At 57.9% G+C, this 69,706-nt stretch overlaps 1 protein-coding gene across 3 annotated transcripts; it reads right to left on the reverse strand.

The window, feature by feature from the left end:
- Positions 1 to 4,106: 4,106 nt before the first annotated feature.
- PCDH1 (protocadherin 1) lies at positions 4,107 to 57,072 on the reverse strand. Of its 3 annotated transcripts, XM_033072818.1 has the most exons (6): positions 55,761 to 56,117; positions 49,138 to 49,952; positions 45,478 to 47,670; positions 29,601 to 29,820; positions 6,875 to 6,917; positions 4,936 to 5,020 (listed from the first exon to the last, which is right to left on the reverse strand). In XM_033072818.1, exons 1-5 carry the CDS (start codon positions 55,822 to 55,824, stop codon positions 6,892 to 6,894), a joined length of 3,318 nt encoding a protein of 1,105 aa, XP_032928709.1. In that variant the 5' UTR covers positions 55,825 to 56,117; the 3' UTR covers positions 4,936 to 5,020; positions 6,875 to 6,891. The 3 variants fall into 3 exon arrangements, with proteins under 3 accessions (XP_032928708.1, XP_032928707.1, XP_032928709.1); XM_033072817.2 differs by lacking the exons at positions 6,875 to 6,917; positions 55,761 to 56,117 and adding an exon at positions 56,951 to 57,072 and having other exon boundaries at positions 4,107 to 5,020; XM_033072816.2 differs by lacking the exon at positions 6,875 to 6,917 and having other exon boundaries at positions 4,107 to 5,020.
- Positions 57,073 to 69,706: the final 12,634 nt, after the last annotated feature.

The raw sequence follows: 69,706 nt of genomic DNA on the forward strand, positions 1-69,706 counted from the left end.
AGGAGGAAGGAGTGTGAGGAGCAACTGCAGGGCGTGGACAGGGAGGGCCTGGGACTGTCTGTGCTTATGAAAACACCCTTTGGTCACCCTCTGTGCCATCTGTGCCAGCCTGGCACCACCCTCAGCACCCAGATCCTCTCTCCTTGGATGGCAGCAAAGGGCTCTGGGCTGCCCAGGATGCCTGGACACACCTCCCTGCTCCCATCCCTGCCCAAGGGGCAGCTGAGAGCCCCCAGCCCTCACCACGAGGGATGATCCCCTCTGGTGACCCTGCAGAGCCCTGGGGAGAAGATGGCTCAAAAGGAGTCTCTGCAAAGGGGAGGGGAGGCTGAGCTTCGTCTTCATGTGGGAGCTTTTCCTTCCTGAAGTTCTCCAGGCTGGGATGGAATCTTTGCCCGGTGATCCAACCACAGCGAGCCCAGAGCTGAGCAGGGAGATGTGCAAGGCTGTATGTGAGCCCAGATGTGCCAGAGCTGTATGGAACCCACCAGAGAGGGGAACAACTCTACCCCAAGCCAGGAAAGCTCAGGATCGTTGGGATCCTGTGCAAAGCCAGGGAGGGAAACCCCACAGGCATGTTTGGAGGAGCTGGGGTGGGAAGAGCCACAAATGTGCCCTGGTTTGGAGCAACCCAGATGTTTCCAAAGGGTCTGAAATACCCCCAAACCCTCAGCCATGCCTGGGAAAGGAGATGGTGGGAAATTGAGCAAGTCTCCAAGGAGTGGTGGTGGAGATGGAAGGGGGTCTGAAGAGCTTTGATGGGATTTTCTCTGATTCCCACCTTGGCTGGCGACAGGCGTGGGTGGCCTCAGGGCTGGAGGTATTTTTTCATTGAAATATTTGGGTTTCAATGATAAAATCAATCCCAGAATCATGGAATGGCTTGGGCTGGCAGGAAGACCTTCCACAGGAGCAGGATGATCCAAACCCCATCCAACCCAGCCTTGAAGGAGTCTGGTCTGTGGGAAAGTGCTTTGGGGGCTTATCCTCCTTGTCCTTGTGCAGGAACATCCTCAAGCTGGACAACAGGGAGCCAAGAGCAGGGCAGGAAGGCAGGGAAACCCCAAAGGACGCTCAGGAAGCAGCCAGGCCCAGACAGCCGGGTTTTCACACTTTTATTGTAAAGCTTTAGGAAGGGCTAATTACAATGGAGTTGGTCATCTTGATAGCTCAGCAAACGAACGGAACATGGGGAGAACGGAAAGGGGGGATCACGACGGTGTCATGCTCACGGCTCCGAACAGAAAGAGTTACAAGGGAATCAATTGTGCTCACAGCGCCCGGGGAAAACCAAGCCCAAGGCCCGAAGGCTTCCCCGCACAGGGAAATGCATCACACATTGAGCAGTACAACCTTAGCAAGAGGCGTCGCCTTAGACATAGGGCACCATCTGAAAAATAGTGGGGGTACTTTACTCTGCCATAGGATTTCTCCTTTAGAAAAGCTACACCTGCATGTACATAAAACTGTACAAAAAACAAGGCATCACAAGCAAGGAAATGAAATCTCGTATAAATAGAACCAACACTGAAGAGCTACAAAGGGGTCGCTTAGATCCTTCCCACGCAGCCCGCCTGCTCCCTGGCTCCCACCTTTGGTTTTCCCCCCTGGCTTGTCCTAGTGCAGTGTGAGATACAGTGAACCCTCCTTCTCCTCCTCCTCCCTGTGCTTGTCTGGACTGGAGCCCGTGGGGAGCTGTCCTCCCCCCACGCGCACAGAGGCTTTATCCTTCTGGCTTATAATTGTGCAAATGAGCTTCTTCCCACAGCACCTCTTCCTCGCCCTCCCCCAGGACTGATCCCCAGCCACACTGGCAGCTTCCCCCCGGGATAAATCCCCTCAAACCCCTCTCCCAGGACCGATGTCCAGCGCCCTCTCCTCCCCAGGGACCCATCCCACTGCACCCCTGGCACCCCACTGGTCCCACTGCCCTTTCTGGCCTTCCTCCACCCACTGCCCCAAGAATCCCTCTGCACCCCCAGACACCCAACCCTGGCCCCACTGTGCTTCCCTTCAAACCCCCATCTGTGCACCCCACAGGACCCACCCACCCCCAAAGCACCCCCAAACCTATCCCCACCCCCATCCCTCAGGGACCCCTCTGCACTCCCCCCTCCCCCAACACCACGCTCGCACTGAGGACATCGCCAGGTGCTCCAGGAGACAACACAGCAATTCCAGCCACAGGAATTCCAGCCTCGGGATCCCTCTGGAGACCCCAGCACAAGGTAGGGAGCCCACCCGCCGGGATAAGGTGGTTTTGGACAAGCCCCCCTCGGATGTGGCTCTCCCAGGGGTCCCCAAGGGGGCACTGGACACTGCCACTGCCTGAGCCCAGGGGAGGCGTGAGCAGCCGAGTTGGCAGTGGAGTCAAAGATCGTGGCCAGCGCGGCCAAATTGCACATTCTGCCCAGTTTGGCCCTGAAACTACAGAGCTACAATAAAAACAAGTTCAGGAGCGGCACCTGCTCAGGCAGCCAGAGCGGGGGAACGTGGCCCCGTGGGGCAGAGCAGGAATCCCTGCCGGGCGGGCGGCTGGACATCCCCCAGGATCATCCTGCCCACCTGCAGGGACACCCGGCCGGGCAGGAGCAGCAGTGGGAGCCGGGAGGAGGGTCCTGCCTCCTCCAGGTGGCACCGCTGGGTGCCGGGGCCGCAGAGTGGCAGCAGTGCCACTCGGGGAAGGCAGGGCTGGGGCACAAGGGACACGAGGGGCACGAGGGGCATGAGGGGCACGAGGGACACGAGGCAGCGGGAGCGAGCAGGCGCCTTCTGCCGCCTTTCCTTTGTCCCCCGGGCTCGGCTGGCACCGTGTCCCCTCGGGTGGTCCTGCCACCACCCCAACTGAGGGAGAGGAGCTGCTCAGAGCGGGGTGCTGGAGGGGAAGAGGCTGGGCAGGGGGGTCCCGACAGGCACTACAGCTATGGCAGGGCAGGCCCTGCCCCGGCCCAGCCCAGCCCTGCAGGGTCCCTGTGCCCCCAGAGCCCAGCAGAGCCCTGTGCCAGCCCCGCGGGGCCAGAGGATGCTCCATCCTGCCCTCCTCGCTCCCCCAGGAAGATGCCAGAGCTGGAGACGGGAAGCACAAGGGTGCAGCACGGCCCCTCCCGCGGCCCAGCGGGTGAGGTCTGGCGAGGGCTACCCAGCAATGAGGCGCGAGTGGCCCGGACCCCTCCTGCCAGGGGTGCACCCCAAAACCAGCACTGTACCCCAGCTGCCAAGGGAGCAGTGACAGAAGCAGGGGTTCCCTTGTGGGGAGCCCTGTGAGGGGCAGGGGCTCCTCTGCCTCCACCCCGCCGGGGACCCTGCACGGGAGCTGAGGAGGCCGGGGCAGCGGGGACCTGCCGGGGAGGCCGGTGGGCCTTTGACAATGGAAGAGAAAGCTGGACCCCGTGAGAGTGGCCCTGTGGCCTAAGGGCAGCGGGAGTCCAGCGGGCAGGGGCTCGGTGGCCCCCGGTGTGACCCTGAGACAAAGCTCCTCCTCACAAAGGCAATGGTGGCTTTACAGGCGGGTGGGATGGAGGTCGAGGGCACGGCACAGCCTGGCCTCGTGGGCATCCCCTGCCCCGGAGGAGGCCTGAGGCGATGGGCTGAGAGCCAGAGCCGTTGGCGACCTCCCTGCCAGCAGAGGTGCACTGAGGGCTTCTCCGGACCCAGCCGGTCCCTTCCTGGGGACATCCCCTCCCCGGACCCAGCCGGTCCCTTGCTGGGGGCTTCCCCACCCCTCCTCCACCCGCCAGGCGCAGGGCCACCACCAGAGACCCCCACACACCCCCAAAGCAGCCCCCACCTATGGCACCGGGCAGTCCCTAGGGACCCTGCAGCTTGTGGGCACAGTGACAACGTTCAGAAAGAGATCCATGCTGAACAAACAGCAAAGTCCCTACAGTCCGGCCAGGATGCTGCCCCTCTCCTCCAGCTCCCCAGCTGCTGTTTCAGGGACTGATCACATCTCTATTTACAATATAGAACATGAGTGCGGGCCGGACGCTGCGCTCCCAGGGGCTCTTCCACGCAGGAACCATTCAAAGCTGGAACTTGCTCCCTGTGGTTTGTTATTTTTTTTATTTTTTTTTTTTTTTTTTTCTTTTTTTTGTTTTTTGTTTTTTTGTGTCTGTTTTTTTTTTTCATTGCTTTTTGTTTTGCTTTCTCTTTAAACGTCTTTTTTTTTTTTTTTCGTTTCAAGGACAATAAAAAGTTGCGATCAGGCAGGACTTGAATGTCATTCCTATAAGATTCGTATTTACAGGAGTCTACAGCAAAGAGACAGGCAGCTGGCTCCCCCCGTGCTCGGGGACACCCCTCGTCCTATGCCCCAGGAACTCCACCAGCTCTGCGTGGACCTTTGGTACGTAAGCCCTTCTCTCCCTTCTCCGTGCCCTCCGCACCAGGAGCCTGCCCAGCCCTCCCCAGCAGCAGTTCGGGATGCTCGGCAATCGGGGTCGGGATGCTTTCCATCCTCCCCGTCCACCCACCCCCAGCCCCAGGGCAACACGGGGTTCAAAAGGCGCTCCTCTCATCCCTGCCTCGCCCTGCCCTGCTCCTCGCAGAGCCCCCTGCCTGGAGAAGCGGGGCCATAAAGCATCCAAGTGGAAAATGTTCCTCTGGCCTCTGCTCCCTGCCCCTCACGCCCAGCCTCACAGGTAGATCTCCCTCTTGGTGGTCTGCGCCGAGGGGGTGGTGGCTGGCTGGAAGTCCGAGGTCTGGGTGAGAGGAATTTCCTCCATGGGAGAGTCCTTGCAGGGCTCATGGCTACTATTGGAGAAGGCACTGTACGTGGGGAGCAGGCGGAGGTTGGCCATTTTGGTGCTGCGTTCTTCCGACAGTCTGGGGCTGCCGTTCCCGACTTGCTCTTGACTCCCTCTGTCTTGGTAAGGCACAAAAGTGGAGAGTTTGAGGGCGTTCTTGGGCCTGCGGCTGGGGGAGGACTGGCCGGGCATCCAGCAGGTGTCGGAGTGGCCGAACTCTGTGCACTCCCGGGTGCAGGTCCCAGTCATGGCTACATCGGGCAGAGGCCGGAGATCTGCGGGGAACAAGGGACAGCGGCGTTACCCCTCAGGACATGGGGATGGGCAGCAGGGACCGGACATCTCCATCCTACCCATGCTGGCAGGGAGCTGCACTCCCCTCGTCCAAACGTTTTTCCCCTCACCGTGGCCTGCAAGGTCTCAGGAGCAGTCCCACCATTCCCAGCTCCCTACTTTTTCCTGGAATTGCCCCTCACCACAGGCTCTGGGCCCATTTATCCCCTCACCACAGGCTCTGGGCCCATTCTTTCCCTCACCACAAGTTCTGGGCCCATTTTCCCCCTCACCGTGGGTTCTGGGCCTGTCTTTCCCCTCAGTGCAGGGCAGCCATTTTGAGCTCCGGGCATTCCCAGATTCCCTTGTTCCACAGAATTTCTCTCCTCACCATGGCCTGCAGGGTCTTGGGAGTGTTCCCAGAACCTGGGAGCTGGACCCACAGACACCCAGGGATCAAGACCCATGGACAGCCAGAGACCAAGGCAGAGCTGGGAGGGAAACCCAAACCCACAAACAGGAGGCAGAGCACAGGGTAGAGCTGCCCAAGCCCCTTTGGAGACCAGGATTGCACAGAGAGGCTCCACAGTTTGGATTTTCTCAGCAGGACACATGCTGCCACACCAGGATTGTCATCCCAGAAGTTTAGGCACTGCCTAGAACCTGCTAAGCTCCAGGAATTCCCACTGGGAACCATCCATGGCTTCACTGTGCAGAGACAGAAGTGTCCTGGACTCAGCCCCGAGGCACAGCCATGTGTCCTGGGTAGCATCCTCGGGCATCCCTGCCCTATTCCCACCTGGCATTCCAGGCCATGTTCCAGCCTCCCTCAGCAGGAGCCACAAGTCCAGCCAGAAGTAAATCCTGGTCTGCTGTGGAGCCTGGAATCCCTGAGAACACGGAGGCAAAGCCATGCCCACCTTGAGAGAGGCTGGAGATGCCAGGGATGCCCTGTGTGCCAAGCCCCTGCCCTTGAGGCAGCCCAGCATCCGAGGGCACCACAGCTCCCCGCTCCTGGCACGGCCAGGACACTGAGCACCAGTTACACCAGTCCACGGACTGGTGTCCTCACACACCAGCCATCTCGGGTGTCCCTGGGCCTTGGCCAGTTGTCCTTGGCACATGCAGCACCTGTCACCAGGCTTCTGAGGCTGGAATTTGGCACTTCCATGCAGAGCTGAGTGTCTCTCCCAGAGCCATCCCAGCCACGAGCCATTCCTTGATCCCCGCCCCAATTTGGGACACCACAGAGTGCCCCTGGACACGTCACTGCCTGCTGCCACCAGCAGATCCAGCCTGGTGCTGATGCTGGGGCCGCTCATCACCTTGAGGCTGTTCAGATTTCCAGATGTCCCCATGGTTCCCAAAAATCCTCTCCACTGCTATGGAGCTCTCTGCACCGACAAACTGATGGAGGGAGGTGCTAAGGAGCTCTGGGCACCTGAGACATGTGGGGCACCCCCTGAACACAATTCCTACAGTTCCCTCATCCCAAAAGCAGGGCAGAGCCACGGGCGCTCCCTGAACCCTGGGAAGAGGCAAACCAGAGAACCATGGCGAGGTTCCTGCCCTCCTGCCACCAGTTTGGGACTGTCACACAGCCGAGTCACCCTGGCACAGCTTTCACACACAGGATGCAGGAGAAGGCTCCAGACAATGCTGGGAATGCTCAACACCAGCATGGATGAAGGGGCGAAACCAGCAGCCAACCATTGTGTGAGCACATCTTGCCCCAAAACCGTCCCCAAAGGCAGTCCAGTTTCCCCCTGGGGGCTGTGCCCACATTCCATCCCTGGTGCCCACGGGAAGCTCCCCCTGGAAGCTGGGATATCCTGGTGGGAGCCACACGGACATACCTGCTGGCAGCCCCCCTTCACAGCCTGCTCCGCTCAGGGGACTCTGATGAGGGGCAGAAAAAGGACGACAGCGTCACATCAGTGCACAGCCCCGGCCTCCACACCCCCTTCAGCCTCTGCCACCCCCTGTCCCCCTGCTCCCCGCTCCTCCTGGCCCTGCTCCAGCCTCCTGGAGGCCGCTGGGCCACCGCTGCTCCTCCTCCCTTTCTCCATGCTCCAGCTTTATCCTGCTCCTGCCTGCAGCCCAGCGGCCCTGGCGGGACTCACACGGGGACGAAGCCACCAGGGTGGTGACAGGAGGGCGGAGGGGCTGGGGCTGTGCACACACACACCTGGATACATCCCATGGATACACACATGGACAGGGATACACACATGGATACACATACACACATGGATACATCCCAGAGGATGCTCCGCCCTGCGCACCGCACGCGGGGGACAGCCATGCTGGCACCGCGGGGACAAAAAGCAGCAGTAGCACAAAAGCAGCACAGGGGACACGGCAGTGGCGGTGGCAGCACAAGAGCACGGCTTGGCAGGGCACGTCCTTGGGGCTGGCCGTGCACCAGCTGCCTCCTTTCCTGGGGAACTGCCTCCATTCTCTCTCCCATGTGAGATACAAAACCAGAGGCACAACAGCTCCCTTTTCATCCCTGAATCTGAATCCCAGAGGATCCATCGGGATTTCCTTTCAGGATCCACAGGATGGTGGCCATGCAATGGCTTGGTCACTTTGAGGTGTGTTCTGTCGTCTTTCACTCCTCTCCAAGAGGAATTATCACCATCCTTTCCTCACCAGCTTTCCTCCTGGACATCCTTTCCTCTTCCAGAAAGGCCCTGGTGCTCTGTGCTCCCAGGGGAGTGGATGGGAGCCATCCCCTCTTCCTGGGGCAGAAGGAGCTTTGCTGAGCCCACAGAAGGGACTGGCAGGACTGAAATAAAATCCACCTCTGCAGGGAACAAAGCTACGGAGATTTCCTTGTGCCAGCAGCAGCTTGGGAATGGCAGGATCAAGCAGGAACGTTGTGTTCAGGGTCTTTTATTCTGCTTTTTCCCATTGTCTGCTCCTGGCACTGAAGGCTTTTTCCAGCATTGTCCCCTTGCTTGTGGAGCTGCTGAGGAGCGGATTCGGTGCCATGAGCCCGGAACGGGGCAGAGTAGAATTCCTGAATAGCTGGGACTGAGGGAAAACACGACCCCATGGCCTAATTCCCACCACATGCTGGTGGCTCAGGAACTCCCATGTGCCACCAGACAAGCACAAATCCCTCTTGGACAGGAATTTTGCCCAATTTTCCCCCAATTCTGTGGGGTGGTGAGGAAGCAGGTCCACAAAGTGGGTGCACAAAGGATACTCAGGATTTCAGATCCCTCCTCCACCCAAAATGCACTTTTGTGCCTCTGAAGCCCTGGAACGTGACAGCATTCCCAGGGATGAAGAGGACAGCCACACCCTCTCTGGTATCTGGTATCCTGACCACGCCAAGTAAAGCCTTCTGCAGCTGCCCTGCTTTCCTGAGCTTTGGCCCATCCTGGTTATTCCAGGCCACCAAACTGTGCTTCCCAGGCAGGGAAGTGATTGCTTGGGCATTCACAACCCTCTCATCACCCCTTCCTGCAGATTTGCCCTTCTCTGGTGTCCCCTTGTCAGCTGTCTCGAGGTGCTCCCCTCCTTAGGAATGAATCCAGGGCAGGAAAAGTTAGGATCCCTTTGGTTTTTTGGGGGTTTTACACCAGGACGCTCTCATAGATGCCAGGTTGGCTCCTTTGGGAAGAGGCACGAGCTGGTGCTGCTGCTGATGATTATTCCTGTCTCCCTTTCTCCCCATCCAGGGCAGGAGCTCATCCCAACAAAGGGCTCCCTCAAAACCTTTCTGAGGGATTCTGGGGCTCTTTAGGAACAAGACAAAAGCAGCAGCCTCAGCCAGCAGCATTTCCAGGAGACAGGCAGAGGTTCCCTGGCCCTCTGCAAGCCTGGGAGCTCCAAGCAGAGGCTGAGCCAGCCCTGAGCGAGTTTTTTATGCCACCTTCTGCAACATCCCCAGCCTGGTTTGGTCTTCCTGTGTCTTCCACTTGCGTCAGTGCAGGGAGAGCAGGGCTGGATGATGCAGCACAGAAGTCTTGGAAGGGAGGGGATGTGCTGGAGCAGCTCAGGGAGGGGAGGCAGTGGGGCTGTGACAGAGCAGAGCACGGCAGAGGATGCAGAGAAGCTCAGGAAAAGGGAGGAGGGAAGCACAGAATGCCAGGAGGGATTGGAGAGGCTCGTCAGTGTGGGGAAAAGGGGAACAGGAGTGTGGGGAGAGCAGCTGGGAGGAAAACCAGATGCTTTCCCAAAGCTGGGATCAGAAAGAGCCTCCTCCCCTCCCTGGGGTGAACTCATTCCAGGCAGCTGCCCCAAAAGCAGAGCCCCAAAGCCCTGAGCTGTGCTGGCCCTGGGGACAGAGGGACAGAGCAGGGCCCACATTACACCAAAAATCCCAAAGATCTCTCCTCATCCAGGGCAGTGCTCCCAGGAGAGGCAGCTTGGCCACCTGGAAATGCCCCTTCTCCCACTGCAAGCCCTCAGGGCTCTGCAGAGCCCTCTGGGATGTCCCTGAGGGTGGTGGCCTCCCGTGACATCACCCCCCAGCAGCACTGTCCCCCTCCCTGTGCAACCAGTTCTCCCTTCGTGCTCCACAGCTCTTGGCAGTGGGCACTGTTCCCTATTCCACCATTCCTGGTGCTGTTCTCCTGCACCATGGAACCATTCCAGGCAATCCTGCTGCTGCCAGGCCCCATCCTGCCGTGCCACCATTCTCCACAGGAGCCACTGTCCCGCAGCGCCACTCTCCACAGTGTCCCCTACAGGAGTGTCCCCCACAGGCGTGTCCCCCACAGGAGTGTCCCCCACAGGTGTATCCCCCACAGGTGTATCCCCCACAGGAGTGTCCCCCACAGTGTGTCCCCCACAGGTGTATCCCCCACAGGTGTGTCCCCCACAGGTGTATCCCCCACAGGTGTGTCCCTCACAGTGTGTCCCCCACAGGAGTGTCCCCCACGGCGCACTGCTGAAGGCACAGCTCTCCCACGGCGCTGCTCCCTCCAGGTGCCATTTCCCACAGCGCCATTCCCAGGAAGCTCTGTCCCCCACGGCGCTGCTGCCTCCAGGTAGGGTCCCCCATGGTGGCACGTCCTGCAGGTGCCATGTTCTGTGCTGCTGCCACTCCAGGTGCTGCCTCCCCCCGCTGCTGCCTTCCCTGCAGGCAGTGCTGCTGCACTGGAGCCCTTTCCTTCAGGTGCCATGTTTTACAGCGCTGCTCCCTCCAGATAGCACTTCCCTGCCGAGCTGCTTCCTCCAGGCACCAGTGCTGCTGCTCCCCTCCCTGCTCACACAGCCTGAGGAACAGCTGGGATTGTGCAGCCCAGCATCCCGTGTTCTTACACTGGCTAGCCCCATTCCTATTCCATTCCTATTTCATCCTATCCTATCCTATCCTATCCTATCCTATCCTATCCTATCCTATCCTATCCTATCCTATCCTATCCTATCCTATCCTATCCTATCCTATCCTATCCTATCCTATCCTATCCTATTCCTATCCTGTCCTGTCCTGTCCTGTCCTGTCCTGTCCTGTCCTGTCCCGTCCCGTCCCGTCCCGTCCCGTCCCATCCCATCCCATCCCATCCCATCCCATCCCATCCCAGCAGGATCTTCCTGCAGGGAACAGGAGCTCTTTGGCTCATTCCCAACACGTTTTCCCCTTGCCAGGGCTGTTGGGAGAGGGGAGCTGTGCTGCAGGTGGCTCTGGAGCCAGGATCTCCCTCACAAGGCTCAGAGGCAAAATCCCCCTTCAGTCCTCAAATGAGGGGGGCACAGCCAGTGCATTATCCCAGCAGGGAATCATGGAATGTCCTGAGCTAGGAGGGACCCACAGGGATCATGGATGCAGCTCCTGGCCCTGCCCAGACCCCCCAGCAATCCCCCTGTCCATCCCTGGAGCAGCCTCGGGGCCGTGCCCATTCCCTGGGGAGCCTGGGCAGAGCCCAGCACCTCTAGGGGAGGGAAGAACCTTTCCCTGCTCTGCATCCCAACCCCTGGAGCCGTTCCCTCCTTCCCTGAGCTGTGCCCTCAGCTCCTGAGCTGCAGCTGAACCAGCCCAGGGCCCTCAGCCGCTCCTCGGGGGCCCTGCAGAGCCTTCCCCAGCCCCGGCCCCTCCTCTGGACACTCTGGAGCAGCTTTGGGTCTCTCTGGTGTTGTGGAAACCAAAAACTGTCCCAGAGCTCAAGGTGAGGCTGCCCCAGCCCCGAGCAGAGCAGGACAATCCTGACGGCTGATTCCCCAGGATCCCCTTTGAACGCAGGATCCGTCCCACAGCTCCTCACCCATTTCTGGCCCAAATTCGCAGGTGGACAAGCCCTGAACTCGTTAATATCCCTGCTGGAGCTGCTGGGGGCTGCCCGGCCCCACAGCGCTGCTCCAGGGAGCGGCGGGCACGGAAAGCTCGGGAGCTGCGAGCCCAGCACGGAGCTCCCCGCAGCCCCAGCTTTTCCCAGCCCCAGCTCTTCGCAGCCCCAGCTGTTCCCAGCCCCAGCTGTTCCCAGCCCCAGCTTTTCCCAGCCCCAGCTTTCCCTCCCTCACCCCCTCCCCGTGCAGACGGCTTGCAGGACCATTCCTAGCACTACAACACCCAGCCAGACGGCTGCGGGACCAATTCTAGCACTACAACACCCAGCCAGCTGGTTTCCCAAACTTCCCACCCTCGCTCCAGATGGCTCCCGGTATCGGAGCCCGACCCGGCACTGCCCACCGAGGAGGCGACTGCGTCTCCGAGCCACACCTCCAGCTCCCGGGGCAAGAAGGAGCAACATCCGCTCCTCCCGAGCATCCCCGGAGCTCCGCAGGATGCTGCCAGCGCACGGACGGGTTTTTGGGCTCCGGAGCCAGGAGATGGAACTCACACCCAGCATCTCCCCTCCAGCCCCTGAGCAGCAGCAGCTCCGAGCAGCACGGAGAGCTGGCCCTGAAGGGAAGCACGGAGCAGCCCCCAGCCCCTGGGGCAGATCCCAGAGCTGCAAACGAGGGGAACCCATCTCAGGAATGGATGTGGGCAAATGCACCCAGCAGGCTCAGAACTGGGGGCTGGGGAGCTTTGCTTGGCTCCCAGGGGATCTGTTCTTCCTTTCTGGCTCCCAGGGGATCTGTTTTCCCTTTTCCCCACTCCCAGGGGATCTATTCTTCCTTTTCCCCACTCCCAGGGGATCTGTTTACCTTTTCCCCACTCCCTGGGGATCTGTTTCCCCTTTTCCCCACTCTCAAGGGATCTGTTCTCCCTTTTCCCCATTCCCAGGGGATCTGTTTTCCCTTTTCCCGACTCCCAGGGGATCTGTTTTCCCTTTTCCCCACTCCCAGGGGATCTATTCTTCCTTTTCCCCACTCTCAGGGGATCTGTTTCCCCTTTTCCCCTCTCCCAGGGGATCTGTTTTTTCCCCGAGTGCCGGAGCCACCTCCCTGCTGCAGTCACACCGCGGGCACTGTGTGACAGCGGCCACATCGCCACAGCAACAGCAGGCAGAGCACCCAGATGGATGTTCCCTGACACCGAGCCTGTCCCTGCAGGGCTCAGCCACACTCTGAGGGCTCCCAAAATCCCCATCACTCCACAGCTTCCCTGTGATACCCAGCAAAACAAATTCAACCCCCTAGAACAGCTTTTGGTGCCATCCCCATGATCTCCTAACCTGGCACAGAAGGGTTTCAACCTTCACTGGACTATAAAAAGCAGAATTATTACATTAAACTGCTGAATAATTATGTTAAGAAGCACCTTAATAGGATTACAAGGTTCAAAGGTTAGGAAATGCCAAAATTAGGATTGTCCAGGCTGCCTTAATTCTCCTCCTGAAAGAGCTTTGTGATGCAGACTGGGGTCACACTCTGGTGGGAAATACTTCCCCTGGGGTCCCTTTGGGGCTTCCAGGGAGAGGACAGAACCACCTGGGAGATTGAACAGGGAAGAAGCTGCTTGGCCAGTGAGACTTTGCCCCAGCGGCTGCAGAAACTGGGGAAGGTACAAGGAAAGGGTCAAGAGATGACAGAAAATTCCTCCTCTAAAAAGAGGCTGGAGGGTGGGAGGTGTTGCTCTCCTAATGAGGAAAAGCAGCAATTTTCTCTCCTCCTTCTGGAAATAAAATATCTGGGCACATTTCACTGGCACTTCTCAAAATATTTGGTATCTGGCACGTGCCCTCTGTGAAAAATCGGCTCCTTGCAGCTAAAACTCGCAGCAGCCAAAAGCAAAGGCAAGGAATGAGCATTGCTGGGCAATCCTCCTCATTCACACTGCATAAAACAACCCCATCCAGCTCCAGAATGAAATCCTGAATCCATTAATATCCCAGCATTTTCCTCTGGCTGTCCTACAGACGAGAGACATTCCACAATCCACGAAGGTTGGGGAGTCCAAACAAACCCACGGAATAACCAAACCCTCGCCCCTGCAGCATCCAGGTGAGCAACAACACCCGAGATTCCTTTAGGAGCTCACAGAAATCCTAAAAACGTGGAATTTCGGGCAATGGAGCTGCCCTCCTTCCTTCCCTGCCTCAGGAGCTGGGACAGGTGGGAGCCCAGGGCTGTCCTGGCTGGGGCACGGGCTAATGATGGTTATGTAAATCTGTAAATCCCAGGGGAGCGGGCAGCACCTGCCATCCCCGGGGGCTGCCAGCTCATGCATGCCTTGGATGCGCATTCCTGCTGCCCAAATTCCTCCGCGATTGCTCCTGCCTGCATTCCCGCCTGCCTCGGCTGATGGATGCAGGGATCCTGCCCCTGGGGGTCTTTGGGGGTGGGCTGTCCCCTCCTCCAGGCTGAGCTCACCGGGGACACAGGAATGGCCACTTTGGGGACACAGGAATGACCACCCCAGACCCCTTGAGGACACAGGAATGGCCACACTGGGGACACAGGAATGGCCACCTTGGGGACACAGGAATGGCCACCCCAGAACTCCCTGGGGACACTCTGGGTACTCTGTGCTGCCAGCCAGTGTGGCCACAAGGGGCTGGGCCACCAGGAGCCGAGTCACCAGTGCCACTCTGACCACCCACTGACCTGGTGACACAGTGCCCCGAGCCCAGGGTGGTGGCCCTGGTGGCACCAGGCCCTGGGGAGCTGCCAGTCCATGTTGGCAGGGGTTGGTGACACACAGTGCTCCTCTTACCCCGTGTCCCCAGCTCTCAGAGCATCACTGGTCATGGCTCCAGAGGGAGCTGTGGCAGGATTGTGCCCTGTGGGGTTGGGGACAGTCCCCCAGCCCAGCAGGGAGATGTCACAACAGCAAATCTTTCTCCCAGGAGGAACCTGAGCACATAATCCTGGAGCTTCACCTTGTGAAAAGCCAGGTCTGATCGTCCCTGACCTGTCCCCTCTGCTCTGGCTGGGGGGAGCACAGAGGGTCCCCTGCAGCCCCATCCCACCCAAACCATGGCACCACACCCTGGGCCCTCCTCCTGCTGCATCCAGCACCTGCAGGGGTTAATCTGCCTGTCCAGAGCTTCTCAAAGCTAATTAGAAAGAGCCTGGGCAAGTGTGGTGGCAGACACCAGTGCACTTATCTCCCCACTTCCGGGGCTCTGCCCTTATCATTTAATTAAAGCTGCAGCCCTGCTTCCCTGGCTGCCAGCAGCTCATCACGGAGGGCACTGGAGCTTGAGGCAGCTCTGCCAGGAAGAGCAGCAGAAGGGAGGGAACAGACCCCTGGAAGGACAATCAAAGTGGGGAGGAGATAAAGGAAGAGTCCCTTTGTGCTGGCTGGGGGCTGGGAGGGCAGTGAGGGACCCCAGTGTGGCACCCCTGAGCCACGGCGGGGGATGTGGGGACAGCTCTGCTCCAGCTGGGCCATGGTACAGCCTGGGAATGAGCCCTGGTGGGAGGCACCTCAGGTTGGCTCCATCTCGCCAGAGCAGCTCTCCCACAGAATCCCAGCACCACTGAGGTTGGGGAAGACCTCCAGGATCCTTGAGCCCAAGCTGTGCCCCATCCCCACCTTGTCCCCACCCAGAGCACTCAGTGCCACCTCCAGGCATTCCTTGGACACTCCAGGATGGGGATCCAACCCTCCCTGGGCACTTCCAATCCCTGAGCACCCTTTCCATGGGGAAATTTTCCCTAAAATCCACCCTGAGCTCTCCTGAGGCCGTTCCCTCTCCTCCTGTCCCTGTTCCTGGAGCAGATCCCAAATCCCCGCGGTGTCCCCTCCTGGCAGGGAGTCACAAGGGCCCCCTGAGCCTCCTTTTCTCCAGGCTGAGCCCTCCCAGCTCCCTCAGGAATTCTCCAGCCCCTTCCCAGCTCCCTCGGGGATTCTCCAGCCCCTTCCCAGCTCCATTCCCCGCCCTGGACACACTCCAGCCCCTCCTGAGGGGCCAGAGCTGGACACAGCCCTCGAGGTCCCCCAGGGACAGGCCCTGCCCTGTTCCTGCTGTCACACTGGTTGAGATCCAGGCCAGGTGCCCATGGCCTCCTTGCCCACCTGGGCACCCCTGGGGTCCCAGCAAGGCACCCTCAGGTGCACCCTGACCCCAAGTCCCAGAGCAGAGTCAGCCATGCTCAACCCTCCCAGAGGAAAAGGACAATCCTGGCGCCCAGCATCCCAAAACCTGGGGATCACAGCTCTGGGAAATGTCCAGGAGGGAGCCACCAAGACGTGGATGGATGGGAATCAAGAAATTAAGGAACACAGGATGGATGTCCATGAAGCAATAGAGCAAACCCTTGCTGGTCTCCAAAGGTGAACACAGATCACAGGATCATGGAATCACAGAATAATGTGGGTTGGAAGGAACCTCAAAGCTCATCGGGACACCTTCCATGATCCCAGGCTGCTCCAAGCCCTCTCCTACCTGACCTTGGACACTTCCAGGGTTCCAGGAGCAGCCACAGCTTCTCTGGACAACCTCAGGGTCTCACCACCCTCACAGGGAAAGATTTTTTTCCTAATATCCAATCTCAACCTCCTCTGTGGCAGTTGGAATCCATATCCACACATTCCCCCATGGATAAACCCTGGGCATGCTGTTGTCTGGAGGCCACACAGGGCAGTGTGGGCACAGCTCCCCAGGGATGTGTTCTGCAGCACATTCAGGGCACATTTTGGGACAAACAGCCCCCAGCCTCTGCTGGCAGCTCCCATGCCAGATTCCACACCTCCCTCCCAAAGCGTGGTTAAGCTAATGGATCTTGAAAGGAAATTTTCATCATCATTTTGTTAGCAGGGCTGAGACAGCACGGCTTGTTCTCCAAAACCAGCTGGAACAGCTCTGCTCAAACTTAGGAAAAAACAGAAAAAGAAATCAACCTGAGGGAAACCCAGCATGGAAAATTGAAGCTGTGGTGCTGGGAAGCAGCTGAGGCGATAAGCGATCGGAACAGAGCCTGTACAACACAAAATGTCAGAGCCTGAGGCTGCGCAGAGCAGGGAAGGATCCTCACTGCAGCTCCCAGAGCTGCTCCAGCCCGGCTGGAGCTGAATGTGTGTGCTCATAATGGAGCCACGGGAGCAGCCCTGGCTGGGAATGGCAGCACCAGCCCGGGGAGGGGCTGGGGAAGGGGCTCAGGTGGAGAAAAGGAGGCTCAGGGGACACTTGGGGGCTCTGCACAACTCCCCAGGACAGGAGGGGGCAGCCAGGGGACATCAGGACAGGGTGAGTGGCCTGGGGTTGCTCCAGGAGGGGTTCAAGTTGGACATCAGGGACAAACTCTTCCCAGAAGGATGGTCAGAGCTGTCCAGTCACCCCGGAGGGACTTCAAAGCCATGTGGAGGTGGCACTTGGGGACAGGGGTTAGTGGTGGACTTGGCAGTGCTGGGGGAGTGGTTGGACTCGATGAGCTCAGAGGTTTTTTCCAACCTCAATTCCGTGATTCTCTGCCAAGGGTGGTCCTCTCCCACCCCCTGCTCACATCCTAATCACCCAAGTCAGTATTAATGGGCAATATATGGATTATTTCTAATAAATTTTCGGCAAGGCCAGTCCTCTCACCTCACCTCCAGCACTCCAAGGAGCAGCAGTTCATGTGCACTGGGATTTGGGAATACCAGCCTGGCTTTGTGAGCCCTCTCCAGTGTTTGCTCCTTGGTGGCTGCCTCTCATTGTTCCCGGGTATTAAAGCTCTTGTGTCAAGGAGAAAAGAAGTGGCGTTCGCATGTCTGCCTTTGAACAGAACCATTGTTCGGCTCCATCAACAATTTAATAATCCTTCCCCGGCAGGACAATGGATGGAGGGAAATCGTTGGAGCAGGGGGGCCGGGAGCCACAGAGCCAAGTGCTGTTCCCGGCCTTTGAAGTCCGGGAGGTGTTTAAGTGACAAAAGAAATCACAAGTTTATGAAAAGGGCTCGTCTCGAGGAGGGGATCTGCAAACAAAGGCAACCCAGACCACTCGGAGGGAAGCAGAGCAGGGAGAAGGAAGAGCCCTTGGAAGGGAGTCAAGCCAAACCCCAAGGAAAGCGGGAGAGGAAATGACAGGATGGATTTGCATGCGGATGCTTTGTTTCCTTGCCACGGGTCTTTCCTGGGCTGCTTCCGAGGAAAGTTCCAGCCTCGTGCCGTCCCAGCCTGTCCTGAGCCTGCCTGAGCTGTCCTGCAGACCCCGAGGGGCAAGAGGCAGATCCCTGCCGGAATTTTTGGTGGCTGTGAGAAGGATCAAGGGACGGGCACTAAATGCAGGGTGAGGGGGAAATGTCAGTCCATGATGGAGCTCTGGATCCCAAACCCAGCCCTGGGGAACCAAACCCACCTGAAATCCAGCACACACCAGTCCTGGCAGCGTTAGAGCAGGGATACACTCCAGGAACTTTGTGGGAATGATCCCACATCATACGGGACTGATTGCTCTGAGATCCAGAGCCTGAAACCCCTGGACTGCTCAGCCCCTTTCTCTGCAGTGCAGCCGTGCCACAGAGCAGCTGAAAACGCTCCTTATTGACGCCTCTGACGCCCACAGACTGCGAGGCTGAAAATCTGCAGTGGGAGCACCACGGGGACAGGTTTTGCAGCTGGCACGTGGCAGGAGCAGGCAAAATTCACCCCAAAGAATCAACCCCGGGGCTGGAATCGGAGCGTTTACACTCCTGCTGTGATTGCCCACCAAGCACTGAAAGGATCTGCCAGGACTGGGGAGAAATCCCCCTCTCACGGAAAACAGGGAGAGATCAGCACCAAAGCATCCAGCTGAAGGAGCAAACACGGCATATGGGGAAGTTTAGGAATGGGGCAGCCTGGTGATGGGAAAAAAACCCTATCCTGATGAATTTTGCTGTGCCCTGTGTTTGTTTTAAGGATGGCAGCAAGAAGCCCTTGTGGGGAAAAGATTGATAATCGCTTCCGGTCGGGAATATCAAACTCCAGCTACCCCTGGGTGCTGCAGTTTACAAGAGACACGCAATAAAGTTTGCACCACTCGAGGGAGGCCCGCCAGAGGCAGTCCTAAAGGCTGCCATGAATAAAACACGCTTTAAAGAGGCAGCGAGGATTACAAAATCCCAAAATCCAGGCGGGATGCATCATCCCCCCGCCGCGACAGAGGCAGGTTGGCAAAGGGGATTTGCCCAGAGCGCAGCACCAGGATGATCACGAGAAGATTTGGATTTCACGGTCCGACAGAGATGGATGAAAATTCCCCGAATCGGCCCAAGGGCATCGTTTTTCGCGGTTATTTTTCCAAAGGGAGGAGACGGCAAGAGCGGGTCTGCTCCTCGTGCGAGGGAAAATCCGTGTGCACCACGGAGCAAAGCAGCGCCCAGGTAGGGAGCGCCGGGGATCCGCGATTGGAGAGGTCCAGACCACCAATTGACCCTTTGAAGGAAGCCGTACATCATCATTAAAGAGCTCCACATCCCAAGGGACCCGGAGGCAAAACATCCCCGGCGCTGCTGTCCCGGTGTGGGAGAAAACAGGGCTGGGGGAATGACAAATGGAATTTGGGCAGGGTTTGCCTGCAGCCCGAGCACGGGAAGGGCTCGGGTTCTGCTCCTCAGGGAAGCTGATACGGGAACAATAGCCTGCAAGTGGCATTGTTTGCAGGAAAGGCGAGATATTTGCCTTTTCTTACTGATGCTGCTGCATCTCTGTGGGGGCCCCTTCCTGTGTGGCTAATAAGCAGCAAGACGCCAGACGTGGAATACAAAAATTCCTCTGGCTTTGATTCGTTTTCTTTCTGGATAGAGTCAGCCTTACTTTTGTCAAGATCCCTGTTGTCTGGGTAATTTCATCTAGAGATCCTCAAGGAGCAGAGATCTCCACATCACTCCGAGTTTAATATCTCGGTTTGAGCTGGCAATAATTTATACAGCTGAAGAAGGGAAAAAAAAAAAAGATTACTTCTGTCTAATTGGCATTACACTAATTACCAGCAAAATACATCAGGCAAATATCACATCTCCTCACTCTCTGTCATTTTGCATTCCCTGCTCCATTTTCTCTTTCCTCGGCAGCGATAAAACAACATGACAGCCATTCCGACATCCCTGAGCAGGGATCACATCCTGACCCCCTCCTCCTTTTCCTGCTGCCTCCTCATGTCCAGGCAGGCTGTACTAACCCAGACACACACAGCTGCTGGAGAGCTGCTGTTCCCAGGAACCCTGCATCCCTTCCCCAGCCTCTCCCGTGCTCCTTGTCCGGAGGGCTCACCCCTGGAACAACATTTTATATCTGAGCAGTACAAAACACAGGCTACAGGAGAGTCACGGCTTTCCCCCATGGGTCTGAGCTGATTTATTCCTGATCCACAGCATCCCTGCCAGTCTACCCCAAATCCTTGGAAAAATGATGGTATTTTAGCCCGACAACCCCAGCCTCGTGCTGGAGCAAAGGTGCCAAGTGTAAATCCAAGCATGTCCAAGAGCCACCAAAGCAGAGCCCTCATCATCCAGCTCATTCTGATGTGAGCTCCCTCAGACAAGAGCCCTGGACAGAGCACTTTGGGGGGATCCTTCCCTGTTCCTGTCCCCCAAGCCCAGGAATGAGGTCTGGGTGTTTGTTTTTAGGGACACAGCCCTGGAACAGAGCACTTTGTGGGGATCCTTCCCTGTTCCTGTCCCCCAAGCCCAGGAATGAGGTCTGGATGTTTGTTTTTAGGGACACAGCCCTGGAAGGAGCATCCAGGTAGAACTCTGTGTCCAGGACACCCTGGCAGGTTCCATGCTGCCTGCAGTGAGGTTCAGCCCTCCTTTTCCATGAGGATTCAGGCTGAAATGTCCCACAGGAATCATTTGGGAACCCCTCTCCATCCCACTGCACACACAGACAACGTCCCCGCATGTCCCTCCTGGGAAAACAGAGCCTTCCGGCCACCAACACATAAATTCCCCCATTCCTGCCTGTTGGAAGCCTCTAGTCCTACTCAGAGGTGCTGGAAAGGGAGCCCAGCTCTGGCCACACTGGCCAGTGAACACGGACTGAGCACCACTGTTGTGCCCCTGAGCAAAGCGTGGCCGCCTCAGCTGCCGGGAAATGAGCCCTGGATGCTGGCAGGGAGCTGAGCTCGGGGAAAGGAGAGGCAAACGCGGGGACTGCCACGGTTTGATAACCTCTGAGGCACAGCAGCCTATCCCTGGGATGGCTGGCCACATCCATGACTAATGGGAGATTTATGGAGTGTCCTCTCCGCCGGGGAAGCGGAGCGCCGGCGTTCCAGCCACTTAACGGAGGGGACTTCAAATCAGGATGGATGAGAGCCCGTGGGAAGGAGACAGGAAGAGAGATTCTCTAATGGTGAGAGCACAAAGGATCAAATCCCGGGGAAGAGCCAACAACTGAGACTGACACCTGACCTGTCTCAACAGCAAAGCTCCCATTGATTGCACCAGGGACAGGGATGAATCCCTCATCCTCTATCTCCTGCCGGCGAGAGGGATTTTCCACGGGAGGAATCCACACCTGAGCCATCCCTCAAACTCAGCCACCTGCTATTTTGACGGGAAGGAAACTGTGCTGTGGAGTCCACGAGAAGCTCAAATGGGAACTTTATAAGCTCCTCTGGCATCAGGTTTAAATCCCCCACTAATGCAGGTCCCTCGCACGGGCAGAGGCACTGCCAGGCGGGTTTGTGGAGACATTCCTGAGCCTTGGGAGGCAGATAAAGGGGGAATAGCTGCGGTAGATCACACAGGAGCTGGAAATGGCACGTCAAATTACTTCAAAAGGAGCTTTCTAAGGAAGCAGGTCTTTGAAAACAACAAATAGTCTGGGGCTGCTGAGGGATCCTGCCTGTCTGTTGCTTTTACACTCAGTGGCTTTTTCTGGTTTAGACGTGTTCTAAAGCTGAATGCCATGCTCAGAATCCCTGCCTCCCGCAGAATCCTGGCTTCCTGCAAGTTCAGCTCTTTGTGGAGCCACGGAGCAGGCAGGGTGGGAAAAACTGCTCCGTCTGAAGAGCAACAGCAGCCAAAAAATGTGACCCAGCAAAACCTCAGCCTGGTCACTGCCCTGTCCAGTTGAGCACGGAGCTGGGATAGCTGGAGGGCACAGGGACAGGGTGAGCCAACCAAGAGGGACAGGAGAGACCTGCCTGTTCAGCTCCCAAAACACACAGATTTTATGATTTGAATCATCATTCCCATTCCTGGCTGTCCCCTACCTGTCCAAAGGAATGGCAGCGAGTTCCAAGTTCAAGTGTGTGTTTTAAAATGGGCTGGGGATCACAAAAGAAGCGCCTGAAGCAGCTTCACCCAACCCTCACTCCGAGGAAATGTCCTCACTGGAGAGGAACAAGTGGGACAAGCAAAGAAGGGCCCCACCCTCCCATTCCCATCGAGGATCTAATTTGGAAAACTCTTCCTGGAACAGGGTTTAACAGACTCAAGATGAAGCCACGAATAGTTGGAGGCTGACGTAATCTATTTTTGGAAAATCGACTTTCTACCAAAGAAGGGATGTTGAGATTTGGCCCAGAGATAAGAATAGCTGTGCATGACCATTTGCATGGGCATTTGCATCGGAATTTGCAACCATTGCCAGGGAAAAGGAAAATGCCAAATCCTGTGTGGGTTGGGTTCCCTGTTTTAATGTCTCTGGGGTCGTGTTCTGCCAGGTGAGAACCCTTTCCCAGGGTGATGGAAAACGTTCCTGCCTTGGACTGGAGGAGTTCCATGACACACTTTGGCCTCCCTTGTCGGGAGATGGGAAATCGTCCCTTCCCTGGGACAGCAGAAGTCGCCTTCCCTCGACGATCTCATTTATAGTTCCTAGCTGAAAACTTCCATATTCCCATTTGTTTGTAGCTGATTCCCTTCAGGGAAGTTTGCCATGGAGCTGACCGAGCCTAGGAGTGGCTCCAAGGAGCGGGGTGAGTTTGGGGTCAGCAGCTCCCAGCCTGTTTCCCAGGCCTGGGGTCTCTGCAGGCTTACCCAGAAAATCGGCACAGGGAGGGCAGGGTCACCTCCCCGAGCTGTGCACTCACCATGCACAGACAGCAGCATCCTGGGGAGGGCTTCCAGAGGGGAAACAGCAATAAAGATCAGGAAAAATGATCGAATTTTCTCCACCCAGTAAATTCAGGGCAGGAGGAATGTGAAGGACACAACACAAGCCGGAGGGCGTTCACGGATTTCCACCAGCTCGCCACAGAGAGCAAGAGGGAATGGAAGAGATTCCAGCCCAGCCTAGGGTGGCAAGGACCAGAAGAAAATTCCCAAAATCCAATCTTGAATGCATCAAGCACACACAGAGCCATGGGGACCTAGATATGCTCCAAGAGAAGGAGCTTCCCACCAAAATACGGAGATTTTGTCCCTTGGGCTTTGACTCTGAGTGACTGCACTGCCTGGACCTTTCACAATCACACCACATAGGCTCAGGGACAGAAAGCGGGGGAAAAAGCAACCAGAATCCAACAGGGATATTTGGGTTGTTCAAAGAACTCCTCTAAAGATGCCCAGGATCCATCAAGGATCTTTGGAGAACTCGAGGACACCCTTGTGTGCGTGCTGCTGCGTAATCCTGCCAGGCAAGAGAGGCAGATAAATCATTCCAGCTATTTTGGACATGGTCTGAAGCAAGAAGCAGCCTTCTTAGAAGGTCTTGAGAGGATTAAAGGCACTCTCTGGGGCTGGGAGCTGTGTTCTTGCTCCTGGGGCAGGGGAGCAGCCGTCCCCTGTTTACCCCGGGCTCCTGGGGACAATTAAGGGAGGTGACCTGGCTGGCGTGGCAGGACAACTGCCCTGCCCCGAGCAGCTCTGGCGTAAGAGTTTGCCCAGACACAGCCTCTGAAAAACATGGAAAATAAGGAACCAGGGCTGGAATTACAGCTCAGGCAGAAATGTTGAAACTGGGATGGGGTAATCCAGGGCCATTTGCAATCTGCTGGATGTTGTCGGTCCTGATAAAAATCTTTTCCCAGCAGTGATTAAGCAAAGCAGGGGTGGTTTTGGGGGATGAACCAGCTCCAGATTTCTTCTGAAGAAATACTGAGGATCACTGAGGGACCCAGAGAGAATTTCCTGAGGCAGATGAGGATCACAACACGGGCACAAAGAATGTGGGCACCCTACACCCGGGCAGGAGTGGGAGCTGCTGCACAGGACAAAATGAATTCCAGCCCTGAAGAGTTAAAAAGGGTTGAAGATCAGTTCCAAAAACCCCAAACCCACAATGTCTCAGCTAGAGAGGAGTCCAAGCAGCAGCCAGACCCGAGCTCAGCTGGGCAGATGTGTGACCTGCTGGACCCAGGTCAGCAAAGAGCAGGAATGGCACGGATCTAGCTGGAATCCCACATCCCACTCCAAAGCATTCCTCAGCCTCTGCAACAAAGCAGAAGTGCTGCATGGTACATTTGAAAAATAAAACCAAACCCAACTCCACAGGCTGCAAATGTGCCTGGAACTCTTTCTGCAAGACAAAAGGGACATTTAAAGATAATGTAGGAAAAAGAGAATGGTTTTTAAGATCTAGAGGAGTCTCTGTGCCAGGGAAGGAGACAGAATGTAATTTTTTTCTCCCATCTGTTGGCTGCGAGGAATTGAACAACAATCGCAGTGAGAACCTTAAAAAGCAGCTCATGACTGGCACTAAAGCAGAGGCAGGAGGCAGTGACTGCCCAGGGCTGCAAATCCATCCTCGTGGTGAGCAGGAAAAGGGGATGGCTGGTTTGGGAATACTCTGAGCCATCCACCTTCTCAAGGAGCTCAGAGCTGGGGGTGCTCAGCACTGAGAACACTCCAGGGAGACTCAGAGCCCTTCCAGTGCCCAAAGGGGTTCCAGGAGAGCTGGAGAGGGACTGGGGACAAGGGATGGAGGGACAGGACACAGGGAATGGCAGGGCTGGATGGGATATTGGGCAGGAATTCCTCCCTGGGAGGGTGGGCAGGCCCTGGAATGGATTTCCCAGAGAAGCTGTGGCTGTCCCTGGATCCCTGGAAGTGTCCAAAGCCAGGCTGGAGCAATCTGGGATAGGGAAAGGTGTCCTTGCCCGTGGCAGGAGATGGGGCTGGATGGGTTTTAAGGTCCTTTCCTTAATTCCACGATCCCACAGCACTGCAGGGCGCACACACAGCCAGGTGCAGCCATGTTCCCGTGCCACGGTCACAGTGTGAACACAAACACTCCCAGACATGTCATCCCTGCACCTGGAGCTGCTGTGGATGTCACCAAGTGCTGCTGGGGGGCTGTGGGACATCACCTGGACACATCCACCCCACCAAAAGCTTGTGGGCAAATTGAGACCACGCAGAGAGGAAAATGAGCTGGAGGAACGGAAGGCTTGAACTATAATCAGAAATTAGCAAAGAGGAGGAGGGAAACTTCTCCCCAGACTGCGTCTGCAAGGGTTGCCAAAAAGCACCACACACATCCAAGATGTGCCAGATGTTGCTGCTGCCCAGGAATGAGGCTGCAGGTCTGTGGTGGTGGCAGGAGCAGATGGCAATGGCCGGGAGGAGCGCGAGGAAGGGTGGGAGGAGAGGAAGAGAGACCCAGCTGCCAAAATCTCTTGCCTTGGCTCTGCTCACAGGGAGGGACTTGACTCAGTTTTCTTTCAAAGAGATCTTTAAATGTTGAGTTGCCTGAATGGGATCTCCGAGTACGCACCAGGAGAGGGAATTCTGGTGTTGTGGGAAGAAATGGGAGGAGCTGAAGCAGAATTGAAGCGTAGACTGGTGAAACTGGGGGCAGAGAGGACCTTGCCCTGGGAGGGCTCACCTGTGCTCCCACATACTGTGCTACCAAAGTGGGAAATTCCCAAATCACGGGCTGGGATTTCATGGTCGTGTCACACACAGGGAACACAAGCTGCTCCTTCTGGTTTTGCAGTGCATCCTTCTAAATATTCCCTGAAACAAAGGAAAACCTCCACGAGTGAGGTTTTATTGAGCCCAGGAGCCAAACCCTGGAATCAGCATCTCCATCCATCTGCTCCAGTTGTGCCCAGGTGTTGGGAGAGGCTCAGACAGCCCCAGGAAAAGGCTGGGCTTGGCAAAACCCTGGAGATAAACCAGGCTCTGCCACAAATCCCAAAGCTGAGCTCTGCTCCCACCTCGGACGTCAGCAGTAGCCTGGGCTCTGGCATTTGGGAGCAGCCAAGGATTCCTGCCTGGCACTCTGGAACACCAGGATCCCGACACGACAGAGGGAGGAGGAGCTGCCAGCTCACCCAGGGTCACCCATGTGGTTGGTGGTGTCTCTGGAACCTGAGCCAACCACCTGTGTTGTTTTAGAGTCTCTCTGTTCCAGCCCCAGCACCGGAGAAAGAGTCAGGAGACTCTTCTGTTGTTTCCAGAGGTGTTTATTTTATCTAATCTAGAAGTTCTTTCCCTGACCAACCCAGGTCCGTTCAGCAGGTCAGCCCCAGGCACACTGCCCACCCCTGGGATGGCATTATCTTTTTATACTAAAAACTATATAAACATTATTTACAATTATCTTCCAATACCTGTCACTTATATTGTACAGTCTGGTCCTATTCCAAACCAATCTAAAAGTGCCAACATCACCTAAAAGATGGATGCTAGGAAGAAAGAGAAAGGACAGAACACACCCAGATTCCTCCATCTTGACCCCAGACCCTTATTATAAACAATCTTAAAAACCTACTTTTTCACCTTATAATAATCTAACTTACACTCTACTTATTTTCTGTGACTTGTAATTCTTCTTGTAAGGGTGGTAATTTTTCCCAGGGAGAGAAATCAAAGGCACAGGGGTTTTGGGCACTGTGCCAAGGCTCCTCAGCCCCCTGCCAGGGTCTCAAGCCACCCAGGGCACCCAGAGGGATGTCCTGGATTCCCACAACCCAGAGCAAGTAGCCACCTCCAAAAAATGCAAATTGCAATTTTCTATTTCATACGGCAGAGTTTCTTCCCTGGAACTGCGAGGATAAAGCCATGAACATCTGGGAAGTGCAGATCAGAGAGTGTTGGGAAAGCTCAAAGTTGTTAATTCCATACTCGAGCAGGGTTGTAACTGCAGGCATTAAAAATGGCATGGGGTCCCCCACTTTAAATAACAGCCATAAAACAGACTTCGGAGGTGGAAAAACACGAATCAGAAACGCCTCATCCAATAAATCACAATCTCAGAATCATTTGCACCACACAGGGACAGAGGGGACACAGGCTCTGTGTGACAATTCCTAAATTGCTCATATTTGGCCCTGAAATCCTGTTAAATTCCCTCGATGGCCAGTGGAGAGTGACTGGCACTGTCCCCATTACGGCAGAGCCTCCACAGAGCACCAGCATTCCCAGGCTCCTTCCAACCAAAGCAAATCTGGGATCTGGGGGGAACAGATGTCTTTGGGAAAAGCACAAATGGGAGATTGAGCTTCATTCCCAGCTCATTGTGCCCCACCGAGGTGGGGAACAGGGCAGGGGAATATTGGGGAGGAAACAGTGGGCAGGAAGGAAAACAGCAGGGATGACAAACGCCTGGGGTGACTGAGGAGCTGCCATGCCAGTGCCAAGTTCCTGAAGAAGTCCTCACCAGAACAGCGTAATTCCTCCTGCAAAGGGCCTGCCTCAGCCCCTGCAATACAGCATTTTACTGCAGTCTGCACAGCAGAAAGGGTCCAAGAAAGGAGGACACTGAGATGTGTGTTAATCAAGTGAAGAACCATCTACAAAGAAAAGGCATGGATCTGTCTTCCAGTTGAAAAGCTATAAATAGCCTTGCATACTTGCTTATCAGATTGGTTCGGCTGCAGGGATAATCTCCTGGAGAAAGCAATGGAAGCCCTGTTATGTTGGATATTTATAACCAGATGAAAGCTGAGAAAATGCACAGTCGTGTCAGCCCAGCGCTCGTGCCGCGGGATGGGGGTGTGAGATCCAGCGCGCCTCCGCGGTTTATCAGGAGGTCAAGAACAGCTTAATCTGCCCAAAAACCCAAGATCTGATCTCTTTGAGGTGCTGCTGATGAAGCCAAGGCAAGGACGTGGTGGGACAGTCCCCAAAAGGTCACAATGGTCTCACATGACTGGAGAGTCTTTGTGGGAAACAAGTCAAGATCCTTCTCTGGGCAGATGAGAAGCACAGAGGTGGATGTGCCACAGCTCGGGCAGGGCATGGAGCAAACACAACTCTGGTGAGCTGGTCTAACACCCCCAGTGCCTCCTAAACCCCAAATCACCTGTCCCAGGGCCAGGGTCCCCTCACAGATCCCCTTAGAGGATCACAACCCTGACCCTGGCTCCTCAGGTCCCCTCTGGCTGCCGTGCCAGATTATCTGCCGAGCACCAGATCAGGATAATGCTGGTAGATTCCCAAGAACTGCCATGGCCTCTGCTCCCCAGTACAGGTCAGGACAGATGCTGGAGCCACTGAAGCCTGATTCCCAGCCCCTGGCATGGGAAGGGAGCCAAGAGAGGACATTGTGGGGGATGGAGAGAGGAGCAGGTTGTGGTTATTCCCTGGGATCCTCACACATGGATCTGCTGGTGCATGGGCCTGGGTGATTGCTGCTCTCCTGTGAGGTGAGCACACACAGGGCACTCCGTGCCAAGACAGGGAGCTGGTTTACGGCTTTATAGGGCAGGTTTGGGAGCCATTCCTGGGGGCTCCAGGCTGTGTCCCTTGGCTTCCCTCAGCTCTGCTCATCCTCGTTGGGCACACAACGAACATTCCAAGGAATATCCCAAGCCAACCCTCTCTGCCCTCCAGGTGCTCCTCTCTCTCCCTCCTCTTTCTGCTTTTAGCCCTGCTCCTCCCTCATCACCTCTGTCACATTCTGGGGCTCAACCTTTCCTCTCCCAGGTCCATCACCCCCACCATCTCCATCAACTCATCCATGAGGCATCTCCTTGACCACCACCCTTCCAGCCTCTCTTCCAAAGTTCTCAGGGAAGCCCAGCACTGTTCCAGTGTGTCAGGGCTCCAGGAACTGCTCCAAACTGCTCTTCCCAGGTGACTGACTGGCACTTTTGGGGACAAAGTGATCTGCACAACACTTGTGGACAGGAGGGTACAACAGATGGATTTGGGAACCGCACCATGCCTTGTTCCAAAGGTTCTAACAAAGAGAACTCCAGCGCTACTCCAGGAATAACCTGGGATTTGGGAAGAGATGTTCCACTAGACCTGTCCAGCTCCACATCACAGGGACCCAGCAGGTTTGCAGCTTCGTAAAAACCAGCTGAACATACGCTCAGCCATCTTCCCATCACACACACACACCCGTCCCAAAGTCAAGGATGCTCCCAGAAACAGGAGGAGACTTCAGGAGAACCCTCTGCCACCTCCTCCTCTTCCCTCCCAGAAGATTCTTCCACCCTGCCACCTCCACAGCCACCTCCCCTGGGGACACGAGCACAGAAGGCAGCAGATACAGGAGAGAAGATGTTATGTGCACAGCCAGAGCCAAATCCAAGGAAGCAACGGGAGCTGGCCAGAGAAGACAGCTTGGGGGGGTGGGCTGCAGCCAGGCGGGGCAGCACAGGGGCAGCACGAGCAGCACGACGGCGGGTGAAGCAGCTGTGACACCACAGCCACCTCCAGGGGTTCTCAGGGAAAGCTGGACCCCACCGGGAGGTGACCTGAGGGACACGGTGAAGGGACACGTCGCTCTGGGGTTTGCCACCACCACCACCACGCTCAATGAGACTCCACTCCAGCCTGTGCCACTAAACCTGCTCTGCCCCCCGGGACCTCCCATAGCTCCGACCCCAAACACATGTGAGGAGCTCCAGCACACCCCAGTCCCTCTGAGGTGAGGATGAGCACCTATGGGACCCCTGAGTGCAGCACATGAGCTCCCCATGGGCTGGGATACAGCTCCTCTGCTCGCCCCGCCATCTCAGACCACCCTGTCAGGCCCTCTCTTGGCATTGCTCCAAATCTACCTGTCCCCTGCCACACCCATCTCCTGCCACACCCGCCTGTCCCCTGCCACACCCATCTGCTTCCTGTCACACCCATCTCCTGCCACACACATCTCCTGCCACACCCACCTGCTTCCTGCCACACCCACCTATCCCCTGCCACACCCACCTATCCCCGCCACACCCACCTGTCCCCTGCCACACCCACCTGTCTCCTTGACTCTTCCCACCCCACAGCTCACCCAGACCTCCCCTCCCTCCCCCACCTCTCCCCTCCCCACCACTCCTTGCCACTCTCTTCCCCATCCTCCCATCCCCGCCAAGCCAAGAGTGTCCCAGCCGAGCTCCATGCCCCCCACACCGGGCACATGGATCATGGAGGACCAGGAGCCTCAGGGACAGGTGCCAGGGGAGGGGACAGGCGCGAGGGGCGGGCACGTACCGTTCTCAGGGTGCTCCATCTCCCCGATGCTGCCATCGGGCGTGGTGCGCTCATAGTGGTCCTCGGGCAGGGCCAGGGGCCCGATGCGGGGCCCTGATGAAGATTTGCTGCTGGGGGTCTCGGATTCCTCCAGCCCGCTGTCGTAGTAGCTGTGCTGGGAGGGGTCCTGCAGGTCCTGAGCCTGGCTGGCTGCAGAGAACGTCACTCGGCGATGAGGTAACTGCAGACAAGAGAGAAGATGCTGCGTCACCCACCTGGCAGGTGAAGGCAAAGGGTGGGGTCACCCAGCCTGACCCCATCCTCAGCCCCCAGAGCCACCCTCACCAGCACCAGGCTCCATCCAGCCAAGAACCCCCACCACATGTAGGGAGCACACTGTGCACGGTCCCTGTGTTCCCCCCAACCCATCACTCCCTCCACAGCTCTGTCCCAGCCTCTTCTGTCACCCAGATGTCCCCTGCCATGGCAGGATGGCTCTGGACAGCTCCCGCCCTCATTGTCCCCACTCAGCAGGCTCCTGACACAACCCCAGAGCCTCATGTGGCCACGGCCACCTCAAAACCTCTCTGTTGGCCAGCACAGAGCCGTGGCCACATCCTCCCTCCCCTGCCAGCCCCGGGCCTGACCCCAGCTCCCATCCTCAGGATTCGCCACCCAGGGTCACCCCCAGCACCACATTTGTGTTAAGCACACAAAACCCACTTTGAACTTGGACAAAAAGTGGGTTCAAAGACCCCACTTCACACTTTCCCTCCCCAGCTCTGCCTCATGCTCCCTGACAGCAGCCACTAAGCCACATCATTATCCCGCTCCAAATCCTTCCACCAAATCCTCCTTTGGTGTGATTACCGAGGAGAGGAGAGGGCAGCTCGAGTTCAAGGGGCAAGAGCAGGGGATGGAATGCAACCACCGAGAGCGAGAAAAAGCCACCACAACATTTCTGCACCAGGAATGGGGGAAGAAGCCCAAGACAGGAATTATCTGATGGGAATCTGAAGGTGATGAGGCCAGAGAGGAGCTAGCACATCGTTTAGGCTGAATACCTTTTTTTTGTTGTTACTGTGCTGGTGTCTTTACTACAAATCAGTGGCAATCAGGCGTCCCACACACAGCGAGCACCGGCCAGGAAGGGGAAGGAATTGAGACGAACAGAGGGAAGGAACACAGAGGGAGCATTTAGATGAGCTGCTTTAAGGTTGGTTGGACCTGATTAAATTCACCACAGATGCTTAGAGACCTGATTTAAGTAACTTCAGAGCTGTTAGGGCTGCTTTTTTTTTTTTCCCCCAAAGATTTTTTTTTTCCTGAAGAACATGTAGAGAATCAGGGAGCTTCCAGAAGACTGGAAGGGAGCTAAAATAGCGCCTGTCTTTAATGATGAGAAAAAAGAAGAGCTGGAGAATTATAAAACAGTTAGCTTAATTTCAGTTCCTGGAAAAATACTGAAGCAGATAAAAGAACTCTTTGTAAGTACCTACAAGATAACAAGGAAATGAGTAACAGCCACTGTAGGTTTGTCACAAACAAACATGTCAAGCCATTGAACTCTTTCCTTTGAAAAGACAGCAAGCCTCGTGGAGGGAGGAGGAGCAGTAAATGTTCTAGCTCGACTTGAGGAAGTTTTTTTTGACACTGTTTTAGCTGATTTCCTCATAAGTAATGCAAGCAAACAGCGGAGGTGCAGTGCAGTGCATCCCTGCCTGGGTAATGTGGGTGCAAATCATTTGGAATGTGTTATTCCCAAAGGAATTCCTGCAGACAGCCTTTTCAGCTGGGATCATGGATCAAATTAAATCTGCAGGTTGTGTCCTGAGTCCATTGCTGGGCTGTGTTTTCATTAACTGACAGGTGTGGGATGGATCTGCCACATCTGCACAGCTGGCTGAGGATCCCTGCACATCCTGGGCTGGGGATCCACCCACGGTGCCAAACTCCCCTCAGGAATGATCAGGGCTGGGATGTGTGAACGAGCTGGGGTGTGCCAGCTCGGCTGGGAGCCAGGGGGCTGAGCTGGGCACGGTTTTGAGGAGAAGTGCCCCACTTCAGCAGAGAAGCACAGACAAGCAGGCCTTAGAAACCATGACAAAATATTTCAAAAAAGAAAGAAAAACTGGTTCAGGGAAGAAAAGGTTAAGGGTGGCAAAGGCTGGAAAGAAAAACCCTCTGCTTGGGACCACTGGCAGATAAGGAGTGACCTCGACCTGCAGCAGTCAACAGTGGGGCAAAAAAACCCACAGTGGTAGCTTTGACCACGTGCAATCACAGAATTGTGGCATGGTTTGGGTTGGAAGGGCCTTAAAGCTCACCCAGTCCCACCCTGCCATGGGCAGGGACACCTTCCACCAGTCCAGGTGGCTCCAAGCCCCGTCCAGCCTGGCCTTGGGCACTGCCAGGCTGGGGCACAGGCGCCCTGTGCCAGTGGGGTGCCAGAGCAGAGGGTGCCACCCCTGGTGTGAGAGCACAGGTGAGGACAAGGCAGCGCTGCCCAGGTGCCTCTGGAGCCCCCTCCCAGCCCACAGGGATTGTGCAAAGCCCCTGCACCCTCTCCCCCCAGCCGAAACCAATTTCCTGCCTTGCACAGCCCATCCTGAACTCCAGGCTCCAGCTTTCCCTCCCTGCTTGCACCAGCCCATCCAGACGAGCTGGGCTCCTCGGGGTGCTGTGATAACACAAATAAACAACCTCCCAAATCCTGTGACAGCCACCATCCCACCCCCCTCCCCAGGGGGCTCTGGAACAGCAGCTTTTACCTGAGAAACACCTCCTTTAAATGTCACCTCCCTGGAAAGGGCTCCTCTCACTGCAGGGCTCCCAAGACCTGTGCCCTGCAGCCCCACGGGGCAGAGTGGCACTGGTACGGGGACTGTCCCCTCCCTCTGTGCCCTGGGAAGCTCTCCAGCCTGCACAGCCCCGCTCTGGAATCATGGAAAAGCACGGAATCAATTTGTCCGGCCCTGACTCGCAGAAATTGGGTTTGGTGTGACCTTTCTGGGGGAGGTTAAAGAGGCTTTGAGCAGGCAGCAGCCTCTGCACAAGGAGCTGCTTGTGCAGTGCAATCAGAACAGCAGAGCCTTCTGTTAGAGGAGTCAAACACAGCAGGTCCAAGTCACAACCTGCAAACAGCAAATCTGGTTCGGGGCCCTCATCTTTGCTTGCCCCAGTTTTCCCCTGTTCCTCATCAGAGGTGACCTTTCCTTCCTGCCCCTCCAAGCTCACAGGTTTTGCCACCTGAGGTCTGTGCCAGCCTCTTAACCCTGAGCTACTCATGCAGCGTGACCCTTGAATCCATTTTCAGCTCGGCACTTCCCAGGATATCCGCCAGCATTCCCCGTTTCTCCACGCGCTGCATTTCAAATGCGCTTTGTTTAAATGGTTTACCAAGCAATGTGGATTGCTCTGCATGGCTGCTCCGTCCCCAGCACCGTCTCCCACTCCACCAATCTCCGTGGCAGCCGCAGGTTTATCAGCAGTGATTTTAGATTTCCTTCCAGACCATTGATTGCGGCGGTGAATGGCAGCGGGCACGGCGCCGCTGCCGAGGAGCAGCTCCAGGAGAACCTCGCTCCACCAGGAATCCCAGCCAAGCTTTCCTTCTCTAAGCTCTGGATAAACCAGACCTGCCTCACAATGCCAAGAATCCCAGGTTGGAAAGGTCACTGAGTCCAAGCTGTGCCTGATCCCCAGCCCAGAGCACCGAGTGCCACATCCAGGTGTTCCTTGGACACCTCCAAACATCCCTGGGCAGCTCCTCCCAATGCCTGACCCCCCTTTCCATGGAGAAATCCCTCCTGATGTCCAACCTCAGAGCAAAATAATAAAAATAATGATGATGATAACGATAAAACCCCCATTACCAACTGGGCCTGTCCATCAGTCTCTGTACCCAATACAAACCAGCTCTGCCTCTCCAGCCCCGCAGGAACGCCTGGAGCAGCCCCTGTTCCTCACAGAGACCATGCCTAAGGAAAGGTTTAAAAGCCAGACCTGTCACGTAATGCCAGTGCCCAGTGTCCCCTGCCATCAGCCACAGTGACTGACGTCAGTGCTATTTCCATCAGCCATTCCTGCTTTAGCCATTAATCCAGTTGTTCCCTGGGGCTGCCGAGGACACTGAGCACTGCACAGCTCTTCCAGCTGCTCGTGGCATCCCTGCCCTCCCAGCCTGCCCGTCCCAGCTCCATGGAACCTCTGGAGCAGAGATCCCACTCTTCGGTGAATTATTCCGTTCAATGATGTCAAATATCTGCATTTGGAACGCCTTTGTTGGTTCCCAACACATGGGCTGATCCCACATCCTACGCTGTTATGTCTCAGCCCAAATTGCTCCAACTCTTTAGTCAATACTTTTGCATTTTTCTCCATAATTAACAATTGTGCAATCTCCACTTGGAATTGACAGTTCCTGAATTCCACCTCTTCCCAGCACATTTTTTAAAGTACTTATTGTGTTGACTTTGTAATAATTGATTTTCCCCCAATGTCTTTGGCTTTGCTTGTTAATTTTATACACTCCAGAACAACTAATTTCTCCTAATTGCTGTAACTCCCTCCTTTTACCCCCAGTATTTATTGGTTTCCTACTTCCAACTGCTGCCACTGTGCTGCAATGGGATTTGGGGCAGAGCTGTTTTCTCAGCTCAGAAATTGTGGCTTTGGGTAAAAAAAAATTCATTTTCAGGGTTCGCCAGTGCTCGCTGTGATATTCCTGATGGGGACACCTGTGCCACATCTGAGGGACAGAGCCCCTGTCCTCCACCCCGCAGGGATGCTCTGATGGGGATGTTCATCCCCAGGAAAATCACAGCTCAGGGATTTTTCCCGAGGAGGAATCACTGGCAGCTCTCCCCCATCCTCTCTGAAGTGCTCTCCTGCCTTTTGGCGTCCGTGCCTGCTCCGGCCTCCATGGATTCTGCAGCAATGAACTCCTGGCCCATGTGCTCGCTGGAAAAGCTCTTCCCTTTGCTCCTGCCTCTGCTGCCTGCTCACTTTGCCTTGAACTTCTCCTACCCTGCAGGGATGTGAGGGAACAGCAGTAATTGCTCCTCACTCTGCCCCTTTCCAGTTCCACAAATCCAGGATTGTGTCCTGCTCTGCATCCTGCAGACACCGGGCAGGTCTGGCTGGCCCTGCTGCTATTGCCAGTGCTCCTTCCATCCCTGCTGCTATTGCCAGTGCTCCTTCCATCCCTGCTGCTATTGCCAGTGCTCCTTCCACCCCTGCTGCTATTGCCAGTGCTCCTTCCATCCCTGCTGCCCTTCCCTGTGCTCCTTCCATCCCTGCTGCCATTCCCTGTTCCAGTTCTGCTGCCCCTTCCTGCTCCTTCCATCCCTGCTGCTATTCCCAGTGCTCCTTCCATCCCTGCTGCCCTTCCCTGCTCCTTCCATCCCTACTGCCCTTCCTGTTCCATCCCTGCTGCCCTTCCCTGTTCCCTTTCCAGCTCTTCCCCAGTTTTCCAGCCACAGGGAAACCAGCCTAAAACCCCCAGTTCCATGTTTGGGGCTCGTCTGGCAGTAGCAGGAACCTGTTTTGGTGAGGAATTTTCGTGGACTGTCCCCTAGTCCTGGCTGCACATCCCAAACACCCCAACACCAATCCCTGGCTGTGCTGGTTCCTTCTGCCACGAGGGCACGTTAGGAAAAAATTGTATTGGGAGAAATTTCTTCATGGGAAGGATGGCCAGGCATCGCAAGGAAGGTGGTGGAATCCCCATCCCAAGGAAGGACTGGAGGTGACACTCAGTGCTCTGGGCTGGGTGACACCAAATCTCGATGATCTTGGAGGCCTTTTCCAACCTTAATGATTCCATGAGGATTCCCACTCAGGGATGCTGGATGGGGCTAAGGGGACCCCACACTTCTCAGCCCCTCTGCTCCCTCCTGCCTTTTCCTTCCCTCACTCAAACATCTCCAGCTCCCACCAGGACCTGCACCAGCCTGATTCTCCTCGTTAAACCCAGGGATAACAAACTGAGCAGTGCCAGGAATTTGGGATGTCACCACGTCCCCACAATCCCATGGCCTCACCGCCTGTGCAGAGAGCAGGGACTGAGCAGCAGGAGAAATTCCATTGTTCACAAAGGAAACAACAAAATCCACCCCGGGTACCCTTTTCCTGCTGGCAGGGATGGAGGGAGCCACCCTGCTCCCCCTCCCAAGCACACAGCGGGGAAAATCCAACCCTTGTTAACCGGCTCGCTGCTGATCCCAGAGCGGGATCCAGGCTCCAGGGCTCCTCTGGCAGCTCCTGTGCCTCCCCACACGCCAGAATCCTCCTTTCAGGCAGCTGCCAAAGGAGCTGCTTCCCCAACAGCCGCCACAATGCAGCAACTCACAGGGCCGGGAGTGAAAGGCAATGTCAGAGCCAGCGCCCGGAATATCAAAATAAGTGACAAGGGAGCCATTGTGGCACCGGAGTTGCTCAACTTCAGATGGATTCATCAACCCCTCTCCTTTACAAACCAACCTGGAGCCATGCAACATCCCTGGGTATGCAGAGGAAGAGAGGAAGACAAGCCCAGGGATCGTGCTTGGAACGACCCTGAGCCAGTTTTCCGTGGGTGGAGGCTTGGGAATTATTTGCTTTGCCTGGCAAGGAGCGGGGCTCCGGTGCAGTGCAGCACAGCCTTGGGAGCAGCAGGCTGAGGGGAATGTTATGTCCATGGAAACCAGGGCAGGCCTGGAGGAAAGCTGGAGCTGAATTGCCAAAACCACACAGGGCAACGCTCGAGCTCCAGGAAGCAGGACACAGGCTGAGCTCGTCCATTTTACAGCTCGAGAGCTTCTGCTGCTGTGCTGGGGAGAGGATGGAGCTGCGACAGCTCTTCCCACCACCCCCCAGCAGCACTTTGTGTGGCCACTGCACTGATTTTTGGAGGAGAAGTCCCCCAGGAACACCCCCTGTTCGTTCTGCACTCACCCTGCAGGTGATGAGAAGAGCTCAGGGCGTTTCCTGGCACGGCAACACCCTGAGGGACAGGGACAAGGGGCAAGGCAAGCACTGCTCTGGCTTGGTGTCACCTCCTGGCACCTACAGTCCCCCCTGCTCCTGCCCTTGGTGGCCTGGGGGTCCTGTCTGCCCCAGGGTCCCTCCCTGCCCTGCCCCAGCATCTCCAGGTGTTGAGGTGGTTCAGCATTCCCAGGATGCACAACAGACAGGAATAGAGGGAAGGGATGAGGTCCGGGGGCTCTGCCTGCTTTGGGCAGGGGGGAGATGGACAGCCCCACCTCCCAGCCAAGCTGTGGTCAGTGCACACCCCTGACACCCGCCCTTCACTCAAAACACTCCTTCAGGCCCTCCCAAGGCTTTGTCCCTGAAGGTGGTGTCTCCCAAAGAACCCTGGAGCACAGTTAGAGCCCAAATCTGTGACCTGCCAGTCTGACTTTACTGGGGTCACCTCCACCACAGCCACTGGGGTCAGCTCTGTCCCTGGTGTTCACAGGTGTGGTGGCTGTGTCTGCCCACAAATCCCTGCACCCAGCTCCCAACAACCCACTGCTGACAAACCAGAGGAGGAATCCACAACCAGAGCAAAACCACGCAGGAATCCATGGGATCCCACCTCCCACAGCCAGGTATCACCCCAAAAAAATCACCTGCTCCCCGTCCTGAGTGCCTGCTCAGCTGACAATTAGCGAGTGCTGACCTTGCAGTCAGCAGAGCCAGTCTCCGAGTCCTGCCGAAATAATGATAGCAGAGCAGCCAGCCTCAAATGGACATCAGCTCCCGAGGCACTGTTTAATGAATAAATCCAGGGAAAATGCGGCCTGACTCCACATAGGTGCCCTGAAGCCTCCTGGAATTTGCATGATGCTCAAAGAAGCCGCCAAAGCCCGGTGCCAACCTGCCTGGTCAGATCGAATTTATCTAACTCAGAGCAAGATCTAACGCAATTAGAAACCCATTTAGGCAGCCTGGGGACAGAGCCTGCCTAACCCTCAGCCTATCCCAGCTCTGAGCCCATCCAGGAGGTGCCATTTGGCTTTTCTTTGGGTGAAATGAAGGCGGGCAAGGAAAACGCCGGAATAAATCATGGGAAGGGCAAACAGTAAAATCGAAAGGGGTCATAATCTTTATGGAATGATGTCTAAATTGGCCTGGTGCTGTCCTGGAATGGCTGTCACCATCCAGCTGATAATGGAGCCATGCTGGAGATGGTTGGTGTGCAGTGGAAATTGCCCTGGCCGCAGTAGGAGGCCTCATAATCACGTTAAAACCATCTGAAGATCCCAGGGAGAAAAAGCTTCCGGGACTGGGAGCAACACTTGAATAAAACCCTCGAGGAATCCAACAGCTGCAGAGTGGGGAAATAATGCTGGGAAAATAATGAGCTAATCTGGCTCCCAGTTGCACCCAGTGGAGCTGACAGGGAGGGTTGAAGGCTCTGGGGAGGGCAGGGGGTGCAAAGCTGTAGAATCAGGGCTCTCTATTAAATAAAAAAATAAAAATAAAAGAGATAACCATGCTTCCATGGAAGCCTTTCCACGGAAAACCTGTCAATTTGCTGAAATCAGATCATTATTCAAGCCAGCTCCTTGTTTCAGGGTTGGGGCGTGGGGGGGAAGATCTTTGCTGACATGTGAAAATGAAAAAATGATGCTCTTGCAAAGGTACCTTTCACTTCAGGACTCCAGCCAAGTATTAATTGTGGAGTTCAACTCTTAAAGGTCAGGCAGAATCACGCCTTGAGAAATTACTAGGGAAAAAAAATATATATTTATATATAATATATATTCTGATTGACTTGGGGAAAAGGGGGAAAAACTGTCAGTTCTTCCTGATTTGCTTCCAAATTGAAAATTTTCCTCTGAGGGCAAACCTGTTTTGCAACCAGCTCTGCTTCCACAGGCAAAGGGCAGCAGCTTTTCCTGTTTGCCCAAGGAATTGTGCCTGTTCCAGAGGTCTGGGCACCCACACACTGCAGACATGGGCAGAGCCCTCGCTTTAGTGGTCTGCACCTCCCCCTGAATGGAGATACCAGTGAGACAAACTTTGGAGACATCAAACAGGTAGGACAAGTCATGGGGAGGTTTCTTAGGGCCACTGATCTTTCCTGCACTGCTGCAATTCCCATTCCCACTGGCACAGGACCCTGGGATGGACGAGCTCCTCAAATCCCAGGATTGCTGTCACATCTTTGGCCGAACCAGATCCTGGCTCCAGACAAAATTCCAGCACATCAGCAAAGGTTTCTGAGCTGTCCAGGCCGTGATAATCCCCAATAAACTGTGATCCACTTGAAATCCTTGGAAAAAAACCCACCCAAGCTCCTCCAGGCACTCACAGAGCCTGGAATCCCAATACAGAGCCTGAAAGAGAACGAAGGGCTCCTCCAGCATCTGAAATGTGGGGTTTGCTTTCCACAGGGCTCGAGTGCTTTTGATGAACCAGCAGCAAGATGAATGGATGAGTGTGAGGGGAACATCACAGGACACTTCCAGCAGGATGTCAGTGCAGAGCTCAGCCCCGAGGTGCCCCCCCAGCAGGGCCAGGTCTGTGCTGAGCACCGGGGAGCTGGCAGCGTGTGAAAACCAGGCCGTGTTGGGAGCAAAATAGCTGCAGGCTCTCAGCTTGCTGGGGCCTTTCAAGGAGTCTCTGAGGAGCTGAATCAGGGCAGGAGCAGCTCCCAGGGAGAGAGGTGGGGATTGGCTGCCCTCCCCAAAGGATGGATCAGGATTTCGGTGGAACGTGCCGGGATCCCCGAGCCACGTGCAGCCAGGAGATCAGACCGGCTGTTTTGCAAGCCAGGAGGATGTTTACATCCTGGGAAAGGGGCATCTTCAGGGATCTCTGGGCAGGAGCCACAAGGCCTCGCTGTGAGTGCCACAGGGATGGAAATGATGAGGTGCTGGAGCTTTGTCCTGCTCTCCTGGCAGGTCACAGCCCACGCTGCCACCACAAACCCACCCACGCTTCCCTGCCAGCAGCTGAAGGGCTGAGGCAGTAAACAGCTTCCAACACACAAGGCATTGATGCAAAACAACCAGGAATGTTTTTTTTAAGGGATGTGGGGGAGTTGTTTTCTTTCTGGTCCTCTGCCTGACCTCCTGTTCCTCTCGAGAGAGTTGGGTTGGGAATCATGCTGGGAAAAGGAGCCTTTACTCCAGGTAGGGTGTGGAAACTAGCTCCTCAAGGGTGCAGAAAAGTTCAGAAAGTCAGAGAATGGAATCATGGAATGGTTTGAGTTGGAAGGAACCTTAAAGCTCATCTCATTCCATCCCATGCCATGGGCAGGGACACCTCCCACCATCCCAGGATGCTCCAAACCCCATCCAGCCTGGCCTTGGGCAGTGCCAGGGATCCAGGGGCAGCCATAGCTGCTCTGGGCACCCTGTGCCAGCCCTGCCCACCCTGCCAGGGAACAATTCCTGCCCAAAATCCCATCTAAATCTCTCCTCTTTTAGTTGAAAAGATTTCCCCTTGTCCTATCACTCTCTGCCTGTGTAAAATCTATCTCCATCGTTTTTGTGGAAGTACAGAAAGGGTCAGGACAAAAGACAAAGGCAAGGAAGGACCTGCTGGGGGAAGCTGAGTGAGTCTGAGTTGCAGGTCTGACTCCAGAGATGAAGCCAAGGTTGAGCTTAGCCAGGTTGGACCCACAGTCAGAGCTGAGAAAAGGGGCTCCATGAGGCCAGGGGTGACCTCCTCAGCCCTGTTCAACCCTCAGCTGAGCTGTCAGTGCTTTGTGGGGTGCTGAAGGACCAGGACACAGCAGGAAAAGCCTCTTTGGGAATAATCTCCAGTGACCATCTTGGTTTCTGCCAGGAGCAGAGCTGGGTTGTGCAATGCCCTGGGGTTGGGCCGTGCCCAGGGCTCCAGGCAGGTGCTCTCACAGGACAGGGGTGTGGGGACGAGGGCGGAGGGGCAGGAAGGTGACTTGGGCCTGGCACAGGGCTCAGCATTCCAGAGGATGTGCCAACCAGTGGGACATTTGCCAGGGCACCACAGGGGCTGTGTCCAACACCCCACAAACCACAAAGGGGCTCTTTGGGACCTGCCCTGTCATGGCCCCACACGGGGGGATTCACTCTGGGGGTCCTGGCTGGCCACGAGCTCAGGGGTCTCTTGGCTGCTGTCCCACTGCCCTCCCCAGCCCTGACACAGCTCCAGCCACTCTGTGCCCTTTGCTCCAGGCATTCCTTCACCCTCATTCCCTCCACAACACCCTGTCCTACATCCTACACCCTCTCATTACTCCAACCTCCTTCTACCCCATCCCAGAACATCCCAGCTCTGTCCTCACCTGGGAACACCCCACCCCTCCACCCCCTCCAGCTGCATCCCACCCTCTGTGCTCCACCCCATCCACAGCCTCTGGGTGCTCTGTGGGCTGAGGGGACACACAGGGACCTCGGGGACACTCCCTGTCCCAGCCCCGGGTTCTGCCCCAGGATTTGGGTGTCGGGTGAAGCAGCCTGCAGGGCTGGGCCCCGCTCCAGGGAACAGCACTGCAGCTGAGAGCCCGGCCGAGCGGGCAGAGCAGTGCTGGGAATATCAATCAGGGAGGCTTGGAGCTGCACACACAGCCAGGGCTTTCATCCCCCAGGATCCACAGCTCGGCCAGCCAGGGGCTCAGCCCTGCTCTGGGAGGGCTCAGCATCCCTCTGTGCTGGGGCCAGCACGGTCAGGAGAGACTGGGGAAAGCCAGGGAGAAGGGAGAGATCAGGAGAGAGGGTGGAGAGGAGCAGACAGTTGTGAAAGCAGAGGGGAGATTTGGGGAGGAAAAGGGAGGAGTTCCTCAGATCCAGGCTAGGAAAGGCTGAGCTCCAAAGGAAGCAGGGAGGGGAGAGGCTGAGGCTGTGAGGGAGAGAGGAAGAGGAGGGCAGGGAGGAATGGCAGGGATGTCACCCAGCCCCATATGGGGAGCCCCAGGAGAGGAGCACGGGCTGGATGAGCCTGGGGAGAAAGGACAAGGTCCCCAGCACTGGTGGGGCCAGGGACAGCCAGGCAGGACAGAGCTGATGACCTCCCTGATGGGTTAGGGACAGCAAGTGTCACCATCTCCCCACAGACACTGCCCACAGCGCTGTCACCTGGCCGCGGCTGCCCACCCTGCTGTCACCTGCTGTCACTGCCACCCTCCCCACAGCACAGCCTGTGCACAGCCCTGTGCCCCTCTCCCTGGGGCTGTGCACCCCCTGTGCCACCTCCTACCGCAGTCCAGGCTGCACAGTCCCCACTGCCACCTCCTTGGGGACAGGGGTTGTACAGCCCTGTGCCACCATCCCCTGCGTCCTCTCCCGCTGGGACACAGCCTGTGCGTGTGTCCCTGCCACCCCTCGTCACACAGACCGTGCTGTCCTCTGTGCCACCTCCGCAGGGCGCTGGCAGTGAGCATCCCGCTGTCACCTCCCACGCAGGGGCGCAGGCTGGGTACACCCCGCTGTCACCTCCCCCTGCAGCACACCCACGCTGTCTCTGGATGCACAGCCAGCCTGTGCTCTTCTCTCCTCATGTTTGAGGTCCCAAACACCCCACGGTGCTCTCACTCCCTGCCATCAACCCAAGTCCCCAGCACAGACGTGCCAGGAGCCACAGCACCTTCCTGCCTTGCCCCTGGTGCCCTCAGCATCCTCACCAATGTTCCAGCACAGTGAATGAGCCATTCCCCACCCTGTGCTCCCCCTGCTCCCCCAGGCACCCCAGTGATGCTCACAAGCTGCTGGGCTTCGACACAGCCACTCTTACCAGCAGATCCAGGGATCCGCAGCCCCTCAACCACACCGCTCTCATTCCATCTCGGCCGAAATCTGAGCCAAGCCCAGTCGATCCCAGGAGCAGGAGCTGATTCACAGTGCAGAGGAACTGCTCCCAGCACAGCATCCCTCTGAAACTGGGCAAAAGCAGGGCAGGTCCCCCATGAACCCTCAGCTCCATCTGCAGCTCCTTGCTGGATCCATTTATCAGCTCATTCCACGTGAACGACCTTGAGAAAACCCACTGACCCAGGACAGTGGGAGACTTTCCCAGACATCTGCCAGCACCTAAACCTGCAATTTATGGAGACTCGGAGCTAAATTCTCAAACAAGACGATTTCATTTCTATCCATTACAGCTGCAATATTCCTCTCCTCCCCTCCCGCAGAGAGTAATTAATGCTGCACCGCGCTCCGAGCCCGCAGGCAGGTGCAGGAACTTCTGCTGAGCACCCTCAAGTTCACACCGCTCCAGCCAGGTGGTGGGGGGCTGTAAGGACCCGGGGCACTTCTGGGAAAGGATGTAGAATATCCCCTCCCGCTAAAAAAGGATGGAGCCTGGGAGCCAGGCAGAAGAAAGAGCCGCTCCCCACGCCAGCGCCTGAGTTCTCACCCCAGGTTCATCAAAGAGGAAGGAAGGGAAACTTCTCTCAGAAAGTTCCCAAAGGGAAGCAGATAGCAGGGCTGAGCCAAGCCCCCAGACTGCCCTGCCCGGCCCTGCGGGGAGCAGTTATTGAGGTGGTTGCTGGTGTCTCCTTCCCTCCTCTGCAGCCATCGCATCTCCCCGCGGGTCCCAGCCCTGCCTGCCCAGGAGGCCCAGACACTTCCTGGATGGTTCAAGATAAAACCTTATGCTGTTAGCAAAACAAACGAGGAGGCTGTGAGAGCCAAGGCTGGCACAGGGCTCAAACCACCGAAGCCAGAACCACTGGTTTCCCCGGCTGATCTAATCTCTCCCAGCGCCAGAGCTCCTCGGCCCCGGCAGCCTGGCGAGGCCACTGGAGGCCCTGGGGAAGAAGTGAACTGGTGTGACAGGAGCAGGGATGGGTGCCCCAGCTTGGAAGAAAATCCAGGAGAAACAGGAATGGGTGGCCAGGGAGGGGGTGCCTGAGATGGGATAGTGGGATGGTGGGAGAGGGGTGTCGGACTGTTCCTGCCTGCCAGGATCCATCTTTGCTCCAAACAGCTGGAGACAAGACCCAGGGCGAGCCCCACGGCATTGGCATCACCCCCATCCATCCCGCCAGGAGATCCCACTCAGGGCAGAGCCACCTGGCTCCAGCAAGCCTTCCTGAGAGGATCTCTCCTTCCCATCGCCTCCTGGGCTGGGGGAGCGCCGGGATCCGGGTGCTGCTGACACGCCAAGGCTCCATCTGCAACCGCGTGCGCCCTCATTGCAGCACTGCGGCGGGCGGGAGACGGCGGCTGCCAGGGATTTGGGTCAGGCTAGCCAGGCACAGGGATCTGGCTGTGGGACGTGGGTGGGGCTCAAGAGGATGTGGGGATCAACCAGGAGAAGATTGGAGGGAGGATGTTGATGTGAAATGGAATGAAAGCTGGGCGGGCTTGGCTGTGGCTCAGTCTGCGTCCACATCCACACCTGTGTGTATGTGTGCAGGTGTTGGGAGCCCTGTCCTGCAGGAACATCTTCACAGGGCCAGGAGGTGACTGGACATGGGACATGTCAACCTGGGGATGAAGGGTCAGCACCATGAGGCCTCTGGAATGACCATGCTGGGGTGTGGTGGAGGGTTTGTGGAGATGGCCAGTCCACGTGAGCATCACTTCTGGCCTCCACAGAGCCTGAGTGCTCCAGTGGCCAAGGACATGGAAAATATGCCTGGGAAATTGCTGGGAGTGAGAGCCTCCTCAGGGGCAGCAGGGAAAATAAGGCACAACCGGTCAAAAATAGAAAACTTTATTGAAGTCAAATCCAACAGGGCAGCTGAGCTCAGCCCCACGGCAGGAGCCCAGCCTGCCGCTCTCCGGGGTACAAAGAAGGGGGGCAGGGGTCTCATGGGGCACAGGGGGTACAGCACGGGGGGGGAGTGGGTGGTCCTCACCCACGGGGCCCCAGGAAGAAGACAAAGCCACAGGCACTCGCTCCCCCTCTCCCTCCCTGGCTGGTTAAGGACAGAAGTGCCAAAGCAGAAACGTGGTGCAAGCTCCTAAGTGGCCAGACAGCCTGAGAAAGAAGGTCCTGCAAGCTCCGCGCTCAGCCCACGACCTCGTGGCTCAGCTCCAAGCTCCAGTGCACACCAGCGAGCAGCCAAGACCTGCCTCTGCCCTGCCCCGCACGCAGAGAACCCCCCGGCGACACCAAGAGCAGTGACCCGAGCGCAGCAGACACCCCGGTGCCCCTGTCCCCAGACCCCCAGCACAGCCCCAGCCCCGCCACACGGATGGGCCATTCCCGTGCCACCGGGACCTGCGAGCCCTCTCCCGCAGAGCCACAGCTCCAGGCCCGGCGCTCATGCTAAGGGAAGCCCGGATTTCACCGCGCCGGCTGTGGCAGAGGGCCCGAGCCTGGGGGAAGCCGGAGCCTGAGCCTGGGAAAAAGGCAGAGCTTTGCGCCTCCACCCAGCCCCACCTGCCCGGGCAGCCGCAGCGGGCGCAGAGCTCCCTTTGAGGCGCCCTGGCGCAGGATGGTGGCAAGTTCAGCCGCACCAGCAGAGCCAGGTGAGGCCAGAGCCTTCCCAACTGCTCCCTGGAGCAGGGCAGGGCTGGAACCCAGCTGTGGCAGGAGTACGACCAGTCCCTCCTCCCCATGAGCCAGCCCAAGCAGAGGAAGGGACAGGAGGGTGGGCATCGCCCTCCTTGGTGCTCCCAGAGCAGTCCCCAAAGGGGAGGCAGGCGAGTGGCATTCCCTGCCCAGAGCCCCACATGCAGAGCCACACACATGCAGCGCCCTTCGCGTCACCGTCACTCAGGCAGCGCCACCAGGACCCAGCCCCGGGCGCTCTGACAAAGACTCCGACAGTTTTTGACCTCTCCCACACCGTCCCCATCCCCTCCCTGCACCACGCCCAGGCTCTGTGGCTTGGTTCCGGGGTAGTCCAATGCCAGCCCCCTGGGCCACGCATGCAGGGCTGGGGGCCAGTCCACGCTCACTCCCACACCTCTGTCCAGATGGCTCCCCGGTGCAGCGGGGGGGCCGCTGCCGGCCTCAGGATGAGCTCTCCTACCTGCTTGTTGGTGTATTTCTGGGGGTTGGTGCGGTAGCTGTAGTCCGAGTACTGCTCGGAGCCCGTCGAGTTGTTGTCCCCGGTGCCAACAAAGGTGTTGGTGGCCGGCAGGTCCTGCACCACTTGGTGCTTCTTGGAGGCGGAGGGTGACTGAGGCTGCAGCTGGATGGAGGGCAGCGGCGAGTTGGAGCGGTAGTGGCGGCCCAGGTCCGGGCTGCCCGGAGGGTAGTTCAGGGGCAGGTGGATGCGGGGGCTGTCGCTGACGGAATCGTTCATGAGGTTGAACTTGAGCGATTTCTGCAGACCCGTTTCCTCCTCATCCTCCGTGGGCTTGGGCGGCTTGGGAGACTTGCTCTTCTTCACCTTGCCCTTGCTCTTCCCGCTCTTGCTGGCCTGCTTGGGGGCGTACAGGTCCTTGGTCTCCTTCTTGCCCGCCTGGTAGCCGCTCTTGGCCTCGCGCTGCCGGCAGTAGCGCACCAGGACCACCAGCACAATGACCAGGGTGACGGCCACGATGCCAGCAATGACCCCAAAGAGGATGTTGCTGCGCTGCTTGCTGCGCTCGTACTCAGGGTCGCCGGCGATGTCGATGTCCAGCGGCGTGTCCAGGCTGTGCCCCACCAGCGTGTCCAGCAGCGTGCGGTTGGCCAGCGTCTCGTTGACGTAGAAGTGCACCAGAGCCGTGCCATGCCGTGAGGGCTTGCCCTTGTCGTTGACGCGCACGACCAGGCGGTGCAGGCCGTGGTGCTTGCGCAGGATCTCCTTCTCCAGAGTGATGTCCCCGCTCTGTGGGGAGATCTGGAAGAGCTCGAAGGGGTTTCCTCCTGTGATGCTGTAGATAAGCTCAGCGTTGATGCCCGAGTCGATGTCCTCTGCCTTGACCTTGCTCACCTGCTGGCCGGGGCTGGTGTGGGGCAGTATGTGCTTGTAGGTGGCATTGGAGGGGGAGGTGATGAAGGGAGCATTGTCATTCTCATCCAAGACGTTGATGGTCACCCCCACATAGGCAGACCTGGGGGGATCCCCACCATCCACCGCCTTGAGTCGGAAGGTGTAGGTGCTCTGCTGCTCCCGGTCGAAAGAGATGCTGGAGAGGATGGTGCCGGTGCCATTTTGGATAACAAAATCCCCGTTGTCTTGCTCCACTGACAGCTGGATCCTGGCATTTTCTCCTTTGTCGGCATCGATGACCGTCACCATGCCCACGGGGCTGAGGGGCGGCATGTTCTCCATCACTGAGAAGTTGTAGCCACTCAGCATGAACTTGGGGTCGTTGTCATTCCTGTCCATGACGTTGATGGCCACAGATGCTGTGCCCTGCTTGCTGGGGGTGCCCTTATCTTCCGCCACCACCAAGAACTCGTAGCGCTCCCGCTGCTCTCGGTCCAGCACAGCCTTCACCCGGATCTCCCCGGAGTCAGGGTCAATAGTGAAGAAGCCCTTGGAGGAGGGGTCTGTCTCCAGGGAATAAACCAGCTTGGCGTTGGAGCCACTATCAGCGTCCGTGGCACTCACCTCCATGACCAGCTCATCGGGCTCGTTGTTCTCAGGGAAGGCCACCTCAGTGAAGCTTTGGCTGAAGACAGGGGCGTTGTCATTGACGTCCATCACCTGCACCTTCAAGGAGTTGGTGCTGGAGAGGGGCGGGTTCCCCGAGTCCACGGCCACGATCTCAATCGTGTACTCTTTCACTGACTCGTAGTCCAGCGGCGTGGTGGTCTGCAGGAAGTATTTCTTCTTGCTGTCACTCCCCGTCTCACTGGCCTGGCGCAGCTGGAACGGGACGTCACCGGCCACCACGCAGGTCACCACGGCATTTTCACCCTCATCTCGGTCGGACACCTGCACCAGAGCCACTGCTGTCTCTACTGGCACGTCCTCCGAGATGTTGGCTATGCCATCCTGGTGGGTGACCAACCCTATGCCGCGGATCTCTATGGAGGGCGCGTTGTCGTTCATGTCCTTGATGGTGACCGCCACCTGCGTGCGGGCGCTCTTGGGGTTGGCGCCCTTGTCCTTGGCCATGACGGAGAACTTGAGGGTGCCGATGTCCTCGCGGTCGATGGGGCCCTGCACGGTGATGAGCCCCGTGGCGCGGTCCAGGCGCAGCAGCCGCCGCACCATGTCCGAGGCCTGGTGGAAGGAGTAGTCGATCTCAGCGTTGGCACCCTGGTCTGAATCGTTAGCTTTCACCTGGGGAACAGAGGGACAATCGGTCAGCAGGACAAGGGCACAGCAGAGCCAGTCCCTCCACAAACCAGGACAGCCGGGGGGGAAAAACCACGATTTCCTCTTCTGGGGCCAAGGACTGTGGGGCAAAGAGCCTGGGACCGGCAGAGCAGCTGGGAGCCGCCCTCAGGCACAGAGGCTTTGCCTCGCTCTTCCAGAGAAACCGGCTGGGCCGGTTGGCTGTGCTCCCCTCCCGGCCGGCTCCGGCACGCAGGGAATCCTCTGGAACCATGGAACCCTGCCGCTGAGACCCAGCCAGCAGCAGGGAGGGACAGCTCCAGCTGTGCCGCCGAGGAGGGGCTGGAGCAGCTGCCTGGCTCAGGTGAGGGTGAGGAGGGAGGCAACGATGTGCGGAGCTGCAGCCGAGACATCCGGGGACGCAACCAAGCAAGGGGCTGGGGCTGCCTGAGCCCTGCACAGCACCGTCCATCCCCACCCGCCAGGAGCCCTGCATCCCCATAAACCTGCATCTATGACTATTATTTGCTTTCTAAAGAAGATGAGGTTTGTCTAACATTTGCCTCCCTAATCGGCTCTCTGAGCAGCCTCTTCTCTGCACCATTTGCTGCTCCGCCGTTATCTTGCTCAGCAGATTTGGATGGAGAACGAAAGTTGTTAAATGTAAATTCCACCTTTTACCTCCACTCACAAAACAGGCGGAAGTCATTTTCCCCCTGAAAGATAAAAGCTGAGCAATGGCAGCAGCGGCGTCTCAGCCCATTCTCCTCCCGGCCATGCAGCTCCCTTATCTGCTTCCAACTCCCATTCTCTTAACAGTGAAAAATGAATTCTTAAAAAATTCACATCAGAATTAGCAGGCAGATGAGAGCTGGCCGCGCTCCGCTTATTAAGATGGCAGCTGCAGATAAACAGATGTCGACTGCTATCATCTCAATGCCCCCTCCAAGCCAAATCCACCAAGATCCAACCCTCTGGGCTCTCCGGGCCGGTTTGCAGCGCTGCCCGCAATGAGGCAGAGCCCCCGCTTGCTGTAGACAGCAGGGCACCTCCAGAGCCATGGCCAGCCCTGCACACGGGCAGCAGGGATGCTCCCTGTCCCCCACCTCCCGAGTTTCCATGGAGCAGCCAAGGGAATGCAACTTATGAAAAGCTCTATGTCTTGTCTGCGGGCAGCACTGAGACCGTGTTGGCCCCAAGCCAGAATCCCGGTGGCCCTGAGGTCCCAGAACCCTGCTCCCTGCAGCTCCCTCAGCCGCGTCCTGCAGCCCCACTCCGGCTGTCCCTTCCTGCACATCCTCTCCAACCTCAGTCGAGCAGATGTGACATCTCTGGGACCTGCCTGCTGGCCCCAGGTGACACTGTGGGCTCCTCCACCCAACCCGCCCTCCTCCTTGCAGGAACCACGGCTCCTGGGCTGTCCCTGCAGCCAGGCAGGAGGGGAAGCAGTGAGAAGAGCCCCCCCACGCTCACCTGGAGGACAGAGTGCCCCACAGGGCTGTTTTCAGACAGCTCTGCCTCGTACAGGGCCTTCTCGAACTTGGGCGCGTTGTCGTTCATGTCCAGGATGGTGATGCGCAGCAGGGCGCTGCTCGCCCGCGGGGGGTTCCCCCCATCCTGCACCTTGATGGTCAGATCGTAGGAGTCCCACTGCTCCCGGTCCAGGTTGCCCATGACGATCAGCTGAGGCTGCTTCTCATCCTGGTCCTCGGCCACCTGCAGCCCAAAGAGCTGCTGCGCCTCCGGACCCGCCATCAGCTCGTAGGAGGCAACGCCGTTGGGGCCCGAGTCGCGGTCCATGGCCAGGGGGATGGGGAAGAGCGTCCCAATGTTGGTGTTTTCAGGGATGGACAGGGTGAGGACGGGCGAGGCGAAGTTGGGGGTGTTGTCATTGATATCGAGCACCTCGATCTGCCCCTCGAGCAGGCGCGGGCTGCTGTTGGCGTTCAGGTTCGTGATGGACACCTCAAACTCCAGGTAGCAGGGGTCTCCGGGCAGGAGGTGCTGGCACTCCCGCAGGTTCTCCCGGTCAATGGAGGTCTCTGTGGTGTAGATGTCCCCAGTCTTGCCATCCACACGCAGGTATGGGGCCCCCACTTCCAGCTTGTAGAGGTGCCCCATGTCCGGTAAGCCGTAGTCAGAGGCCAGGCTCCCTATGAGGCTGTTGGGGGGTTGCTCCTCCTGCACTTTGTAGATCACTCGTGTCCCCGAGGCCAGGGCAGGGAGCTGGCAGAGGAGCCACAGGCCCAGGCAGGATGCCAGCGGGTTCATCCTGCGCTGCAGGGGAGCTGGAGGAGACACAGACACCGGAGGTTAGGGATCAGCCCACTTCCCTGGCTTACCCCACTGTGGGACTGCACACGGTCCTGGCACGGCTCCCAAAGGGAAGGGGCTGCTGGGGCTGGCTCCTGGCAGCCTCCAGTGCCCCAAAGGATCCGTCCCAGCTCGCAGAGTTCCTGCAACGCCCTGCTGGAGTGAGTAACCCTGTCATTGAAACCTCAGCCCTGCCACTTGCAGGAAGCCACTCCTGCCACTGTCCACCCTCTTCATCACCACACCAACTGTAATTAGACCCAACGAGGCACACTAACAGGGTGGACTGAAGGCAGCCTGCTGCCAACAACCCGATGGGAGCCGGCCAGACTCTGAGACAGCTTCTCACCACCCAAACACAGGAGCATTGTGTGCCACCAGTGCAGGGGCACTGCCTGCCACACACGGCAGGGACACATGGGCACTGCATGCAGCTGCCAGCACTGCAGAAAATGGAGCACCAAATGGGGAGCTCTGCCTGCTCTGCGGGGTCCAGCACTGCAGGGATGTGGGGCTGACACCCACCCAAGGATACAAGGCACTGCAGGGATGTGGGGCTGACACCCACCTAGCACTACAGAGACATGGGACATTGAGGGGACACAGGGCTGACACCCATGCAAGGAACACAGGGCACTGCAAGGATGAAGGGCTGCCACCCATGCAGGGATGGAGGGCCATGGATTGCTGCAGGGATGCAGGGCTGCCATGCACCCAGCACTGCAGGAACACAGGGCACTGCCAGCAGACAGCTCCTTCCCATTCATCACTGCCTGCACTGCAGGAACAGCAGCAGCCATCGCTTTGGGGACACTGCAGGAATGCAGGGCTGCTGCCCATCCAGCACTGCAGGGCTGCAGGGCACTGCAGGGCCATGGGGTGCTGCAGGGATGCGGGGCTGCCACCCCTCCAGCACTGCAGGGCCATGGGGCACCGCTGTGGCAGGGACAGAGCAGCGCTGCCCTTGCTGCACTGCCAGCACAGTGGCACTGCCAGTTCACACTGCGAGGTGCAGAGGCACCACCCACCCGGCACTGCAGGGATGCAGCGGCCCTGAGCATCATCCCTCCTGCGCTGCCTGTGGAGCACTGCCATCCCCGCTGTCCCTGGCAGTCAGAGGGACACCAGCTCCCTGCCCAGGCTGTACTGCAGTGTAGGAACCCCCCGGGCAGCCCCCAGCAGTGCCCAGCCCCGGTACACTGCAACGGCAGCGCAGCATCCCCCTCGCTGCACAGTCACTAGGCAACCCCACACCCTGCGCCAGCAGCTCCTGTTCCCTTCCTCACTGCAGACACACTGTTCCTTCCCATTCCCTCCCACTCCAGTCTGGGACATGGCACGCACCGGGTGCCCACCCTGTGCCAGTGCCCACCCCACTTCTGCAGTGGCACTGCCCCCCTGCATTGCAGAGACACCCCTGCACTGCTGCACCCCTGCACAGCTGCCCCCACCACTGGCACCTCTTCCCTGTGCCCACACACTGCCCAGGCCATGCCAGGCACACCGCCAGCCCCACAGAGTGTCCCCTCCTGTGCCAAGCCACATGCCCTGCCACCAAGCCCCTATCTGTGCTGTGTTTGGCCACCAGCTTTCCCATTCCCTGGCTTCCGTTCTGGGAACACATTTTCCTCCTCCAGGGTCCAGGAACACCCACACAGCTTCTGCTGAGCTGTGAGCATAAAGGGGTTCAACACTGCTCACTGGCACCCAAAAACCCAGGGATTGGGTGCCCTAAAATTAATAGCCACAAACATCTGCCAAGGCCCCGCAGCATCACCGTGCTCTCACCGCTCCCATCGCTCCCTCTCTCCATATTCTGCACCCAAGAATAAGCAAATGCTTCATGGGCAAGCGGTGCCACAGAGCAAGTGCCCAAATCCTGGTTAGCCTGGCATTGTACTGCTCATCAGCAAGTGGAACACCCTGCACTGTCCTCCTTGGTATTTCTCACAAGCCAACAGCTCCCAGTCCCTTCACCCTTCTGCTTCTCCATGGACATGGGGACACAGAAGAGATGAGCTCTGCCCCCGCAGTGAAAACACATCTCCGTGCCTGGAGAGCAGACTGTGGCCCTGAAGCCAAGCTCTCCTCTGTCCCCTTGTCCTGCCACTTCCTTCGTGTGCAGAGCAGAGCCATTCCCAGCTGGCTGAGGCCATGAAGAACTGCCCACACCAGCGCTGGGATGTGTAACTCCAGCAGGAAGGGATGAGGACAGCAATCCATCCCTCTTCCATCCCTGGACTAGGCTGAGGATGGAGGAGGTCGGGAGCCCAGCAGAAACACAGCAGATTTGTGCATCACACATGCAGTGTGTGCACACACGTGTGTGTCTGTGTTGCTGTGCCCTGTGAGCACTCCAGGGGCATGCACCTGCCCGGAGCATGGCTGTGTGTCCGTGGGTAACACACACATCACACCTGTGCCCTACCAGGGTGTCCAGGTGTGTCACACTGGCCAAGGAGCACATCCCTGCCCGCTCCAGGCCCGTGCCCCAGGTGTGAGATCGCGCTCCTGCACGTGTGTGTGCCCCACACAACGTGTGTGCCCGCGTGTGTGCATGCCCCCGGTGCATGTGTGTGATGTCACCCTTGCGGGGGCACTGCCACCTGGGTCACACTCGTGTCTGCCACACCCCCACACCGGACCCCCCACATCCTCCTCCACGGGGTGAACCTGCCCTGAGCTCCCTCAGCCCTGAGCTCCCTCAGCCCCGAGGTCCATCAGCCCCGAGCTCCATCAGCCCCGAGCTCCCTCAGCCCCGCGCTCCGGTTGGGGATGGTTGTGAGTAAGGACAGGGACCATGGGCAGCTCCAGCTGTCGGGAAAGGGCTCCCAGAGGATTCCCGGGCTGGGAGAGGCCCCGTGCCCGCTGCTGAGCTGCTTGCACTGGGCTGTTTGCACTGGGCAGGGCCCTGGCTGCTGGTGACGTAGCCACATCCTGACTAAGCCCTGGTGAGAGGTGAAAGATCGCAGGGAAAGAAAGGGGAAAGTCTCAAGGCAGCGCTGATGCCTCACATGGCTGAGGGAGCTGGGAGGGAGGGCCCAGCAGCTGGAAACGCCAGGAGCCCTGTGCCAGCCCGGAGGAGGAAGGGTGTCACCCAAAGGTGCTCAGCACCCAGGATTTCTGCTCCAGAAACAGGGCTGGAGTGTGAACCCAAGCCCCATCCCTGCAGGTGAAGGAAGGAACCCTGCAGAGCAGGGAGATGGAAGGAGGACACGGGCTGGGAGCCTGAGGGACAGTGCTGGAAGGCACAAGGGGCCCTGAGCTCGGCAGGATAAGGAATCAGCAGGGTCAGGAATCCTGCTCGGCACCCCAGGGTGCGAATGACACAGCGCAGACGTGAGAGCCCAGAGCTGGGTGTGAGGAGGAGGAGGAGGAAGCCTCCTCAAGCACGTCTGTGCAGGAGACTCAGGCTTCCCAGGGGCCAGTCCAAGGCACCAGGCTATTTTCCCATGGGATCTAAGGACCATCCCACACTTTCTTCTCTGGTGCCAGGCACCTTTTTCCAACCTGCTGGCAAAGCACCGAGCACTTAAAAATAAAAACCCCTCCCAAAACAACTATTCCTCCACACACACAATTCTCCCTACGGGGAGAGTGTGAGAGAGACTGAACCACATGAGAGAGGCGTTAGTCACGCTGCTTAATGCATGACTGGGAAGCTCTCGGAGGACAGTGGCATGCAAAATCCGACAGAATTCAGCCTTCCCCACCAAAAAAAAAAACAAGTCTTAATGAGAGAGAGGCTATAAAGCGCCGCGAATTTAAGCAACTGCTTGAGCAAGTCTGTGCTCCCTGTGATTCCCACAGCCTCCTGGCCCCGTTCCACGGGAGGCAGCACCGCTTCGGGAATGGACACCAAAGTCCAGCCTCTCCTCGCTCCCAACGGCTGATTGCGTGGCTCGGAGCCACGGCTTACAAGTCAGTCCCAACCCTGCACCGAGCACACGAGTGCTAATCCCCCCCTGCGCTCCCCCCAGCCCTGCTCCGACACCCGGAGCTGGAGCAACACCCCAGCAAGCAGCAAACAGCTCATCCCAGCTCGGGGATCAGGGATCTGGCAGCCGAGAGCACGGCCGCTGACGGTCAGTCCTGCGCCGAAGGCACGGATGGGCTGAATCCTGGGTATTCCGCGGCACGTCCCAGGATTTGCTCCAGCCCCGGCTGCCACTGCGGCTGCTCGGCGTTTCTGCAGGCTGGGCCCGAGCGCCCGGAGCCAGAGCACCCCGCGAGGAGGAACCCCACCGGCCTGGCAACAGCGTCACTCCAAAATCATCCCTGAGAAGCTGGGCAGTGATGAAAAGCCGGCAAAGCCCAGGGCCCTCCCTCCTCCTGCTGCCTTCTCCACATCCCTCGCAACTCTGGCAGCCAGCGAGGCAGAGACCTGTCAGAGCCTCCCCGGAGTGGCACCTCCATCCTCCCAGCCGTGGGTCCCCCACAGCCACTCCGGGCTCCTGTCCCCTCCCGCCACCATCCCACCCTCCAGCCCGGCTGGAGAGGGACCCTGGGGCAAGACAAAAATGTCGCGGGCCTGAAACACCCCGGCAGGGCCGCTGGGAGCTGGGCACAGCGGGAGCGGCTCTGCTCCGGGGATGCAGCCGGGAGGGTCGGGGGGACCTTGGAGAAGGAGGGCAGGGTGTCCCCAGGGCTCGCAGCGCGCCGGAGGAGGATGGAGAGGATTGGGAGGATGGTCTGCAGCGGCTGGGAGGGAGGATGGAGGCCGGGCTCCGCTGCCGCACGCCGCGGCCGAGGCTCCCCGGTCCCCGCGGCGCTGCCCGGGCTGAGGCTCCGGCTGGCGCCGGCTCCGGCTGCGGGCACGGAGGGGAGCGGAGCCCCCGCTCCCCCAGGCGGCTCTGGCAGCACCGAGACACGCACAGAGACACGCGCACACACACACGGACACACACACTCAGACACCCGTGAAAAAAACCACGGGAGCCGCTCCGCCGGCACCGGCTTCGCGCTCAGCCTCGCGTACCGGGAAACACGGACCGCCCGCGGCAGAGGCACGGACAGCCGGTGACACACTCGGAACCGGCTGACACACTCAGAGCGGGTTAACACACTCGGAACCGGCTGACACACTCGGAGCCGGCTGACACACTCGGAGCCGGCTGACACACTCGGAACAGCCTGACACTCGGAGCCGGCTGACACACTCACCGCACGCACACCCCGTCACACACACAGACACGCGCACCCCACTCGCGTCCCCGTACCCCGGTGTCGCACGCACCCACTCGGACACCCCGCCAGCCCTTCGCGTCCTGCCGCTCCAGCTCCCGGCTCCCGGCTCCCGGCTCCCGCACAGCCCCGCTCCCAGTCGGCTCCCGCCTCGCCCGCAACTTCTGCGGCTCCCACGCAGCCGCGCACCCCGCGGGCGCACACACCCAGGGTCACCCCCACGCGGAAAAATAAACACCCCGAAACACGCGCGAACCGCCCGCCACAGCCGCTCTCCCGCACCCACCGCCCGCCCTGCGCTGCGCTGTGCGGGGTTGGCCGCGCTCCGCTCCGCTCCGCTCCGCACAACAAGTGGCAGCGCCGGGCGGGACCGGGGACAAGCGGGAGCCGCCCCGCTGGCCGCGGAGCCCCGCGCAGCCCGGCGGAGTGGAGCGAAGGGATGCGGGATGCTCGGGAGCGGGATGCTCGCCAGCGCCGCTCCCGCCGCCGCCCGGCCCCGCGCTCCCGCACAGCGCCGAGCTCCGGCGCGGGGCATCCCGCACCCCCCCGCGGCTCTGCCTGGCCGCGGGCGGGGGTCCCAGCCCCGCCGCAGCTCTTACTTGGATGGTGCTGGCGCTGCGCTCCGTGCCGAGCCCCTGCGCGCTGGTCCCGCGGTGTCTCCATCGCCTCCTTCCCGCCGGGACCGGGCTCCCCCCACCCCCCCGGCTCCTCTCGAGCGTTATCCACGGATGAAAACCAAATGGGGGGTTAAAAAAAAAAAAAAGGAAAGAAAGAAAGAAAAAAAAAAAAAAAGAAAAAATAAAAAGGGGAGGGGGGGCAAAAAATATATAAATGTCCCGTGGGAACCGCCCCCCTCCCCGGGCCGGGGCTGCGGCTCCTTCGGCGGAGCGGCGGCTCAGGCTGGAGGCAGCCCCGGTGGGCAGCTCGGTCCGTGCCCGCCTCCGTCCCTCGGTGTGTGTGAGGATGTGCAGGGGAAGCGCAGCGCAGGCACGGCCCCTTCCCCCCCCGCCCGCCGCTGCCTCCGCCTCTCGCCGCCGCCACCACGGGGAGGTGGAGCTCCGGCTCCTTATCAGATCCCGAGCCCGGCCGGGCTGCCGGGACCAGCGGGCAGCGGCTGCCGGGCAGAGCCGCCCGGTTCTGGGTGCCCGCACCGCGCCCAGCGCCGTGCCCGTGCACAACGGGGATGCCCCCGGATCCCCTCACCCCGGGGACCCCTCCGCTCCGCGCCCGCACTCGTGCGGCTCGGCTCTCCCTTTTCACTCCCCTCTCGGCGCTCTTAATGATTAATTCGTTCATTTATTCTTCCAGCCGGCGCTTCACAGCCCCACAACCCCACTGCACAGGGCCAGCGCGGCCGGGAGGGTCCCTCCGTGGGACTGAGCTCACGGGGGGCTGTGCCCATCCCTCGGCGCCCCCCCTGCCCGGCAGGGCTGCGGCCAGGCTGCAAAGCTCCTCTCTGGCTGCGGCTGGGGCTGGAGCGGCCGCCGTGCGCTGCCGTCACACCTCGGTGAATCACGGCTTCATTCATCGCGGGGTGTCGGGGCGCAGCAGGCACGGAGCACCTGCGGCTCCCCAAAGCACCCAGAGAGCTCCCAGCGCCCTTCACCAGCTGCTCTCCCTCACCCTGGCTGGCCGAGCAAAGTCCCCTCGCTGTGGGGACAGCGCTGCCCCTTCCCCCGCTGCCTGCGCCGCCTCCGCGCTGCCTGCCAGGGGCTGGAGCCGCAACCCGACCATGCCAAAGCCCTCGGCACGCTCCGAGGGTCGCGCAGCCCGTGGCGCTGCCCCTCACCCGCGCTCCGGGCCGCTTGCAGCGCGGATTTGTCGCCAGGATGCTGGAAAGTCCTTCCCGCTCCGCCGCAGCGAGGATGGGAGCGCGTCTCCCCGCTGAGCTACGCCAACCTGTTGCGCAGCGCCCTTCGCTGCACACATGCTCAGCTCGGCTGCATGACTGCACCATCTAGAGGCTGCGCCTGCCTGCTCGGAGCAGCCCGGCTCCAGCTCACCCCCTCAATCACCCCGTTTTTCCCCCCAAAAATTGCCGTGCTTTTCTCCCAGATCTCTCCGCTTTGCCCCGGTGGCGAGCGGGTTCGGCCCCGTGGCATGGGGCATCCCGCCAGGCAGGAAAAGGGGGCTGGAGAGTCACCCCTGAGGATGGAGAGCCCAGCTCTCCTCCCAGACTTTCTGCTCCTGCAGAGATGTCGGCTCCTCCGCGTCCGTGCGCGGGTTTGTTTTTTTTTTCTGAGTGTCAATTCACATGAAGCCAATTTAGCAGAAGATGTGAAGTGAGAAGGCAGGGAAGGTCAGAGCCCACCTTTGGGGCAGGGAGAGGAGCTGTGGGGTTTGTCAGGCTGTGCCCTGCTGATCCAGCGTGAGCTGGGCAGGGAGAGGGAGCGAAATTCTGAGGAGATAAGGGGAGGTTTGATGGATCAGTAACTGGCAGCCCTCCTTGAAGGGACGGAGAGCTGGAGCAAAGGGAGAAACTGAGGGAATGACCCCGTGGATCCAAGGCTGCCCATGGAGCAGGGACAGCAAACTTTAGAGATTGCTGAGGACCAAAGGTTTGCATTTCACAAGAGTCACGGGGCAGTCGATCGGCAGCAGCACGGGGAGTGCCGGGGAGCTGGGCATGCACATGGATCTCTGATTTGTGGGACACTGGTGACTGTCACCCCAGCCTCTGCTCACACACGTTTCTGAGGGATAGATCCAGGCTCTTGGAATGCAGGGGAAAAGCGTCCTGGCGTTGGGAACCAGCTCTGTCACAGGGAGCTGAGGGGACACCATGTCCAGGCCACTGCTGGCCCGGCATCTCCGGGCTACCTCGTCCATCTGCTCTTCCTCCTCCACCCCACTGCCTCTGAAAGCCCCTCCCAGAGTGCTCCTTGCCCTCTGGCAACACAGGAAGCTTTGCCATTCCCTGCACTTCCTTCTCCTGGGCGTTGTTGTAGAATCCCAGAATGGTTTGGGTTGGAAAGGTCCTCAAAACCATCTCGTTCCACCTTTACCTGGCAGGGACACCTTGCACTATCCCAGGCTGCTCCAAGCCCTGTCCAACCTTGCCCTGAACACTTCCAGAGATGGAACATCCACAGCTTCTCCGGGCAACCCTGTGCCTCACCACCCTCACAAGGAAGAAAGAATTCCATCCTAATGTGCACCAGCTCCAGATGAGTCACCCATGTTCACCTTGTCCTCACCATTCCAGGAAAGCAGAGCCAGTCTGAGCAACAAGAAAGCCTCAGGCTGCAGCTCTGTCTGCAGAGTAATTCCGTGAGACCCTGCAGGGCTGGCAGTGCCACCGCCCCCGGAGCTGCTGCTGGAGGCTCTGCCTTGCCCCGAGCTCCGCGTCCCCCGTGCTGGGTTGCTCCAGGTACCCCGTGCTGGGCTCTTGTGGCATCACACAGAGGCAGCAGCTTCGTGGTGCCAGTGGGGCCTTGTCAGAAGAACAAAGCCTGCGAGGGAAGAGCATGCAGCTAAATCTCTGGGAAAGCGAGAAGAAAGGGAAACACGGCGAGCAAATGAACCTTACAAGAGAATAAATACCCCCTCCCCAACGCACACACGCAGCAACCTGGCTGCCGTCTGCTGCAAGGAGTTCAAAGGCTCCTCTGTTCTCTCTCTCATCAGCTCTGGGCTCTGCAGGAGAAGCAGCAGCTCGGATTTGGGCAGCAAATGCTAATAACACAGATGTTCTGACAATCCGCTTGTTTCTACAATTAAAAACAAAAAGATCCTCAAAACCCAAATGCGAGGAAATGAGCACATTAAAGAACTTCTCCTCCGCTCGCCTCCTGCGTCACCGAGGGCTGCAGGTTTGCGGGGGAAGGAGCTGGGTGGGTGCAGCCCCATCCGGATCCTCGGTGGGATGGGGTGGGAGCAGCTCATCCCTCGGACCAGGGTGAGGATCCAGCCACGGGATGCGGGCACAGAACCCAGCTGGGATCCACAGAGCAGCCGCAGGGCCCGCGTGTTCACAGCCCGTCTTGCCTGTGGGATGCACGCTGCCAAATTATTGGGAGATTGTTTTTATTACTGTTTTAACTCTTTTTTTAACCTTGTTTTTCTCTTGGCTGCTCTTTCACTCACTCATTAATTTTGGTATTTTTCTCACGGTATATAACCCCTGTCACGGCTGCCATGGCAACAGGAGGGAATGTGCTCAGCGCTAAAATATCCTCTCAAAAATAACAAAAATAAGACAACAGAGGCAGCTTCTGTGGGCTGCTGCAAATGCAGATCTGGCCTGGCTTTGTGGTGACGGAGGATGAAAGATCCTGCAAGCCAGGGAAGCCCCTGAGCCCTGGTCCTCCCACAGCGCTCAGCCCACCCCACATCCCAGGGCACGTGGGCTGGGAGCTCCTCCCAGGATGGACACTGGGGCTGAGCATCTCCAGTCTCATCATCCAGCCCTGAAAGCTCATCCCTAGCCTCAGGATCACTGTCCCTTGTCCCTCAGGGCCACATCAGCTCCACCATGGTCATGCTGGAAGCTTCTCCTGGGATGGACATTGGTGTTGAGCATCTCCAGTCTCATCATCCAGCCCTGAAAACTCTTCCCATCCTCAGGATGGACACTGGGGCTGAGCATCTCCAGTCTCCTCATCCAGCCCTGAAAGCTCCTCCCCATCCTCAGGGACCATTGTCTCTTGTCCCTCAGGGCCACATCAGCTCCACCATTGCTCTCAGGATGGACACTGGGGCTGAGCATCTCCAATCTCCTCATCCAGCCCTGAAAGCTCATCCCTAGCCTCAGGATCACTGTGCCTTGTCCCTCAGGGCCACATGAGCTCCACCATTGCTCTCAGGATGGACATTGGTGCTGAGCATCCCAAAAAGCTCCTCCCCTCCCTCAGGGAGCCCCATTCCCCAGATAATGAGGAGGGAAGGTGGGTCTAGGCTTGGAGAAGGGGCGAGGGCATTGCTCAGGAGGCGGTGTTGGTGTCCCACGGGTTTCCATCCACACGTGGATCCCTGGGACAAGCCCCACCTGGTGATGTGACATCCCCAGACTCGGGAGTGTTGGTGGCAGGACCAGCAGGGTTGTCACCCAGACTGCTGTCTCTGTGTGACAGCATCACCGGGCTGGGGGAGAGAGGCACTTGTGTTGATAGAGCACACTCGGATCTCTCCCAGGCATTTGACTTCCTTCCACCTGACATTTTGATTAAAACTTGCATTAGAAGGAATTAACAGGGCACAGATGAGATGGATTCAAACTGCTTCCCTGGCAGATCTCCGAGGGGGCTGCTAATGGGGAGAGAGCAGAAAGGAACATTATTCCCACCTCCCTCCCCCGGGGCCCCGCGCTTCGTCCGCCGCTATGAAACATTTTTATCAATGATGGAGATGAAGAGATGAAATCTGTGCTGGGAAAGCTGGAAAATGACACCCAGAGCGATGAGACAGAAAGGGAAGAGGATGTTTTCACCTGGTGAAATGGTCAGGGGGTGTTGGACTGCAGATATCCAGAATATGTCTGGGGCTGGAGGTTGGATTTGAAGCCCTCAGGCTGGATCTTGGAAAGCAGTGACTCTGGACATGCCCATACAGGCTTGGGAGAGGAATCCTGGCTTTTAACCAGAAACCAAGGGAGCTTTAAGTTTAAACCCTGCCAGGAATATCTGCCTGGTCCAGTGATGCAGATTTGTCTGTGAAAGAGTAATTAGGGATCATTGTGTACTGGTGTGTGGGGGCTGCAAATCAGCGAACAGCGCCCTGCTGGAGCTCTTTGTCTGGCACCCACACTCGGGGATGTCAGGGGAACCCGGCAGAATTGGAAGGAGCACCACAGACACCACCACAGGCTGGAAAAGCCGGGCCTGGGGGTGTGATGCTGCTAAAACTGTGTTATCAGGTGATCTGAGCACCTGGCCTGTGTCCTCCCACACGGCAAACAGAGCGGGGAACCCTGAAATCCCACACTGAGCAGGAACAAGAGCAGGGCTGGAGCTGAAGAGAGGCAGACTCAGCCTGAGATTGAAATCCAGCAGCCAAGTGGTGAAAGCATTTGAAGGCTGGAGAGGCTTTTCTCGGGGAGATGATGGGCTCACAGTACTGCTGCAGCTTTTGTCACCAGATTAGATCTCCCTTTAAAAAAGAAACCATTTAATCCTGGGAGCAGCTCTGAGGCCGAGGCGAGGACGGGCTGGGGTGAGTGACCTCCCTGGCCCCATCCTCCACTTCATCCCTTGCCTCCACAGCTTCGGGAACAGAATGTCTGCAGTGCCCTGCAATTATTCCAGCACTGATTAATCAATCCCCCGCTCCAGGGTTCAGGGAGGTTTCTCCAATCCCCACCCATCCTCTGCGGCACCAGATATCTCCTCAAGAAGAAGCAGCAGGGCCCCAAAATGAGGCCCTGGTGGCTGGTTGAGTTTTGGTGCTCAGTGCCTGAGCTGATGCTGGGATTCAGACTGGAGAGGAGCTTCCCTGGCACTCCCAGGCTGTTGCAAACCTGTGGGATGCTCCAACAGTTTCCCCAGATTGGAAGCCACCCCCAAGGGGCAGCTCCTGCTGTTCCCAACACTGCGGTCTGGGCTCCCTCCCATCCCTGGCACTCTATTCCCAAAACACATTCCTGCTCCTGGGTGTAAGGAAGGAGTGAGCAGGGCTGTACATGAGGTGTGGGGTCACAGAGTCATGGAATCCCAGCATGGTTTGGGTTGGAAGGGGCCTTAAAACTCATCTCAGTCCAAAACTGGGATGTCACCCACTAAATCACATCTTCCAGGTCCCCTGGTCCCTTCGGCTGTCCCCAGCCCGGGCTCCCCATGACCTGCCAGGAGCAGGTTTGGGAACAAGCACCCCGGCCTGGACTCAGGTCCTGGAGCTGCCGAGGGTCTGGCAGAGCTGGGAGAGGCTGGAGAGCAGCAGGAAGGGGAAAGCTCTCAGGAAGCAGAAGGAATGAGCCGAGTTTCTCACAGCACTGCCACTCTCTGAGCTGGCCTCGCCTCCTCCGGGGATCTGCTATTCATTCCTCCTCCGAAGGAGAATTACACCCATTTCCTGCTTTTGTTAGGGTCCAACGGTCTCCTGCCTAAATCCCACCTCCAGCTGCTGCTGGGAGATGGAGCAGCCCTGGAGACAAGCGAGCAGGCACCGGGGAAGGGAGGCTTCCACATCCTGCCTCCGTGACCTCCCTCCACAGCATCCTGCAGTCCAAGGGAGCAGGAGGAGACTCAGGGATGGGAGACCAGACCAGACCTGCCCTGCCCGTGACTGGCACGGGGATGGGACACACAGAAACCTCTGCTCAGGCTGCGACTTGCCCGCAGAGCCTGGGCTGGGCAGGAGAGGAGCTGGAGAAAGGCAGAGGCTCATCCCCGGTGTGGAGGGACCGGGGACAGCCGAGTCCTGGAGGGTTCAGGGACAGATGGGCACCGTGGGAGGGTCCTGGGTGACAGCAGCAGGTCAGGGACTGTGGTGGGGACAGCCAGACCGTGCACGTGGCTTTGGCAGGAGGTGGCAGGGACAGACAGACTGGGGACAGGGTCAGTGCATGGGGACAGCAGGGGACAGGGGCAGAGAGCCAAGGTGCCACGAGCACCAGCAGGGCAGGAACAGATCCCTGGCACTGGGATGGGGGGGAGCAGGGCAGCACGGGCTGGGAATGGTCTGGGGGGAGGACATTGTCCCTCTGGAGCTGGCACGTGGCAGGAGCACGGGGCCAGCGAGGGGCTGGGGTGGGAAGTGGCGGCAGCAGCCAGGGACCTGAGTGACCTTTGCAGGGCTGGGGCTGTGTTTGCTCCAGGGGCTGATGCTGCCCCTTTATCTGCTCTCTGTGTTTGCTCTGCAATATCCTGGAGCCAGCGCTCCTCAGGGCAAAATCCAGAGGTGCTGGAGAGAGGATGGAAGGGGAATGCAGGGCTAAACAAGCTGGGATCCACGGGGAAGGCCAGCCAAGATCAGATAGAGCACATCCTGAGGGAGGGAATGAGCCGTGTGGGAGGACTGCAGGGCTGGAGGGGCAGATCCTGGTGGGGATCTTCTCTTGGGGTTGGGGCACAGTGCCAGCTGTGTGCCACAGTGCCACAGCTGACCTGGGCTGCAGTGGGTGGAATACTGGGAATGAGACATCGCTCCCAGCTGTGCCCAGGTGCCACACAGAGCTCACAGCACATCCTGCTTCCCTCCAGAGGGACAAAGTCTGTTTGTCTCCAGAGACAGGGCTTTGCAACACACCCCAGCGTGCCCTGCCCAGAGCAGGAAGGCTGTGGAAGCAGGGAAGGGTGGCAGGGCTGGGCAGGAAGGGGGTGAGGCAGCTTTGGGGAAGGATCCTGAGGAAGTGGAAGCAAGCAGGGAGAGCAGACTTTGCCCATCCTGGTAAACAAACAGCATGGATCACTCCAAAGCAATCCCTGACTGCACCATGCCTAACAGCCACAGCCTGCAGGACCCTGAACTTTTGTGTATTTATTTTAGGGCAAACACATTAAAGGGAAAATATCAAACAACAAATAATCTCCATGCACACCGGCTTGCCAGGCGTTCTCTGCTCCCCAGGGCAGGCTGGCAGCTCCAGCCTGTGCTGCTGAGTGCCACCTCACGTGCCCACATCTGTCCCCAAGCCCAGTGCAAGCTTGGCCCCTCCACATCCAGCGACTCAAATCAGACCAGCCTGGGTGGGTTCCTCCAGAGGGACAGTTTTTCTTCGGGCTCATTTGCTGGCCCTTAATTCCTTTTTCCCTCACCAAAGGGCCCTGTGGGTCCTGGGGACCGGAGGATTTGCAGCCCCTGGCAGTGCAGGGTGTGCTTTGAACATCTCCACATAATCCTCTCTGCCATCCCTTTGTTGGTTCCCTTTCATGGTGCACAATACCCAGCCGAGAATGAGTCAGAACAGCTCGGTGTGGTGGGCTCTGCACTGAGGGGCAACTTCCAGCCTGGAGTGGCCAAAGTGCCCAGCCCAGGGCATGCCCAGGCCACTGCCCAGTGCTCCCCAGTAGCCCCCGGTGTCCCCAGGAGCTGCAGCTCAGCAGCGAGTGCTGGCGCTCACAAACAGCCTCGTTTCATCTCCAGAGGAAACTCTTCAAAGCCACCCAAGCACTTTGATTTCCGAAAGGTTTTCATTCCTGTGAAGATAAGAAAAGCTCCCTTGGCACGGTGCAAGGGCCCCCAGGAGGGACTGCAGCCCACATGCCTGGCAGCCTGGCAGCCACGGGCTGAGAGAGCTGAGCGGACAAACGAGTCCATGGCCACCAGCAGCATCTCTGGTGCCTGGCACGGGACAGGACCTGGCCCTGCTGCATCTCTGGTGGCCTGGCACGAGACAGGACCTGGCTCTGCTGCATCTCTGGTGCCTGGCACGGGACAGGACCTGGCCCTGCTGCATCTCTGGTGGCCTGGCACGGGACAGGACCTGGCCCTGCTGCATCTCTGGTGGCCTGGCATGGGACAGGAGCTGGCCCTGCTGCCACAGGACTGGGTCCTGCCCTCTGCCAGGTCGGGGATGCGGTGGGGTGACCTGCAGAGAGGCTGTGTGAGTCTGGGGAATGGGGTGGGCACCTGTGTCCCCTCCCAGCATTCATGGCATGGCCTCTTGCAGGGATGATGGGCTGGTAGCCCTGATGCTGCTCCCAGCTCTGGGCTCTGCTGCCCAGGGGCTTGGTTTGGAAACAGGAGGAATGTGTGTGGACTGGGAGCAGGGAGGTTTGGGTCTCAGAGAGGGCATGGAGCAGGCTCTTGGGACAGCCTGGGAATGATGGGGACAGTCTCACCATGTTCTTCCTGTCACCCCTCCTGTGGCCAGAGCCTGGCCCTGACCCTCCAACCTCATCCTGGCTCAAGGCTTCAACCACAAAAGAGACTTTGAGCTGCAGGATGTGGAGGTCAGGAAGCAGGAGCCCTTTTGGTGCCTGGATCTTCTCCACAGCAAGGAGTAAAATGAGTGAGACAATTTGGATGATGAGATCCCCAAGCCACCTCAGCTTGAGGTCCCTGGCAAAACCACCAGGAGCTGGCCCAAAAGCCTTCAGGAAATCAGGACTGGGTGTGGAAATGGCACAGGGAGGGTCACAGGGAGCTTTGGGAGGAGCTGCAGGAAAGTGAACCCATGGTCTCCCCATCCAGCAAACCCCACAGAGCTGTGCCCAGCGTGGAGCCAAGGTTTAGTGCCCCAGGGTTGGGAAGGGCTGTGCCAGGCACACCAAGTGAAGGGGCAGAGGAGCAGAGGGAGGAAAATCACCCGAGAGTGTTGGCCTGGCTCACAGCAAGACTTTTGGAGTGAATCTCATCACAGCTTTCTCACACAATGAGACCTCTTGGCCTGATTGCAGCAGCACCACTCAGAGCTGGAGTGGGCTGAGAGCACACCAAGGGTGCTGTGGAGTGCCAGGGAGCTGCTCAGCCCCTCTGGAGGGTGAGCAAGGTGAAGGGGCAGCACTGGTGACACAGGGGTGGCCCGGTGACAGGAGGGCACAGCCAGCACCAGAAATGCAGGGCAGAAGGAGATCTGGGCCCCTCCGTGCTTCCCTGCCCCACAGCCCACACTGGGCTGCTCCAGGGGACAGCTCCTGGCCTTGTGTGACACCCACAGTGTCACCTCCCAGAGATGTGGGATGGGGCAGCTGCACAAAACCAAAGAGGGATGGGGAGCACACAGTGATTGTGCCCCCATCGCTGCTGTGACACCACTGCTGTGACACCATCACTGCTGTGACACCATCACTGCTGTGACACCATCGCTGCTGTGACACCACTGCTGTGACACCAGCACTGCTGTGACACTATCACTGCTGTGACATCAGCACTGCTGTGACACCATCACTGCTGTGACACCACTGCTATGACACCATCACTGCTGTGACACCCCCCTGCCAGCCCTGCAGGGACACCACCACCACATCCCCTGGTGTCCATCAGGGTCTCCATCACCTCCCAGTCCCTCCTGGGGACCCAGGGGTGCAGGTCCCTCACTGAGCACCATGATTGTTTTTTTTTAATTGGGTGAAGGGACTGTCCCTAAGCTGGGAACCTCCCATTCCCCTTCCCTGCCCCACATCTGCTCTGTGTGACCCCACACCCGCCCTGGGAGGCTCCAGACAGACCCAGCTCAATGCGGGGGTGGCAAAATCGGGGACTCTGCCGGATTTGAGGATCACACTGGTGGGGCAGGGTTAGCAGAATGAGCTGGCACTGATGGACGGAGCACGGCACAGGCAGAACGAGCAGGAGATGCTGGCACTGATGGCACTGATGGCACTGATGGCACTGATGGCACTGATGGCACTGATGGAAGGAGCATGGCACAGGCAGAATGAACAGGAGATGCTGGCACTGATGGCAGGAGCATGGCACAGGCAGAACGAGCAGGAGATGCTGGCACTGATGGCAGGAGCACTGATGGAAGAAGCGCTGATGGCAGGAGCACGGCACAGGCAGAACGAACAGGCACTGATGGCACTGATGGCAGGAGCACTGATGGAAAAAGCACTGATAGAAGAAGCACTGATGGCAGGAGCACGGCACACCCTGCGAGACCTGTCCTACTTTTCCACCAGAGCCAGGGCGGGGGTCCCTCCTGATTTCCCCTCCCGGGCTGATGCTCAGGGAGCTGCAGCGGGGACTCCCAGCCCGCAGTCCCGGAGGTGCCGCCGGTGCCAGAGCCCCAGAGGAAGGTGCACGAACGCCCCGGGGCAGCAGGCAGGCACAGGAACCCTGCAGGGAGGCGCTTGCTCTGCTTTCTGCCGAGAACAGCCTGGGGCACCAACGCTCCCCTGTGCCCGCTGCCCCCAAAGCACCGGGGCACACAAAGAGGGGCGGCGGGATGATCCCAAAGCTGCTTTTCAGGCAGCTTTGTCACCAAAAATATTACAGAAAAGTAGTTCTCAGCTGGTTTTTTGTTCGGTTGGGGTTTTTTTGGTTTTTTTTTCCCCAGCCTGAGTCAGGTATTTAAACCCCTGTGGACCTTTCCGTGCCACTCCACCTCTTTAGGAAAGCAGGAGGGGAGGAAACCATACAGAGGATCCCATAAGTGAGTTTGGGTTTGCAACCCTGTTGTTAGCAGGGCAAAAATAAACCCCAGAGCAGCAGCAGTGGGAGGCAGCACCCCCAGCCCTGCAGGGACACCCCAGTGCCTCAGGGGACTGCCAGGGACTTTTTGAATTTAATTCCCTTCTCCTTCAGCCAGGTTTTCTAAGGCAATGAGGTGATTTTAACTCCTGGCTGATGTCACCGATGTGAGGCAGCTCTGCAAGATTTAGATCCCAGAATCAGAGAATTGTTTAAGCTTGGAAAAACCTCCAAGGTCACCAAGTCCAACAGTTAGCCCAGCAGCACCATGCTCACTGTGAAATCATGTCCCCAAGTGCCACATCTGCACATTTTTCAGAACCATGGAGTCACAGAATTACTTGGGTTGGAAGGGATCTTGAACACCATTATTATTATTATTATTATTATTATTATTATTATTACCCTTTTGGCAAACATCTCCTAGCCCAGGTTGCTCTAAGCCTGGCTTTGAACACTTCCCATTTCAATTTGAGGTGTCCCCAGGTTGGTGGCTGGGTATGGGGAGGTGCAAAAGGTGCCCTGAAGGAGGAAAAGACACCAGGAGCAAACCCCCAGCTCTGGCAGCATCTTCCTGGCACTGCAGCCCCCTGAGCTGGTGACCTGCAGCTCTCAGGGTGGGTTCCAGCAGCTCAGCAGGGCCTAAACCCCTCTAAAACCAGGTCCTGCTGGCCCTGAGCTTCCTGAGCTCTGCTAGGTGGGATCTGCAGCTCTCAGGGTGTGTTTTAGGAGCTTGGCAGGGCCTAAACCCCTCTAAAGCTGGGTCCTGCTGGCTCTGAGCCTCCTAAATTCTTCTGGAAGGGACCTGCAGCTCTCAGGGTGGGTTTGAGGAGGGCCTAAACCCTTCTAAAGCTGGGTCCTGCTGGCCCTGAGTTCTGCTGGCAGTTCCCAGGATGGGTTTCAGGAGCTCAGCAGAGCCTAAACCCCTCTAAAGCTGGGTCCTGCTGGCCCTAAGTTCTGCTGGCAGTTCTCAGGGTGGGTTTTAGGAGCTTGGCAGAGCCTAAACCCCTCTAAAACCAGGTCCTGCTGGCCTTGAGCTCTGCTAGGTGGGACCTGCAGCTCTCAGGGTGGGTTTCAGGCTCTCCTGAAACCCTCTAAAACTGAGTCTTGCTGGCCCTGAGCCTCCTAAGCTCTACTGGGAGAGACCTGCAGCTCTCAGAGTGGAATCTGGGAGCTTGGCAGGGCCTAACCCCCTCTAAAACTGGGTCCTGCTGGCCCTGAGTCTTCTGAGCTCTTCTGGGTGGGACCTGCAGCTCTCAGGGTGGGTTTTAGGAGTTTGGCAGAGCCTAACCCCCTCTAAAACTGAGTTTTGCTGGCCTTGAGTCTTCTGAGCTCTGCTGGGAGGGATCTGCAGCTCTCAGGGTGGGTTTTAGGAGGGCCTAAAGCCCTCTAAAACCAGCTCCTGTTGGCCCTGAGCTCTGCTGGAAGGGATCTGCGGCCCTCAGAGTGGGTTTTAAGAGGGCCTAAACCCCTCTAAAACTGGGTCTTGCTGGCCCTGAGCTCTGCTGACAGTTTTCAGGGTAGGTTTCAGGAGTTTGGCAGATCCTAAAGCTCTCTAAAACTGGGTCCTGATAGCCCTGAGCTCTGCTGGAAGGGACCTGCAGCTCTCAGGGTGGGTTTGAGGAGAGCCTAAACCCCACTAAAACCAGGTCCTGCTGTCCCTGAGCTCTGCTGGCAGTTCTCAGGATGGGTTTCAGGAGCTCAGCAGATCCTAAACCCTGCTAAAACCGGGTCCTGCTGTCCCTGAGCTCTGCTCAAGCCCTCCTTGCTTGCCAGCCTCTCCATGGCAGCCCCAAACCGTGCCTGCCCCAGGAATAACCCAGCCTGGAGAGCAGGAGCTGCTTTGCAGCGCGGCTCCGGCAGCTCAGGAGCCCCCGCTCGCCCAGATTTCTAATTACGCTTCTGCATAATTGTTCTGAAGCTTATTGGTTTGTGAGGCCGAGCACACCCCGGGGCCTGCTTCCAAATGTAGGCCCAGCCTTTAGTGCCCCCGGGGCCGTCGTTGGAGGATGTGAAATTTGTGTGTGATTGCTGAGAGCTCCGGCACCGCGTCTGGAGGGCTCCAGATGTGTCATCCGGGCCGGGGGATTTGCTGAGTTTTGTGCTCTGAATCCTCCAGCTCTGAGGAAGGAGTGCTGGAATTCTGAATTTTGGGATTTTTTTGGTGTTGGTTTTTAGAGGAGCGTTGTGTTTGGTTGGAGGCTTTTAAAATGGAATGGTAGAATTCGAATTGTCGGTGTGTAGTTTGATAGAAGTGTGTCATTTCACATGGTGAAGGGTTTGGAATTTGGGGTTTTAAAAACAGTAATGATATGGAGGTTATAGGGTGGAGGGGTTTGTTGTTTGTTTGGGTTTTTATTTTTTTTTTAAGTTCATGTAGTACCTTTTAATTGCATAGAAAATGCTGTACCGTGGGTTACAGGTGTTTGGCTATTGGGTTAAAAGTAAAAATAATTTAGGTGTTAGATCTTAATTCAATTGTTTAGCTTTAAAAGGCTTTGCAATGAGTGAGATACATTGTCTTTTTTTAAAATTT

The sequence above is a fragment of the Catharus ustulatus genome, chromosome 15, assembly GCF_009819885.2.
Source record: "Catharus ustulatus isolate bCatUst1 chromosome 15, bCatUst1.pri.v2, whole genome shotgun sequence".
NCBI lineage: Eukaryota > Metazoa > Chordata > Aves > Passeriformes > Turdidae > Catharus > Catharus ustulatus.

Excerpts from the sequence above, each read along its gene's own strand:
- PCDH1 (XM_033072816.2), bottom strand. The coding sequence starts at position 55,824 with ATGGAGACACCGCGGGACCAGCGCGCAGGGGCTCGGCACGGAGCGCAG. Across the intron at positions 49,953-55,760 it reads GCAGCGCCAGCACCATCCAA|CTCCCCTGCAGCGCAGGATG; the intron begins GTAAGAGCTGCG and ends TGTCTCCTCCAG. Across the intron at positions 29,821-45,477 it reads AGAAATACACCAACAAGCAG|TTACCTCATCGCCGAGTGAC; the intron begins GTAGGAGAGCTC and ends TCTTGTCTGCAG.